Source organism: Vulpes lagopus, chromosome 10 (genome assembly GCF_018345385.1).
Source record: "Vulpes lagopus strain Blue_001 chromosome 10, ASM1834538v1, whole genome shotgun sequence".
In the NCBI taxonomy this organism is placed as follows: domain Eukaryota; kingdom Metazoa; phylum Chordata; class Mammalia; order Carnivora; family Canidae; genus Vulpes; species Vulpes lagopus.
The window spans coordinates 93,393,302-93,461,931 of record NC_054833.1 but is presented as its reverse complement, the minus strand read 5'-3'; the positions used below and the strand labels follow the sequence as shown (position 1 = coordinate 93,461,931).

At 49.6% G+C, this 68,630-nt stretch overlaps 2 protein-coding genes across 5 annotated transcripts; one reads left to right on the top strand and one right to left on the bottom strand.

Annotated features, from left to right (window-relative positions):
- Positions 1–19,725: 19,725 nt before the first annotated feature.
- EMC8 (ER membrane protein complex subunit 8) lies at positions 19,726–38,330 on the bottom strand. Of its 2 annotated transcripts, none has more exons than XM_041771788.1 (5): positions 37,962–38,330; positions 29,944–30,020; positions 21,474–21,543; positions 20,667–20,757; positions 19,726–20,195 (listed from the first exon to the last, which is right to left on the bottom strand). In XM_041771788.1, exons 1-5 carry the CDS (start codon positions 38,190–38,192, stop codon positions 20,023–20,025), a joined length of 642 nt encoding a protein of 213 aa, XP_041627722.1. In that variant the 5' UTR covers positions 38,193–38,330; the 3' UTR covers positions 19,726–20,022. The 2 variants fall into 2 exon arrangements, with proteins under 2 accessions (XP_041627722.1, XP_041627724.1); XM_041771790.1 differs by having other exon boundaries at positions 20,667–20,761; positions 37,962–38,328.
- A 65-nt stretch (positions 38,331–38,395) lies between these two features.
- LOC121500236 lies at positions 38,396–46,231 on the top strand. Of its 3 annotated transcripts, none has more exons than XM_041771791.1 (5): positions 38,396–38,518; positions 39,632–39,705; positions 44,147–44,314; positions 44,931–45,062; positions 45,972–46,231. In XM_041771791.1, exons 2-5 carry the CDS (start codon positions 39,633–39,635, stop codon positions 46,106–46,108), a joined length of 510 nt encoding a protein of 169 aa, XP_041627725.1. In that variant the 5' UTR covers positions 38,396–38,518; position 39,632; the 3' UTR covers positions 46,109–46,231. The 3 variants fall into 3 exon arrangements, with proteins under 3 accessions (XP_041627725.1, XP_041627726.1, XP_041627727.1); XM_041771792.1 differs by having other exon boundaries at positions 38,466–38,533; XM_041771793.1 differs by lacking the exon at positions 38,396–38,518 and adding an exon at positions 38,525–38,548.
- Positions 46,232–68,630: the final 22,399 nt, after the last annotated feature.

Below are 68,630 nucleotides of genomic sequence, written 5' to 3'. Positions count from 1 at the left end.
GCTGGACACTCACTAGAGGTTATTGTACTGGCGTTGGAACAGGTGACTTCTATGGTATGTAAGTGACGCCTCATTACCTGTAATGCAACCAGGACACAGAAATACCTCGGAAGAACGTGGCACCTGGAATGACCAGGGGGCCAGTAGGTACTAGAACAGTGGTTAGGCTCTGGGGCTTTGGAAAGAGCCCTGCAGTAAGGAGAGGGGAGGCCGGGGACCCTCACGCCGGCAGGGAGGAGACAAGAGGGCAACCAGGTGGGCCCTAGAAGAACGGGCAGGAGGGTGGGGAGATGGAAGGGGGCAAGTGGGGGATTGTGGCCAGGAGGAGGGAGGGGTGCTGTCTGGCACCCTGGGGAGTCTGTTGAGGACAGTCCCTCTGACGGGGGCTCAGGGACTCCGGCGTTGGGGACGCTTGTGGGATAACGCGTCACATGTGTAGTTGCCCAACCTGCTCCTTCACTCCTCACTGTGCATCTCACAGGTAGCCTCCCCCTGGAAAGGTGCCAGCACTTTGGGGAACAAGCAGGTCCCCTGCGTCACGGAGACCTTGGGCTGGTGGGGCAGGGCTCTGATGTTTTGCTGGCACGTGTGAGGGGGGTCACAGAAGCCAAGTTCAGCGGAGGAGGGTAGGTGGCAGGGTTTAGGGACAAGGCAAGAAGGTATCATGAGGGAGGATGGCAGAGGGAGAGTGACCGCAGGGGAGCCCTGCCTTGAAGGCTGTTGGGAGGCTCAGGGGAGGACTGAGTGGCTGAGGGCACTGGGACCCAGGGCGGGGGGGTCAGGGGGCCAGACCCTGGGGCCCTGGGGCCCTGGGGGCGTGTTCTGGAGGTTGGCATCCACAACAATGGAGACAGGGTGACAGGTGTTCAGCAGGGGAGTGAACAGGTCAGAGAGGCGTGTACTGCTGCAGGGCAGGAGGGGTCTACAAAGTGAGTGCAGGGCTAGAGAAAAGGAACAATAAACACAAAACAAATCATTCGCTCTGCCGCCATATGAGCGACCAGCTCTTCCCGTCCTGATGTCCTGATAGGGAAGGATCTCTAGGTGCAGAAGAATGGGGATGCCCTGTCCTCCGGGTCAGGGAGAAGGATGTGGCTCGGTACCTGTCCGCCTGCGCTGGGAACATCTGGGGAGACCTGGGCTGCTGGCCACTTGCTTGTGGCTGGCCACGCGGGTTGGGGGCCTGGGACCCTCTCCACTTCATACCCTTTGTCTCTTTTGAAACTGAACGCGGAGAATGGATGACTCAGTCCAAAAGTTAAATGTAAAAGAAAAAAAATCTGTAGGTTCTAACATACAGAGAAAGCTTCGAAATAGAAGGTACTGAAAGTTCACCCAAGACATGGAAATGGGATTCATTCATCATTGACTTTGCTCTTCCCAAAAGCTTCAGTATGATGGGTGATCTGGGTGTGCAGGATGGTTGAGCACTCACTGCCAACCTGAACTTTGTAAGTTCCTTACAGCCAAACGAGGGCGGGTACAACATCACAAATATTTTTTTTTTTTAAATATTACTTTTTAAAGAGCACTGGAGCCAGTGGGGTTTAATGGCAGGTGTGGGTAAGATTTTTCATCAGTGGACTGGGCTCTGGGGTAGAACTTCGCAAAGAGGGAGATTTGGAGGCATCAGCCTGGGCTGGGGCTGAGGTACTGAGTGTGGAGGGACAGGCAGGGGGAGTCCCCAGGGGAGAGGTGATAGTGACGGGATCTGTGGCCAGTGGATGGGGGGACAGAGGGGGCATCCCTGGGGGAGATAGGGATGGGATCTGTGGTCAGTGGATGAGGGACAGAAGGGGAGTCCCTGGGGGAGGAAGGGACAGGATCTGTGGTCAGTGGATGGGGGGACAGAGGGGGAGTCCCTGGGGGAGGGAGGGACACGATTTGTGGTCAGTGGATGGAGGGACAGAGGGGGAGTCCCTGGGGGAGGGAGGGACAGGATCTGTGGTCAGTGGATGGGGGGACAGAGGGGGAGTCCCCGAGGGAGGGAGGGACGGGATCTGTGGTCAGTGGATGGGGGGACAGAGGGGGAGTCCCTGGGGGAGGGAGGGACACGATTTGTGGTCAGTGGATGGAGGGACAGAGAGGGAGGCCTTGGAGGGGGCAGGGATGGGATCTGTGGTCAGTGGATGGGGGGACAGACGGGGAGTCCCCGGGGGAGGGAGGGACACGATCTGTGGTCAGTGGATGGAGGGACAGAGGGGGAGGCCTTGGAGGGGGCAGGGATGGGATCTGTGGTCAGCGGATGGAGGGACAGAGGGGGCATCCCCGGGGGAGATAGGGATGGGATCTGTGGTCAGTGGATGGGGGGGAGAGGAGGAGTCCCCGAGGGAGGGAGGGACGGGATCTGTGGTCAGTGGATGGGGGGACAGAGGGGGAGTCCTTGGAGGGGGCAGGGATGGGATCTGTGGTCAGTGGATGGAGGGAAAGAGGGGGCATCCCCAGAGAAGCAGGGTCGGGATCTGTGGTCAGTGGATGGGGGGACAGAGGGGGAGTCCTGGGGGTGGATGAGGGGACAGAGATAGGAGGAATCAAGGACGGCTCCCGGTCTTTCGCCTCCTTCAGCCCGCAGGTGAGTTTGCTTTGTTGAATTAATTTTGATCTTGCCAGATTCAAGCAAATAGCAGATCTTAGAACCATCATGAAGACTAAAATATTGGCACTCTGTGATCTGTAGAGAATTTGCTGCTCTTGTTGAACATTCTCATTCATATACCAGTATCTTCTGGTAAGGACAGTAATGCCATTTATTTGAGGACATGTCTGGGGACCTCACCTGTCCATGTCCCAAAGCCCTGTGCCAAAGACGACCCAGGGGTCAGAGGTAAGACCCAGTCTATATTTTACATACATTTGAATAAGTTTGGCTTTTCCAGGTCAGCTTGGCAGGGGTCTCTTCCAAAGGGATCTAGATGGGCTAGAGGACGGTGAGGTTAGGGAAGGACGCGGACGGCAGATGCCCTGATGCAGCAGGAGCTGATGGAGACTCTGGACCAGAGGAGGAGAATGAAAGGCTAGGAGACGCAAGCTGGGGGCTCAGACAATGTGGCCACTGGGGACAGAAGCAAGACAGTCTTCCATGCTCGTGGGGCCTGAGGGTGTCACCATTCAACTGCTCAGCCTTGGACCCGATGGTCACCATTTGTCATAAAAAAAAGGACTAATATCACTGGTAAACATTTCCCACCTAAAACCACTAAGATATGTAGAAGCACTGTGTCTGCTGGAGTAACACTCCATCACCCAAAATCTCAAGTGTTCTAGGTTTCTTCCCCAAGGTTCCAGATGGGTGAGGTTTCTGCACATCTTTGGAAGGAGTTCCCCCACAATTCAGGCTGGGCTCCCCACTGCTCAGGGGTAACTCTGCAGGGTGTCCAGGACTGGAAGCCTTAGGGCTCTTTGTTCAAGCCCTGCCTGTCTAGCTGCTCCCCCAGCAGCTTCAAAGTTAACCTTTCTCAGGGCATCAAAGTGGCCCCATGGAGTGTGGGGCCTGGGCAGGCGCCCAGGGGCCGAGCACAGCTTTGGCATTCTTCTGTGAGGCCTTGGGCAGGCACAGCAGCTGGCTCACAACCCTCTACAGTGTGGCCCTGGCCTCTTGTGGGGTTGGGACAGGGCCAGCAGGGTAGGGCTGTCACATGCCCCAGCTGGGAGGAGGTGAGGGTGCTCACCAGACCCCTAAGGGACCTGAGCTGTTCTGCAAGACAGTGTCTCCCTAGTCAGTGTGAGGTTTTCAGGAAGGCCCTGCTCAGGGGGTGCTGGCCCAGCAGAGCCCAGGCTTCTTTCCCAGGCAGCTGGTCTCCTGCGCTCTCCTGTGACCCACCTCTCACTTCCTGGGGGCAGAAGGGGTGTCAGGGCTCTCAGGTAAGGAACTAGCCTCTGTACCATCTGAAGCACCCGGGTTGGGGCCAGGGGGGTTCGGCTATACCCTGGATGTCCTTACCTCAGGTATCTGATTTCACTCATTCATTCATCAGACTTCTCCTGGCACCCCCCGCGCCCCAGGGCCAGCCAGGCAGAGTCTAGAAATCCAGAGTCTAGATTTCCATAGAAATCTATGCCATGCCACACATGCCATCTACAGGTTTCCTAGAACCATGTTAAAAAAGCAAAAAGAGGCAAAATTGGTTGTAATGGCATATTTCATTTAACCCAATTTATCAAAAAATGTTCATTTCAACATGTAATCAATATAAAAATTATATGGGGATCCCTGGGTGGCTCAGCGGTTTAGCGCCTGCCTTCGGCCAGGGTGTGACCCTGGAGTCCCGGGATCAAGTCCCACGTCAGGTTCCCTGCATGGAGCCTGCTTCTCCCTCTGCCTGTGTCTCTGCCTCTCTCTCTCTGTGTGTGTGTCTTAAAAATAAATAAATGAAATCTTTTAAAAAATATATAAAAATTATAAGTAAGATAGTTTATATTCTCTTTTTGTACTAAAGTCTTCCAAAGCTGGCGTGTATTTTATACTTAGAGGGCATCTTGGTTCAGAACAGCCACATTTCGGGGGCACCTGGGTGGCTCAGACAGTTAAACATCTGGCTCTTGATCTTAACTCAGGTCTTGATCTCAGGGTTGTGAGTTCAAGTCCTGCACTGCACTCTACGCTTGGTGTGGAGTCTGCTTACAAAAAACAAAACAAAACAAAACAGAACAGCCACAGTTTAAGTACTCAGGAGCCACATTTTAAGTCCTGCCAGCTGGCATGTCGGACAGCACAGATCTAGAGATACAAAAGATAGCAACACCTGGACTTCCCTGGAGGCATTGTTGGGATGTGGGTATCAGGCATGTAAACAGCCCATTATGTAAATCAGAGCTGGTAGGTGCTACCGGATCCAAGTGTGGAGATGGTCTGTCCAGAGTCTCCTGCGTGGGCTTGGGAGCTCGGGTTTCTGGTCCTTGCTTTGTCCCCTCGTAATGATGCACAGCCCCCGGTGAGCTGCAGGTGCCGGTCAGCATTTAACGACTGGACCACGAGGAGATGCCACCGCACGCCCATCTGACAGATGACTTAAAAATGCTGGTTCTGGCCAGAGTGCGGAGAACACTTCCCTGCTCACGCAATGGAAGGAACAGGGCAGTGTCTGGGTAGCCCGTCCCCTGCCGCCCAGCCACGCCTCTGGGGGCTTGTGTCCTCAGTGTGGGAACCCACACAAGCGAGTGTGAGCACGCAGGCGCCAGGGTGTTCACTTAGCATCGCGGGTGAAACTGCAAACTGGTGATTGCTGTTTGCCAGAACGATTAGACAATTTGTGACATTGATTACAGTGACCTATTTACTGGCGGAAGACTGCACGGTGGCCACAGGCAAAGAACCAGACCTCTGGGCGTCCACCCGGGAAATACTCAAAGGCTTACAGAGCAGGGAAACCAAATTTAGACGGTATGACGTCGATCAGAACACTTTGGAAAGACAAAGCGACACATGAGCTCACGCGGCAACACTATCGAGCTCCTGGGGAAGGATGCCCACCAGCCTCAGATGAGTGGCTGACTCTCACAGGGGAAGGGAGGACAGAGGACTTCTTAGCTCAACATTTTAGTTCTTAACAAATTGAGCAACGACAGCAAGAGGCTCATACGTTTTGAATACAAGAGTGCGTGTGGAGGTAATCTCTGTACTTGAGGTATTTCAAAATGAACAATGAACGCCCTTCTGAAATAAAAAATGAATTAAAGAATGGCCCTGTGAAGGTCACTTGTCCTCCCTGCCCTTTGGTTTCCACATCTAAAGATGGGATAAGAGTACTACGTCGCTGAGTTCATGTGGAGCGAAAGTGTGACCATGTTTTCGTGACCAGCGTCTGGTAACAGGAGCCCTGAATCAACAGCAGTTGTGCATGTTCAATGCTTACTACACATGCCACACGGATGAACGGGCTGGGGGAGCTCAGTTGGCCTCAGGTGGCCGACTCTTGGTTTCTACTCAGGTCCTCATCTCAGGGTCCTGGGATCGAGCCCCACATTGGGCTCCATGCGTGGCAGGGAGTGTGCTTGAGGATTCTCTCCCTCTGTTCCCCCTGTACTGCTGCTCATGCTTGCATGCACTCTAACAAATAAATAAGTCTTAAAAAATAAAAATGGGGGTCCCTGGGGGGTTCAGTAGGTTAAGTGTCTGCCTTCGGCTCAGGTCATGATCCTAGGGTCCTGGAATAGAGCCCAGTATCGGGCTCCTGCTTGGGCTCCCTCTCCTTCTGCCTGCTGCTCCCCCTACTTGTGCTCTCTCTCCCTGTCAATTAAATAAATAAAATATTTAAAAAATGAATTAGGTACACCTGGGTGGCTCAGTCAGTGAAGTGTCTACTTTTGGCTCAGGTCATGATCCCAGGGTCCTGGGATGGGGCCCCGTATCAGGCTCCCTGCTCAGGAGAGTCTGCTTCTCCCTCGGCCCCTGCCCCCTGCTGGTTCTCTCTCTGTATCAAATAAATAAATAAAATCTTTAAAAAAATGAACTGGCCTAATGATGACAAGAACATTTTACAGATGAGGACACTGAGACAGGGTGGCTGGTTCATGGTGGAACCAGGACTGGAGCTCCGCCAGTCAGATTGGGATTGGCATTTTCACCCCTTCCATATACTGCCTCTAATCAGTGATTTGCTTTTCTTTTCCAGAGATTGAAACCATTTTTCAAGTCTGCAGATGCCAAGTCGCACCCCAAGCTTGGGTCTCTGGCTAATCCCTGGAGAGGCAGGTGGTGCCCACTCTGGCTGCAGATGGCTCTCCCCAGAATAGACAAGCCTGCCTGGAGACCAAAGAGCCATCTACCGACTTTAGGGCCCCCCCAAGCACACCAAGTTCAAAGGTGTGCACGTAGTTAACACTAAGCGGCCACCAGCTACACGAATACTCAGCAGGCTGGGGTCCACACAGAAGGGGGGTGGTTTTGAGTTCTAGGTCCACCTGCAAGGTGCCCTGACCCCAGAGAGCAGCTCACTCCCCTGGAAGGTGTGGCTGCCTTTGCTGGGGAGCAAAGAGAGTCACCACTCCCTGCACACTTAGAGGTTCTCTGCTGGGCGAGGGCTCTCCTCTACCAGCCAAGCCAATGTGCAAACAGATGAGCGTCATCTTCTTCACAGGACACAGTCAGCCGACAGTGAGAAGAAAATGAACGTTCTTTTCTGCCTGCCACTTACTTCCTATCTCATTTAATTTAAATTAGACGACTCCCATTGACCTGTGGATTGGGGTGGGAGGAGAGGCACCACTGCTTCTTGCTCTGCTGTAACTTTCTGTAATCTTTATGTTAAAAAACCTCCAGGGGATTAAAAAAGGGGGTGCCTGGATGGCTCAGTCGGTGAAGCATCTGCTTTCTCCTCAGGTCAAGATCTTGGGGTCCTGGGATTGAGCCCCATATGGAGCTCCCTACTGACCGGGAAGTCTGCTTCTTCCTCTCCCTCTGTGATCGCTCTTGCTCTCTCTCAAATAAGTAAAAATTTTTTTTTTAAAAGATTTTACTTATTTATTCCTGAGAGACACACAGAGAGAGGCAGAGACGTAGGCAGAGGGAGAAGCAGCCTCCCTGCGGGGTGCCTGATGCAGGACTCGATCCCAGGACCCCGGGATCACACCCTGAGCTAAAGGCAGACCCTCAACTACTGAGCCACCCAGGTGTCCCAATAAGTAAAATCTTTAAAAAACCCCCAACAACCCAGGGGGTATACATGGCTTCTGCTATATGAAAATAAAAACATAGGTTTAAACATTCATGAGAAGAGGTCCAGGAAAGTGCCTGGCACACGGCTGCGCCCCCAGAAGGTGGTGTTAAATACTGACGGGATATTGCAGAGTGAGGGCTCCTCCCTGAAACTTGGAGAGGTCTAGAGATGGGGCAGGGCGGACGAGGCTGCCTATCCCTCCAAGCCCTGCATTGAAGCCCCTTGCAAGTCCCCCAGCAGCACCCCCTTACCTCTAGGAGAAGAGATCAGTGGCTGTCTTGCATCTCAGGCTGGGGACAGTAGCTCGCTCTTCTGGGATGGCCATCTGGGCTGTGGCTGCTCCCTGTCCCCTGCTGGCCTGGCCCTCTCCTGGCTCTGCCCATTTGGACTAAATGCCTGGCCTTTGCAGAGAAGGGAAATTATCTTTAAGCTCAGGCTTCCAATGGCCCCCGTGACTTTCGGAAGCTTACTCTGTGCAATTAATCCCTGGCTCATATCCCCAGTTCCTGGCTTCGAGGATAGAGGGATGGACCAAGCAGAGATAGAACCCACGTGGTGAAGGGAATGAAAACCATGACGGGGATGAGGGGAGAGGTGGAGGACGTCACCATTTCTTTTTTTTTATATATAAATTTATTTTTTATTGGTGTTCAATTTGCCAACATATAGAATAACACCCAGTGCTCATCCCGTCAAGTGCCTCCCTCAGTGCCCGTCACCCAGTCACCCCCACCCTGGCCCACCTCCCCTTCCACCACCCCTAGTTCGTTTCCCAGAGTTAGGAGTCTCTCATGTTCTGTCTCCCTTTCTGATATTTCCCACTCATTTTTTCTCCTTTCCCCTTTATTCCCTTTCACTATTTTTTATATTCCCCAAATGAATGAGACCATATAATGTTTGTCCTTCTCTGATGACGTCACCATTTCATTTCTGAAAGGCTCTCCTGGGAAGGTGGCTCGGGACTCTTGTGGGGCCCTGGTGGCTGATGCCAGGGTCAGAAGGGGACTTTCAGGAACTGGTTTCATAAAACCGAAGGGGAAATTTCTGGCAATCAGAATTGGGGTGAGCACTCGAGTCTGGGTGCAGCAGGCACGCTGTCACCACGCTGGTTACCATGGGTGGTTGACCTGATGACTTGCCGGCCTGGGAGGGAGGGGTTTCCCCCTGTGAGCAGACTGCCTGTGGCTCCGACACTCCACACTCAGAGCGTCTAGACAGAGGTCAGGGAGGGAAAGCAGAACACAGCCCACAGCAGGGGGCCACCCTGCACACGGTGGTGTGCTCCAAGGATGCCTGCCTGAGATGCCAGACAAACAGGGCCAGGGCTAGCAACCCTGATCCTGGCCTGAGGGCTTCGAACGGAAACCGGGTAGGGTAGAGAGCAGATGCGTGTGTGTGGATACACCGCAGGCAGAGCCACGAGGACTTCACGGGTGCCCAAGAGCTGTGGTCGGCGGTAGTAAGACCAGCCCAGCTGACAGAGCAGGAAGCTGGTAAGATGCGAGTCAGCCATGGCCAAGGACAAGCCAAGGATGCTTGCTCAGGCCCGAGAGGCCCACCTGAGTCCACGTGCCACGCCAGTCCTGGGAAGTCAGGGAGCAGATGGGACTCTTTCCCCAGCGCACTCCCCAGGCTGCCACTCAGCTCCAGAGCCTTTTGGAGGGTGAAGAGAAGCCAACTATGAAGCTCTGAGCCCTTATGAGTAGAATGGTCCTGGAATTAAAGCTACCATGGACCCCGGAGGCCAAGGCAGTGGAGTGGTGTGGGGGTGTCCAGGGTGCTCGACATTCCAGGGCCCAGACCTCACCCTCATTTGGAGAAACAGTTGTGACCAGAGGCAGATGGGGCTGGAGGGGCCAGCCGCAGGGTCTCCTGGTCCCCACTGTGTTCCAGGACCCGTGACCCAGTCCAGGCAGGCCCTAAGGGTGTACCCTCGTCACCGCCGAGGGACGCCTTCACGACTTTCCCTTCCTTGAGGGGTCCTGCAATTCTGGTGCTTCAGCAAAGGTGTTGCTGGGTTGTGCAGTCCTTGGGTGTCTACACTGCTGATGGCCGAGTCTGGTCCTCTGCTCATTTTCTACTCCGCCCATCCTGAGGTCAGGATGCTGATGCAGAGTTGAACCCAAGGCCCCTGGGATAAGTGAGGAGCCCCAGGGTGCCCCTGGAAGCAGGGAGCAAATGGCCACGAGGCAGTTTTCCAGACTGGTCCAGACTTCTGGAATTCTGTTGTCTCCACAACTGTCAAAGCACCCAGGACATTCCGGGCACCAGCCTGGCTCAGCGGCTCTCCTGCCTCTCGTCGGGGCAGACAGGGCCACACAGACTCCGGGAGGCCTGGAGAGGCGTCCACCCCAACCTCAGCCTCCTCAGCCTCATGACCTCAGCTGGGGGAGGTCCCTGTCCCAGGAGCCCCGGCGGCAGGGGCGGCGGTGGTGGTGGTGGTGGCAGCAGTGGAGGGCAGGCAGCAGCAGCAGGACAGGCCAGGCCAGCGCCAGGCTTGCTAACAGGCAACTGTGAACTTCCTGCCACAGGCGCACTGTAGGAGGGAGGCCCCGTGTCTGGGGCTTTCATATCCTGTCACAGCCTGTGACCCAGGTCAGTGGGTGGCCAGGCCTGAGTGTGTGTCGGGGGAGGTCCCCAGAACAGGCTCTGTGGTTGCACCTCCTCTTTTTTAGTTGAGTGGAGAGGTTTGGCCTGCCCTGGGGCAATGGAAGTTTCTGCCTAATAAAGCAAGTGTGCCACCTCTGAAACAGCTCTGGTCTTGGGAGGGCAGGGCTGTGGGGGGAGGTGCTCGTGGATCTGTCCCTCTGCCGGGGAAGCGAGCCGTGATGGGGCTGTCAGCCTGTGGCGCTCCCTCCCCTGTGACTCAGCAAACCAGGGCCTGGGCTCAACTGTCTGGGTGCTGGGGAGGTCTTGCCCCAGCTGAGGGCCTTGGGGGAACAGGGACAATAGATGACAAGATTCACCCAGCTCCAGGTTTAGCCACTGACCCTCCATCTCTGACCCAAATTAACCCAAGGACCGTGAGGCAGAAAGCCAGGATCTGCTAGGGGAGCTTGTCAGAGATGCACATCTGCAGCCTCTTCCTTGCAGCACGTGTCTGGGGGCCTGGACTGAGTGGGGTGTGCCCGGGTTGGGGGGGCTTCAGCAAGCTGGAGACCTGGCTAGCAGTTTCTCAGGAGACACCAGGCCTGGTGGGAGGGCTCAGGGAGAGATCCCACAATTTCTTTTACCTCGGGAGCTTCTTGGTCATCAGTATGGAGGGAAATTACACAAAAGAAAGCTTCCTTCTCCTGAGTCTCTGGAACATTCCTCCTGTTCCCCACCCTGTGGAGCCTGTACGGGCAGCACCCACACTTCCTCCGTGCAGTGTCAGGGGTGTGGATGGAACCGGCAAGATACCAGGCAGCTGGAGCCCTGGCCCCCAGGCCCAAGGCCCTGAGCTGAGGGTTCCACTGCCAGCCTCTGTGGCACCAACACCCTGCTCCTGTGTGACCGCCCAGCTCTCCTGCCACGCTCCTGGGGCTGGTTGCTCCCTGCTACCCTGGTTGGGGTTCCCTCCTGCCTCTCTGATGCTCACATGGGCCTCCCCCAGGGACATGTCTCTCTACCCACGGCTTCCAGCTTCCCCAGAGGCATGGCTCTTGCCTTCAAACAGCCCCTTCCTGTCCATCAGGGCTGGGTCCACAGAAGGGTGCCTGAGGCTCTGCTTAGGTGGGGTCTGAATGGTGGGGTGCCTGGGATCCCTTGCTGAAAGTGGAACAATATGAAGGTAAGTCCTAACTTACTTTGGGTCCTCGGCTTCTCCACATCTGCTTTGCTCTCTGGTCCCCTCAACAAACACCCATTTGCCTCTTCTCTGCTCCAGCCACCTGACTCGCCCGGGAGCAGCCCTGCCTCAGCTTCCCTCTGTCCAGGTGTGAGTGGTGGTGCAGCACGTGGCTGGGTCTGCAGGTGCATCGGCTCACCTGGATCACCACACTCCAGTGACTATGGAGAACACTACTCCTCCCAGATAACCCTGCAGAGCCTAGATGCACAGTGCTTTTCTCCTGGGGCTGCTGCCAGCACAGAGCCAGCTCATAAAGGCACCCCAGGTCTCTGGGACCGTTGTGAAAACTACCTCTTAGCACAGAAGTAATTTCGCAGAAAGCTTGACCACGGGGCAGCCATTTTACCAGCAGGATCTGCAAATGATTTTGAACTCCTCAGAAGGCGGGCGCTGGGTAAATTCCAGGTATTATGGGTGATTAAGAGAACAATTCCAACTCTGGAAAGACTAGCTCGGAGCTGCAGGGCAGGACAGGGCGGGAGGCTGGGACGGCAGAGGCAGCAGGAGTCATCTCCCGTGAAGTTCCGTAGAGGTAAATGTCCTACATTGGCTAGGAGAAGCCCAGCTGAGGGCCTCACACCGTAACTGCTGTTCCCTATTTGCCTGGTAGTAAAGCTGAGTCTCCAGCTTATGTGACCCCAGGACTGAAGAAGCTGGAGATGGCTGTACCTTTGGCTGAGCTCTGGCCCTGAGTCAAGGTTGTGTGACGTCATCCTGGGAGAGCCAGGGCCTTTGAACCATGCACACATAGAGGATTCTGCTTCCTGACATTTTCTTCCCATTAAAAAGTGGATTCCTGTGTTTTCAGTTTGCTTCTCCTTGGTGACATTACTTGAGCACATTTTCTTTTTTTTTTAAATAATAAATTTATTTTTTATTGGTGTTCAATTTGCCAACATACAGAATAACACCCAGTGCTCAACCCGTCAAGTGCCCCCCCTCAGTGCCCGTCACCCATTCACTCCCACCCCCCGCCCTCCTCCCCTTCCACCACCCCTAGTTCGTTTCCCAGAGTTAGGAGTCTTTATGTTCTGTCTCCCTTCCTGATATTTCCCACCCATTTCTTCTCCCTTCCCTTCTATTCCCTTTCACTATTTATATTCCCCAAATGAATGAGAATATACACTGATTGTCCTTCTCCGATTGACTTACTTCACTCAGCATAATACCCTCCAGTTCCATCCACTTTGAAGCAAATGGTGGGTATTCGTCGTTTCTAATGGCTGAGTAATATTCCATTGTATACATAGACCACATCTTCTTTATCCATTCATCTTTTGATGGACACCGAGGTTGAGCACATTTTCATATGCTCATTGGCCACCTGGGTATCTTCTTTTGGGAGTGCTTGATCAGTTGGGCTATTTTTAAAAAAACTGATCTGTAATTTTTAGTATATTTGGATGGATATATTGAAGTTTTTTTGTAAGGTGGACGGTATTATAAATATTCTTCTCCTGCTCTGGGGCTTCTCTTTTCACCACCCTGATGATGATATTTGATGAACAAAAGTTCTTGATTTCCATGTAGTACAACTGACCATTTCTTTATACGTCCTATTTAAAAATGTCTGCCAAGCCCACGTCATGACCCTATTCCTCTGTTACTTTCTGGAAGCTGTATCATTTACTTTTCATATTTAGACCAATAATCCACAAGACACCACTATATACCACCCAATGTCTAAAATTAAAAACCAACAAACCCAGTGTTGGTGAAGCATGACTGCTCACATACTGTGGGCAGGATGTTCAACTGGCAACATACCCTAAAAAATTGCATATATGTACCGCCAGCAGATTCACTTCTATACATAATTCTGAAAGAAACATATACCTGTGTGCACAAAAAGGTCCATTTGAGAATATTAACTGCAGCAACATCTGTATCAGCCCAAATGTGGAAGTATCCCAAATGTCCATCAACAGTGAACTGTATCCACACTGGGGTTCCTTGATATGATTATTTACACAGAAATGGATGAAAAACTGGTACACACAAAAATGCAGACACAGAATATGTGCTGTAAGGGAAATAGTCAACTAAAAGGTGACCTACAGAATGAGAGAAGATATTTGCAAATGACACATCATATAAGGGGCTAGAATCCAAGATCTATAAAGAACTTACCAAACTCAACACCCAAAAAACCAAACAATCCAGTTAAGAAATGGGCAGAGGAGAGGACATGAACAGACATTTCCCCAAGAAAACATACACATGGCTAACAAGCTATGAAAAAATGCTCCACATCAGTTGCCATCAGGGAAATACAAATCAAAACCACAATGAGATACTACTTTATACCAGCGAGAATGGCTAAAATTTACAAGACAGGAAACAACAAATGTTGGCAAGGATGTGGCGATTCCTCAAGAAGTTGAAAATAGAGCTACCTTATGAACCAGCAATTGCACTACTGGGTATTAAGCCCAAAGACACAGATGAAGTGAAATGATGGGACACCTGCACCCCAATGTTCATAGCAGCAACGTCCACAATAGCCAAATGGTGGCAGGAGCCGAGATGTCCTTCAACAGATGAACGGATAAAGAAGATGTGGTTTATATATACGATGGAATATTACTCAGCCATCAGAAAGGATGAATACCTACCATTTACACTGATGTGGATAGAACTGGAGGGTATTATGCTGAGTGAAGTAAGTCAATTGGAGAAAAACCATTATCATATGGTTTCACTCATATGCAAAATATAATAGTGAAAAGGGACCATTAGGGAAAGTAGGGAAATTGAGTGGGGAAAAACTAGAGAAGGAGACAAACCCTGAGAGACTCCTAACTCTGGGAAACAACAAACTGAGAGTTGTAGGAGGAGAGGTCGGGGGGAGGATGGGGTAACTGGGTAACGGGAACTGAGGAGGGCACTTGATGGGATGAGCACTGGGTATTACACTGCATGTTGGCAAATTGAATAAAAAAAAAGAATATGTGCTGTAAACCTGCATTTCTTTAAAGCTCAAAAAACAGGCAGTACTAATCCAGGATGTGGGCATGAGGGACTCTTGGGTGTCAGTAGTGTTCTAAAGAGTCTCTGTATATATATATATACATATATAGTGTGTATGTATACTATTTTTTTTTAAGATTTTATTTACTTGAGAGTGTGAGGAGGGAGAAGAGCAGAAGAGGAAGAAGCAGACTCTGCTGAGTGCAGAGCCTGACGCAGGGGGGGCTCAATTCCACAACTCTGATATCATGACTTGGATCTGAGCCCAAATCAAGCCATATGTTCAACCGACTGAGCCACCCAGGCACCCCTAAGAGTCTATGTTTGAACTTGGTGGTGGTTATAGGAGCCTGTCCACTTCATTCACTTTGTGAAAATGCACTGAGCTACACATTTGTGATTTGCACTCTTTTCTGTATATGTTGTACCTCAATAAATACATTTCATTAAAACAAAAAAAAACTCTTGACAAATATGTCTAAGATGGGAATACAGAGAATTTAGGACACGAATATAAGTGGGCAACATAACACAGAAAGGTGTTTCATGGCACATCTCTCTCAATAAATTTTAAAACTTCAGATTTCAGAAATAGAGAGCTCTGACATTTAGGGAGAGGTGATTGGAAGGATAGTCAGAAAATGGGGAGATTTTGCTTTCACAGTTTGTGCCTTTTTTTGTTTGAGCTGATCTATAGTACATCTCTGCGGGCATGTCCTGATACACGGAGACCACGATGGGGCTCCTGGGACACGACAGTCTTGCTATGGAGCTGCCACCTGCAAGTGGGGAAGTACAGGACCGATTCGAGACCAGACTGAAAGTTGAAGAGTAAGATACCTCACGAGGCAGAAGCGTAAGACACTGACTTTGCTCTACTACCCTGGGTCTAAGGCTCTGAGACTGTTCAGACGTTGGGAGTCTGGCATCACTGTTTTGTACTGCTCAAATGTGAAGCACATACTTTGTGCATTCTGTGGGCAATATGGTTTAAAAGAGAAAAAAATCAAAGAGCCTCCTGCTGTGACCGAGTTCACTCAGGAGCCCTAGCCCTGGATTTTGCCAGCCTGAGCCCTGTGGAGCTGTGAGGCTCTCAGCTGCTGCCCTAGCCATTTAGCAGTTTCAGAGAGGGTCAGCCTAATGGTCCAGTTCCTCAGGCTGGGCTGCCTGGGTACCACTGGATGAACCGCTGGATTTCTGTGGATCTGAAATTCTTCATGGTAAAGCATGGGTTTTGGTCAGAGATTAGGGTTTTTAAAACTGTGGCCTGAATCTAACCGCTCAAAATCTCAACTTTTGGGCTCTAAATCACAGTGAATTAGAATGCTTGGGGTCTGGGTCCATTTCCTAGTATTTTATTGTATTTACACCTTCTACCTCTTAAAAGCTCCTCCAAGGTGCTTTTCATCTCAGCACCTAGGACATTAAAGGTGCTCAGGAGGTCGCTGCAGATCTGACTGCTTTCTATCTTGTCTTTGTGGAGGCAGGCAGGGGAATGGTGGGAGTGACGCTTCATCCTGGTTTTCTGCTGTGAGGGCACACTGATGTCACAGGAAGGGTGAAAATGTGTTAGCACCAGGGCCAGGGGCGGGAAGTCCAGGGGGAGTGAGAAAGAGGAGGCATCGCTTGTTTGCTCCTGGTCTCCCAGGAGATGGGCCGTACCCGAAGCCCTAGCCTCCCCTTCCCTTCTGGTCTGAGTCTCAGGCAGACACATGCACACCTAGGCCCGGGTTATTGCCTGTACAGTGCAGACGAGGCCCTGAAACATCACAGGGGGGTTGGGAAGATGAATGTAAAGGACAGAGGTTGCAAACATGGATGCTGTCGTTATCTTTTGAGAAGGGATGCTTTCATTCGCTCATGCAGTCACGGAGTGAACGTGCACTGGATGTCTAGTATGAATAAGCACTTAGCTCCTGCTCAGCCTGGCCTGGAATTGTTAAAACGTTAGCAGAGAAGAGCTGTCTTCCACGTGGTGCCACCACACTCCACTAAGCGCTAACATGTGTATTCTTCCCTTTGGTCTTCATGACATTCCTGTGGACAGGCATTATCGCCTCATGTTTCAAACAAGACTCGAGACAACATGCACACAGCTGCAGAGCTAAGGCGGTGAAGTTGGGATTCACACCTGGCCTTCTCGGGTCCTCGTCACCACACACCTCCTCCCACCAGCTGGTACCAGACGCTGCTGCATTTTTGGAGTTACCTAAGAAGCAGGAAGTGAGGCACTGCTGGAGCCAAAAGGAAGATTCTTTTTGAGAAGATCCAGTGTTGAGAAATGAGCAACTCTTTCTTTGGAGAAGGGGACCTGGAAGGTACTAAATCTTCCCCACTCAGACCTCACTGCCTGAGGTACACCCAGGGAGCTTGTCAAACTGGCCAGTGTCCCGCCTTGGGACAGACTCCCCAGCTACTGTGGGCCGTGGCAGGCCACAGAACTCCACAATTAGTCTGAAATGCTATTATTTATAGGTTTATTAATGGTATCTGGAATGTTTGTTTGGACACCACTTAAATACACTGCGTTACTCTCTTTGTGAGGCAACACAAGTTTGGGCCAAAGGTTTCCTCTAGTCAAATTCAAGTGGATGCTTTGCTGGCACTTGTCACACTGCTTTGAAAGCAAAAGACCAAGAACAGAATTCTTGGCAGTTCTAAAGCTGGATGAGATCTCATATTCTAAAGAAAAATCTTCAGATCACAGCAAGGAAATGTCCACCCCAAATGTTAATCCTTAAGGAAAGAAAGGATCCTTAGAAGAATAGCAATTTATTCTAAGAAATGGCAAAGCTGATCAGATTTTGCATCCTATTCAAAGATATCTTAGGCATTTTAAGAAGAAACAAATCAGAATTATGAGGATAAAAATATTCGAGTTATCCCTTGGATTCTGAAGCATATGGGAAGTGAAGTCAGATTACTACACTGCCTGCCTGTGCATTGGCCCGGGAACACAAACCAACATTTGGTGCCAGGCCTTCTCCTGAATTGGAGGAAAAAGTCCAATGTTTAAGAGGCACTGAGTTGATGGAAAGCCTCAAGGAATGTCAATTAGTAAAACGGAAGTCTACTTTTAGACTCGGCTCTCATCACTTCTCAGCGTTTTGGCTAAGATCAAGTGTAGACTCTGCTCTCTTCACTGAAATGGCTAAAATGTCCATGGGATATGGAGATGGATGCCAATGGCTACTTTTCTTGTGTCTGCCTACCATGATCTCGTGAAGTAGCTACCGGTGTTATGACAGATACGAAGAGAAAAGGGGCAGTTTTAGAAATAGTTTCCTTAGCTGGGAATTACCATATGTGGGAACAATAGGTTTTCCAAGTACATGTGAGAAATAAGCTGTTCAACCAAAGCTAATTACACAAGGGCTTTTTACAACCAAGGTGGCCTAAAAATATCAGATCCCCAGAAAACAGACTTGTAAATTTAAATTGCTCAAGATTTTTAGGTTGTTTCCCATTCTAAATCAACCTAATTTAATTAGAATTTGCAAGGCTGTATTCCCCCTAGCAGGCATGCTGCTTTTCTTTGGGAAGTTCCTGCCAACTTTCCCTGAGTTCAGTGTCCCTGGTTGTTAAAGGTGACTGTGATTAGAAATAGGAATGACATTTTTATCCGTTAATAATTTATCTGTCCTGCTCGTTTCTTACTGGATGTGTGCCAAGGAAGAGACAACAGTGTTGGCCAGAATGATTCTGAGCATGGGGCTGGCTCTGAGTGGCAGTTCTACACATACCCGCCCCCCCCGCCCCGCCCTCCGATCCCTTCAGATTCAACTTAGAATAATTCAGGAACATCTATGATGGACAAAGATCTTTTCAGTAGACAAAAATACTTTGTGCCAGTTAAGTCTTTTCTATGAAAGGCAGAGTAGGAATATGAATGTGCAGCTACCTGGCAGGTTCTCACTTTTATCCCCAGGAGGGAAACACGAAGCTGGTCCTCAGGGCCAGGGAGGCTGTGGGCCAGAGACTGTACAGCGAGCCTTCGAGGCAAGAGGAAGGGGGACCCAGCACAAGCTCCTGCTGTTTCTACAAGGACACAGAAGCTGGCACCTGCACTTTGGAAATTTTTTTAAAGATACATTCTTCCTCTTGGAATATTGAACATACTTCCTTCTGAAAATGTATGCCTGACTCAGCCACAGAAAGGGAACCTGGTTCCAGGCCGAAATCTGACCGAGGGTGGCACAACGGTCCTGGGAAGCTGGTGGGAAAACACATACAAGAGTTGCAGAGAGGTGAAAATGAGGGAAAACCAGAGTCGGTCTTTAAAATGCCTCCCAAACTCGCCTTAGCCCCACCTTCATTCTGAATAGTTCTGCCAATTCCCCTTGACCTTGAGCTGCAGGTAGTACACGCTCGCTTTAATCCCAGGAAAAGAGCATTTTTCTGTGGTGAACGCTGGAGGTGATCCTTCTCCCTTTGTGAAACCAACACAAACCTAGTCGGAATGAGATTGCTCCTTGTGTTCTGTGACGGGCCGGGCGTGTGAGGCGAGAACGAGGAAGATGGAGCATGCCGACCCGTCACCCCTCCTTCTTTGTCCGCACACGAAGTAATGCCGTCTTCAAAAATTAAGGGGAAGGTGTTGTTTGAAGAAAGGGCAAAGAGAATGACTCCTATAGGAAAGAATAAAGTGCAGCAGTGCCACAAAGTCTCCCCATCATCTCCTGTGATTGTGTTAAAAAGTGTGACCCAATGTTCCAACTATAAAAATTACAAACAGTGCTCTGCAAAACTCGGGGAGTCTAAGTTTTGTTTTGCTTTTGTTGCTTCAAATACAAAAGAAAACAATTATTTTGAGGACACAGAACCATTTAGATAATCAGGGAAATGAGTTAAGAATCGGGACTGATTTTTGCCTCTTAAAGATCATCTTAATACAGTTCATTTTCCCAGTTTTGATTCCGCAGGTTTACGAGCTTTCTGGTTGAGAAGCATTACACCATGCTTTCCTCCAAGTTCCCATTACCAGTGGCGTCTGTTTTTACCCTTAACGATGAAGGTTTCTTAGGCAACAGTGGCATTATTCCCACTGTGTCGTTGCGGCAGCTACATGAGCCCAACCGGTGTGGGGCAGCACTGTTCGCGGCCACAGCCTCCCGAGGGCAAAACGCTGAGTGCACGCTGATCCCAGCACTGGACGACACAAACCCCAACAGGAGGAAAACTCGCACTCACTCACTCAAGTATAAGATCTGGGCTTTTTTCTTTTATAGGCAGTTCATAAGCCTTAAAAAGTATTCTCTGAAGATTATAAAAGGTTAGTTAAAACTCTTTAATAGGAATGATCTCGGACAAGCAGAAACAGCTTTGATTTGGAGGATTAGAGCAACATACAACTGGGCAGGACTCCACAGGGCCGGTCAGATGGGAAAGTCTGCACCTCTTCTAGAGACTCTGCATTAAAAGATGGCTGATGGACATTCTGCCCTTTGTCAGGGCATATGCCACCTCCAAAAACTGTCGGCTTTCCACACAGGCTAGGAGGGATCTTATTTACATTTAAAAATAGCTTTCTTCTTCAGTGTAGTGGAAATGCCCAAAGACCAGTCACTAAAACCCCTCCCTAGCACAGATGTAGAACGGCTTTATTGATCTCTGGGTTTGTCCAGTCATTCCGAATGTCATCCAGGTGGTTGTCGAAATCCACAAGTGTTTCGTAGGACCGGCTGTCCAGGAGTGATGCTGAGATCCTCTGGGCCTCTGGCCAGTCTTCACAGTAATCACTATGACGTGAAATAGGAGAGATCAGCCTCTCAGCGAAAAACAGGTGGTTTTCCAACAGAGGACACAGAAAACCGGCCACATACCCACTGGTATAAAGGAAGACAATCAGGAATGCTAGCAAGACAAGTTTCAAACACCCAAAGATGTGCACAAAGAATATGAAGCATGGTTAAGAAATAAAAGAGACGCCCTCCAAACAAAAATCTAAAGAAGCTGGAGGGGGTGGTGGTGGAAGCTTTCTAAGTGATTATGAACCAAAACAAATGCCTGAGAGCGGTACAGGCATTTGTTTTGGTTCATACCAAAACAGGTTCTTCCAGGGGTTGGAAGAACCAGAAGTAACACTCGAGCTCTCTCAGGAGCCGGGGAACATGCATGATTTCTGCATGAGGTTTCTACGCTGCCCTGGAGAACAGCCCATAGCATTCCGTACACAGGTACACAGGTCACCCCGAGAATGCAGCACTCACTAGTGTGGGTCCCTGCACCGCCATCTGTTTTCATGGTGTTCGTACACATGGATTGTAGGCACCACGCAGTCCATCGTAAACTTAGTGTTGTCTACCTGTGCACAAGACAAAGGATGCACTCGTGAACAGAGCTACATTTCTGCAAGTCCTCAGGTACCTCCTCATGGCACAGATGGAAACCCACCTCACAGCACATGGACACCATGAATCTGACACATGCAATCACACCTCAAATATGGTCTAAGGTTAACTGTGTGTAATGTACAATAAATGCCAAGTACTATGGTTTTTACATAAAAGCAGAGCTTCTGAATATTACTTCTTCCTTCCCTGTCAGAATTGTCTGAACTGAGCCTGTGTAACAAGGCTTTTGATCTTCGTGACAGTCCACCTGACTTCTTTCCCTTCGGGCTGTCAGCTAATTCAGTGGCTTTCACACTTGAGTGTGCCTCGGAATCATCTGGAAGCTTATTAAAGCCACCTGCTGGGCCCTGAGAATCTGCATTTCTGGCAAGTTCCCAAGTGGTGCTGATGCTGGCATAGAGACCCCCCCCTTGAGAACCGCTGAGCGAGACTGCCTCCCCCTGTGGAGGCAGGGAACTTGCTGTGGCTGCAGTGGCATTCATACTGCGCCTGCGGAGTCTGCAGCCAGGAGGAGACCACAGAGGGTGGCACCGGCCTGTTGCAATGTCTGCAGAGAAGACCACTCGTGCGATAAAGCTCCATGTTACTGCGAGAAGGCTAAGCAGCTGTCCTTTCTGTCCATGCAACAGAAAACATGACAGTGGGTACCCAAAAGGGACTCACCATGATGAGAGCAGTATCGCTGAAGCCCTCGGCGATTCTGGAGGCCACCTTTTCTGCGACCTGGTTCGGACTGCAAAAAAACATGACAGTGAGCTGAGTCTCAGCTTCCACCATCCCGCATGGTCCCCCTATGGCAGGGCTAACAAGCACCAATATGAACGATACACCAATCACCTGTGTGTGCTCCTCACGCCAGTCAGAGCGGCTTATGGCCATTGCAGGTACCAAGGATAGGGCATGCCATAGGGCGACAGGGAATAAGGTGCAAAGCAGGTCCGTGCGTTCCAGAAGAGACACCTTCTAACCAGAAAGGCTCCCTGGAACTCCATAGAGAGCAGCCCCCCCCCCACCCCAGCCCCAGCAGGCCACAGACCCCTGGTGTACTTCCCCATCCTCTGAGCTCCAGGTTGGATGCCTCCCAGGCTGTTTGCTCCACTGCACACTTGCAAAGGAACTCCATCCACCTCTTAGCTGCAGGCAATCGAGCCATTTGTTTTTTAATTTAGAAAATTCCTAGGCCATTCCAAATCTTCTCCATTCTTGTCAGCCATCAGTTGTGGGCTTTGGCCCATCCCAACTTTGATAAATGATAACCTGCTACCTTTAAGTCCATTAAAGCAAGCTAGAGAGGCTCCCGCATCATCCCTGTGCCACCCCCACCCACCACGCCCCAACTATTTTTTGATTCTGTATCAGGCAAAGGCCTCCTCTCATCCACAGGCCTCTCCATGCACACTTCCTCCTTAGGGGCTTCCTTTATGTCCTCTCCTCCCAGTGTCCCTGCTCTGCTGCCCAATTTGAGCCAGACTTTTCCTTCTTAGGAAAAAATATTATTTAACTGGTTCCCTCTAGCCCCTGTCCAATTCTCTCCTTTCAACCATGTTTCGTGAACTTTAATATATCTTAATCTTTAATAAGCTGAGTCTTGTCCTGCAGTGCCTACCCCCTTAGCTTCAAGGGTCTGTACCCTGGAGGTCCGTCAAGTACCCCCACTCGCCCCAGCCACCCCACTGGAGCCTCCTGTGTCCAGGCTGCTGGCTGCTCTAGTTTCTCTGGTTTCCTACTCTTCTCTGAGTCCTCACCAGCTGCCCCAAACTCCCTCCTTGCCTCGGCTTCTGTCTGCCCTGCCATCCGCTGTGTTTAGGCTATCATTCCACACTTGGATTTCAAAAATTGCTTCCAAACTGGTCTCAATTTCTAGGCTCTTCTTATTTCACATATCCTGAAAACTCTCCTTAGATCAATTTTCTTAAAGTGAAACTTCCATCCTGTCTCCTGTTGCTCACCATTGCTTGTGATCTAACAGCCCACCGTTCTCAGCCTGGGAGATTGAGGCCTTTCTCCCTGTGGACCTAGTTACTGTTCCTACTCAGAAGCAGTCCTTTGTGCATCTTTAATTTCAATGGAATGGTCTACAAACTGTCTCTCTCACACACTCCTCCCCCTCGTTCACACTGTTCCCTGTTTGTGATGCCCTGCCATGCTGGTTTCTGCTTACTGAATTGCTTCCCATCTTTAATGCCCAGAAAACACCATCCTCTATGGGAGGTCTTGTCAAACTGCCTCAGAGGGGGTCCATTTGTGCCGTCTCTAAACCCTACTTCTAAAGTGCTTTAACACCTAATCCTTGTGCAGGTGTTATCTTGCACATGCAGTTATCTTTTTGTGCATCTTGTTTTTCCAGCACAATGAGAGCCTCAGTTTTTTGAAGCAAGAACTGAGCCATGTATATTTTAATGGCTGTAAAAAACACATTGATAATTGTGGGTTTACTTAAGGAACATCCTATATAATTATGTTGTGATTGAGCTGGAAAAAAAAGATTAACAATGTTTTATGAAAATGAATTATTTTATCTAATTATTCTATTTTCACATTTAAAATGGAGAATTTGTAGTGATGTGCTGATTGTAAGTCTACAGGATTAGGAAAAATGAACAGCAAAGCAGGTTCAAAGAGAAAGGGCCCCAGGGGTTCCTGTCCTTCAGGCCACCATGGAAAGCTCCACATGGCAGGGCTATACTGTGTTTACCCGGAACTGGCAGGTGCACAGTTCCCATGGCTTCAATGGCAAATGGCAAGGAGTGGGGCTGGAGCCATGGAGGCTTTCCTGTTCATCCATGAAATGTGCATGACACACACGCTGACATCCCTAACTCACTTACACCTTAGGTGCAAAGGGAAAAAAAGTCAGCATTTGTGTAAAGCATCTACTATAAAGAAACTTACAAAACTATTATTCTGGGATGCCTGAGTGGCTCAGTGTCTGCCTTTGGCTCAGGTCATGATCTCAGGGTCCTAGGATAGAGCCCTGCATTAGGCTCCTTGCTCAGTGAGGAGTCTGCTCTCTCCTCCCCAGCTCACCCCCTTGTGGGCCCAACGCCCTTGCTCATGTTCTTTCAAATAAATAAAATCTTTAAAAAACAAAAACTATCATCCTAACATTTATGATGATCATCTTTAGACAGAGACTTTTATCAGGAAGGGGGTTAAGAAACATTCATTAAAAAAAAGAACTAGGGGATCCCTGGGTGGCTCAGCGGTTTAGCGCCTGCCTTTGACCCAGGGTGTGGTCCTGGAGTCCCAGGATCGAGTCCCACGTCGGGCTCCTGGCATGGAGCCTGCTTCTCTCTCTGCCTGCCTCTCTCTCTCTATCATGAATAAATAAATAAAATCTTAAAAAATAAAAAAATAAAAACAAGAACTAGGGCAGCCCCGATGGCACAGCGGTTTAGCACTGTCTGCGGCATGGGGTGTGATCCCGGAAACTCGTGATCGAGTCCCGCATCGGGCTTCCTGTATGGAGCCTGCTTCTCCCTCTGCCTGTGTCTCTGCCCCTCTCTCTCTGTCTCTCTGAATAAGTAAAATCTTAGAAACAAAAACAAAACAAAAATAAGAACTACCATGCAGATTCTCAAGAACTCAAATTTAAAATGTATTCTTCTAAAAAAAATTTTTAAAAATTTATTCATGAGACACACACACACACACACACACACAGAGGGCTGCACTAAAATGTATTCTTGATAAAGTTAAAATTGTAGTTAATGATTTAAAAAAGGATTTGAAAGAATTGCCAATTTTGTCTACATTTTTTGGTATTATTTACTTTGTCTCAAATGCTGACTTGCCCCAGCCCTAACTGCATTTCTAATGTACAACTGTCACATGATGATAGTAAGGTCACTATTTTGCTTATTAGGCTGTATCAACTCTGTTCCCATGAAGCCTCAGTGGTCAAATAAAACTGCAGATACCACTTTACACCCCCCCCCCCCCAACTAGCACAAAGCTAGGCATTCACTTGAACTGAGATCTCTATTCTTGATATAAAAGCTAGTAACTGGGGATCCCTGGGTGGCGCAGCAGTTTAGCGCCTGCCTTTGGCCCAGGGCGCGATCCTGGAGACCCGGGATCGAATCCCACGTCGGGCTCCTGGTGCATGGAGCCTGCTTCTCCCTCTGCCTATGTCTCTGCCTCTCTCTCTCTCTGTGTGTGACTATAATAAATAAATAAATAAAAATTAAAAAAAAATAAAATAAAAATAAAAGCTAGTAACTGGCAGTCTGGGTAGCTCAGTGGTTTAGCGCCCCCAGGGCGTGATCCTGGAGACCTGGATCGAGTCCCACATCGGGCTCCCTGCATGGAGCCTGCTTCTCCCTCTGCCTGTGTCTGTGCCCCTCTCTCTGTGTCTCTCATGAGTAAATAAATAAAATCTTTAAAAAAAAAAAAAAAAGCTGTTAACTGAGCATCTAACCTCAGACCAGGACACTGTGTTGGTGCTGACATTTACCCGCTTGAAATGCAAAGCAGAAAGCAAAACACCAGCAATTAGGAAGTGCTCTAACAAAATCTGACATAATGACCTGAAGTTTAGTAAATAAGTGAAAGTGTTACAAGCACCTTACATTTCTTTTTACAACATAAAACACTGATTTTTTTAAAACTATGTTTCCTATGCTGTACTTTTATCTCTGTGGCTTATTTTATTTATTTATTTTTTTACTTATTTATTTTATAACTGGAAGTTTATACCTCTTAATTCCCTTCTATTTTCCCCCTACCCCTGGTGACCACCAGTTTGCTCTTTATAGTTATGAGCCTTTTAAATTTAATTAATTAATTTACAGCTATTTTAAAGATTTTTTGCCTTTTTTTTTTAAAGATTTAATTTATTTTATTCATAGACATAGAGAGAGAGAGAGAGGCAGAGACACAAGCAAGCTCCATACAGGGAGCCCAACGTGGGACTCGATCTTGGGTCTCCAGGATCACACCCCAGGCTGCAGGCGGCGCCAAACTGCTGCGCCACGGGGGCTGCCCAGATTTTTTTTACTTTTAAGTAATCTCTATACCACCTGGGGCCTGAACTCACAACCAAGAGATCAAGATTCGCACGGTCCACAGAGTGAGCCAGCCAGGTGCCCCAAAAATTGGGTTTGTTTTTTAGATTCCACATGTAAGTGAAATCATATAGTATTTATCTTTCTCTGACTTATTTCACTTAGTATCTGTAGGTCCATCCACATTGTCGTAATGGCAAGATCTCATTTTATTTCATGGCTGAGTACTAATCTATGGATATATTCACATCTTCTGTGTCCATTCACCAATGGACGGACACGGGCAGTTTCCACGTCTTGGCTGTTATAAATAGTGGTATGGCAAATGTAGGGGTGCACACCTTTCCTGATTAATGTTTTTATTTTCTTTGGTTAAATATCCATTAGTGGAATTAGTGAATCACATGGTATTTGGGGAACCTCCATACAGTTTTCCACAGAAGTTGCACCAATATTCCTACCAACAGTGCAGAGGATTCCCTTTTTTCCACATCCCCACCAACACTTGGTATTTCTTGTGTTTCTGATTCTAGCCTTTCTGACTGGTGTGAGGTGACATCTTACTGTGGTTTTGATAGGCATTTCCCTGATGATCAATGATGCTGAGCATCCATCCTCTCGGGTCTGTTGTGCTATCTGTAGGTCTTTGGAAAAATGTCTATTCAGGTCATCTGTCCATTTTTTATTGTTTGCTTTTTTGGGGTTTTGAGTTGTGTAAGTTCTTCATATATATATATATATACATATATACATATACATATATATATACATATATATATACATATATATATATACATATATATATATATATATTTTTTTTTTAAGATTTTATTTATTTATTCATGAGAGACACAGAAAGAGAGGCAGAGACACAGGCAGAGGGAGGAGAAGCAGGCTCCATGCAAAGCGCCCGATGCGGGACTCGATCCCAGGAATCCAGGATCACGTCCTGAGCCAAAGGCAGACGCTCAACCACTGAGCCACCCAGGCGTCCCTCTTCATATATTTTGGATATTGACCCCATATGGGATATATCATTTGCAAACATCTTCTCCCATTCAGTACCTTGCCTTTTTGTTTTGATGATGGTTTCCTTTGCCATGCAAAAGCTTTTTATTTTGGTGTAGTCCCAAGAGTTCGTCTGAATGATCCTTTTTTCAAAAAAGTCATCATGGGACTAGTAATAGTGAAAGCTTCTACTTTGAACCAAGCACAAAGCTAAACATGGTGTATGTTGCTTCACTATGTCCTCCAGACCAATTTCTGAGGCATAAGCTTTTACTGCCATTTTACAGATAGGACCACCAAGGCCCTTGGAGGTAAATCAGTAAGTCAGCTAAGATTTGAATCCAAGGCTATCCAGCTTTAAGACTGTGAGACACTGTTAATCAGCTGCTATTTCTTCCTTCCTTCCTTCCTTCCTCCCTCCCTCCCTCCCTCCCTCTCTCTCTCTCTCTCTTTCTTTCTTTCTTTTTAAGATTTTATTTATTTATCCATGAGAGACACAGAGAGAGGGAGAAGCAGGCTCCATGCAGGGAGCCCGATGCGGAACCTGATCCCAGGATTCCAGGATCACAACCTGGGCCAAAGGCAGACGCTCAACTGCTGAGCCACCCAGGCATCCCTCAGCTGCTATTTCTAAAGGAAAAGCAACGTTTTAGCTAAGTCTGGCTGAAGAGGGAAGTGAAGACTTTCCAGGAGAGGAAAATAGTATTCAAGAAGAGAAATTAGCATAATCACAGCTCCTGGGCTTCCAAGCTGTTTGGCCTTTGTACAGTGACCATCTCTAGCTGGACTTTCTTCACTTGAGTGTCCTTGTGAGAGTTAGACAGGAGGGCGCCAGTAAATCCTAACATAGCAATGGCACAGACACCAAGTCCAGCAGAGACTCTTCAGAAGGGACTCAAGGGTGACTGGGCACTCTTGTTCCCCAGCTCATGTTTAATACCGCTACAGACCTGACAAGGGTCTGTTAGTAGGCAGTTAAACATATACATCAATAGGGGAATGTAAAATCTCCTTGAGTAGAGCAAGCGAAGGAACCGCGAAAGTCTAGAAGTTCTGAGCAGCACGAAAATGGGGGCTGAGTAGAATTCTGGACTGGGCCAGAATGGGTCCAAAAAGAGGCAGGAGGGGATCCCTGGGTGGCTCAGTGGATTAGCACCTGCCTTCAGCCCAGGGCATGATCCTGTGGTCCCAGGATCAAGTCCTGCATTGGGCTCCCTGCATGGGGCCTGCTTCTCCCTCTGCCTGTGTCTCTGTCTCTCTCTCTGTCTCTCATGAATAAATAAATGGAATCTTAAAAAAAAAAAAAAAAAGAGGCAGGAAGACAGAGCTATGAGCCAAATGAGGCACACAGCAGGTAAGAGCAGTGCACATACATTTGGGGCAACCATGTGAGGCGAGGAGTTGAGGTGTGGTGGGAGGAAAGGGAGGCATCTACACTCAACAAACTGGTGGCATTGCCTCCTGCTTGGTCTCCTTGTCTTTCTGCAAGAGCAGCTGCTCAGTTCAGGAAACACTCCTTCCAAGGACAGCTCCCCACTTATACTGAAAGTTGGAAGGCCTTAGAGTCCTACCTTTACAGTGTCACTTTCTAGCCATTTCCCTGTGCACACCCCAGGCTCCTGTTTCCACCTGCTGGCTACCTCACTCTGTCCCCTCTCTGGACGCTCATCCTTCCTGTTCTCCACATGTGCACCTGACAAGACTCCACCCACTCCCAGGCATTCAAATGACACCCCTCCCTAAGGGCTGCTTTGGCCATCCCAGTGGAGGAGTTCCCCATCGCACTTGCTATCACAGCTTGTGCACCACCATCAGGGCACGTGACCTCAGGCTGGCACTACAGTCCTACACCGGCACTATCTCCCATGTACAATCCAGCAACCTAAAGGCAAAGGCCAAGAATGTTTAGCTCCTGTTCAGCAGAGCCTGGCCCAGGATCTTTTGTGTAACACAGACCAAGACCAACAAGGGCCCTTTGAGTATGCTCTGGATGAGAGATGGAAGTGTGGGAGGTGGGTGGGATCAAATGGAGAAGGGGTCCTAGATAGAGTGAGGTTGTAAGAGTGGTGGGTCCTGGGACCACAGAGGCCCTGTGTGTTGTTGTCCAAGTGGGGGTTTTAACAGCATTGTGTTGGTTACCCTCCCTCTGACTCCTGACTGGTGCATCTGTGCCTTATTGACAGCAGTACTCAGGCACCAGCTTACTGTATATTTCCAAACATATTGAGTCCACCCTCTTGCCTATGCTGAGCACATAACTCCAGGCGGCGTTTTGGTCTGTGATCCTCCACTGCAGCCCCTAACTGCCTGGACACTGGAGTCAGTTGGCTCTATTTGACAACGTGAGGAGAGCATGAGAGCGCCGTGTAGGAGACCGCCCATCTTGGCTTCCAGGTGGAGGAAATCACAGGGAGGTCAGGGTAGTGACTCTTCTGGGGCTTTCCCTATCAGGTCATAGGTAGCAGGTTGGCTGCTGGCTATGTCCCTAAACTTCTTTACCACACTCTGCCTCCCTGTCCCTTCTGGGCCCCAGGATGGTACTGCCTTCTGTCATAGCACTACCCTGTGAGCCTATACCTTAGGAAACCACCCACTGTTGAGTGCTCTTGCAATCACCCTAACTCCAGCGTGGCATTGGTTTTTCTGTTGAGACACAGACTAAGGCAGAAAGAAAGCAGATTTGCTCATTAGTGAGAATTAGAGGGCGACATGTGAAGGAGCTATCAGCACTACATTTTCATCACAGTATCAGACCCTAAAAGCACCAAATTTAAAAGTCATTTTATTTGTCCCCAAAGAGAACAATATTCTTTCTGCATGCTCTGCCTTACATCATTCTTAGTTGGGACAGAAATTGGAGGCCCCTGACTGTTGCTTTCATTGTATGAACTTTCTTGAAGCAAAATAAAGAAGATACAAAACATAATCTCAGATTAATATAAGTGCTGGAATTTCTGTTGTTTGGAATTATTCACACTACAGTTCCCCTCACACACCAGAAACAAGCACAGAAGGCAGGGATGGGTTTTGTTCTCACTGAGCCTACAGAAGGTCAAAAAGGGTATCAGAGATGTCCCATGATCATTCTTTCAGACCAGAGGGTTTTTGCACCGACATACCTGGCATCCTTGACTCGTTCATTAGCTTGATAATAACCAGCAATCACATAGCTATTATCTTTGCACCATGAATCAATCTGAAAGAGAAACAAAAATTGGGAAGAAAAGATGAACGATTTTCCCTTAAACGTCACCTCTTAATACTCAGAGGAGACTCTGCCCTCCCACCCCACCCCAAATGCTGGGACAAGACACGTATAATCCCTGAATCTTTCTCCCCATGAGAAGAGTCACACCAGCTTGCTGTCCACGGTCTGTGGGAGGGCACAGAAAACAGAGAGAGTGGCCTCACCCTCATTGTGGGGCCCCAGTGCCCACAGTGTACAGGTGCAGCACCGTGGGGAAGTGGGGCCATCTTTACACACCTGCTCTTAAGATATAAAGAATGGAGGATCCTGGGGCTTGAGTAAGTCCTTCAGATCACTGAAGTCAAACCTTCATAGATAAGCAAACTAAAACTCAGAGGTGCCCTCAGTTTGCACAGCCAGGGAGCAGAGCCAGAATGGGAACTTCGGTCTCTTGAAACCAAGCCTTTTACTATTAAATTTAAATTTCTGTATTCCTAGCAACTAACCATGAGAAATACTTCATGCTGGCATGTGGGGTAAACAGGTACATGTGCAAGTGTGCGTGGGCAGATGCAAGCAGGGGTGTTTACACACATGTGCACATATACTCTCCTACTCAATTCCCTGTAGCATTTATTTATTTATTTATTTTTAAGATTTTATTTGTGTATTCATGAGAGGCAGAGACACAGGCAGAGGGAGAAGCAGGCTCCATGCAGGGAGGCGGATGTGGGACTTGATCCCGGGGTCTCCAGGATCATGCCCTGGGCCGAAGGTGGCGCTAAACCAGCTGAGCCACCCAGGCTGCCCCTGTAGCATGCTTTTAAATGGGAGCATGGCTGCAGACTTTCAAAGTTTTTGTCTGTTTTATAACGCCACTCATCCCTCATCAGATTTAGCTTCCTGCAGGTCTAATGCTATTATTAAAAACAATAAAAGGTCATCCTAACGTTTTGCCATTAGGGAATTTTAATAACATACTGCAATAAATTCTATTTTCAGTCTGAAGAGGAAATAAAATCAATCCTTGTTTTTCATAGTAAATTAACTAGTTAAAAATATTCTTTTTTCCTTTTCTTTAATCAAACGAACAGTTGTGTTGTTCTTTCTCTTGAATTCTGGTTTGGGCTCAGGCAATATCCCCTACGACTACAAGCAGACTTCACAATAAGTCCAAGGTTCCCTGGCTTGCACAAGGCTTAGAATAATAATCCTGGCCTCTTAAGAGCTCACAAATTACCATATTGGGTCAAAACCAAGGCTCACTGAACCCATTAAGATGTTTTGGTCATCCATCCAAAAGATTAGGGCAATGTCTCCAAAATATTTATGAAATGGCTCTTTTCACTGTAACTTTGCTGCAAATTACTCCCAAATCACTTATATTTTACTTCTATCACCTGTTAAAGGATTGGGTTCCAGAAATACTGATGTTGCTTACAGTGGCAATTTCTTTTCTTTTCCTCTAAACCTGTTGGTTTTTATCGCTAAAGGGCAGAGCCTAGCTCTAAAATCTGGCATCTGCCCCATTCCCTGACCTCGAATTCAGAGGATTAGCCTCCCCTTCAGCGCAGCCCTCTCAGCTCTTGCTTCTACTCAAAGACCAGCCTCTTGAGTGTGTCCTTGCTGCCCACGTGGGTGTTCCTCTCCTTGCTCTCTGGTGAGGCTTGTCCTTCTATCCAGAGTCAGAACTAAAGATAAGTTTAAAATGGTCATCAGGGCTGATTCCTTCGGGAAGCTTCTGGGGAGAATCCGCTCCTTGTCTCGTCCAGCCTCTAGAGGTCACCCACATTCCTTGACTGGTGGCCGCATCATTCTGACCTCTGCTTCTGTTGTCATATCTCCTTTCTCTGGCCCTCTCTTGTCTCCTTCTTATAAGAACCCTTAGGATTACATGGGGACTCGTCAGATAATCCATGTTCATCTCGCCTCAAGATCCTTATCTTAATCTCATCTGCAAAGTCCCTTTGCCAAGTAAGGTCATGTATTAATGGGTCTGAACATTAGGATGTGGATGTGTTGGGGGATCATTTTTGGCTGACTGCATTTAATATAAGGATTATTAGTTATATTAAAAATAATATAATAATCTAACTACTCCAGAAGCAGTCTTTAGTGAGCACTCTAAGCTGCACCCAGATCCCTTCTTGGGCTGGAGGCAACAGTTCAGGACTTGTCTCCCAGCAATACACATGGTATCACCTTGTGTCTGTGTCCAGGGAACACAAAAAGTACCTGATGTGAAACTGATTCTTGTAACAAATGTAAGGGCCTAACCAATTCCAGCAGAAAAATAGGGTCATGAATTTGGACTTCTAGAACTTTCAACAGAACTCTCTGAAGAGGCTGCCCTAGAAGTGAACCAGGTCATAAAAGCACTGGCTTGGTTTTAAAACTTGAATGATTCAAACAAGGACAACCAAGTTAACTGTAAAGATACCTTTTTTTAAAAAAGATTTATTTGAGAGAGAGACAGATAGTACGTGGGTGTGTGGGAGCAGTGGGAGGAGCAGAGGGAGAGAATCTCCCAGCAGATTCCCACTGAACACAGAACTACGTGGGGCTTGATCCCACAACCCATGAGCTTATGACCTGAGCCAAAACCAAGAGTCAAGGCACTGAACTGACTGAGCCATCCAGGTGCCCCTGTAAGGATGCTAACGATGGGCATACACTGCCTGTCTGCAGCTGTCCAGCTAGACACATAACTGAAAAATGGAAAACACAACAGGGTGGACGTAGAACTAAGGGCTCCCACCAGGCACCAAAGCTCATAGAGGTCAGGTGAATCAGTTTTAATAAGATGGAAGAGTTTTCTTTGACGGTTTCAACAAAGGAACCAGACCTCATGGGTGAGAGTGATCTGGAGTGTGGTACAAGTTGGTGAGCAGAAACGAGCAGCATGAGCAGGGGAAGCAAGGATAGGGTAGGGAGATCTTGAGGAGGTTCAGAATCCTGCAGAAAGCCCAAGGGGCTGGTTAAATGAAAAAAATTAGTGGATTTAAGAGGCAGCTTGCTCAGTCAAGGCAACTCGTGCCCAAGTGGGACAGGTCAAGGCAAAAGAACTGAGCAGCTGTCTGACCTCTGTTCTCTGTGAATCTATTTTCCATTTTCCCTGCTCTCCTGCAACACAACCTGTAAACAATCCAAATTAAGACAACAGCTCAGGACACACTCTGAAACCTGATGTCAACTTAGTATAAGTGACTCTGCATACAGGGTCCAAATTCCACATTTACTTTGTAGTTTCTTCTGTCTTTCAGAGGGAAAGGAGGACAGACACTTAACTGTGCATAATCGTTTCTGGCTCATTCTACCTAGATACATAGGAGAACTATGAAAGGCACAAGGCCCTACTCATTCATTTCCAGTTCAGCTCTGCACAAAGAAACCAGCTTCTCGGATGGCTCAGTGGCTGAGCGTCTGCCTTTGGTTCAGGGCGTGATCCCACAGTCCCAGGATCAGGTCCCACATCGGGCTCCCTGCATGGAGCCTGCTTCTCCATCTGCGTACATCTCTGCCTCTCTCTGTCTCTCATGAATAAATAAATAAAATCTTAAAAAAAAAAAGAGAAAGAAAGAAAGAAAGAAAGAAAAAAAGAAAGAAAGAAAGAAACTAGCTTCTCAGCAAACTTGCTAGCATTTGCATGTGTGATACTGTAATTTTCAAAGCACTATTACCTACCTCCTGTGACTTTAACATTGCCATGAAGCAGGTAAAGCAGGGAACTCATAGGAGCCACTCTGAAGAGGGTGTCACTCCCACACCTGCCACTTACAAGTTGAGGATGTCTGTGAGCCTTGCTGCCTACAGCAATAAGCAGGTCTGGGGAGTCTAAGGAGAGGACGTGCTGAATTAACTGAGAAGAAAAGCTCCTTCTCAAGTGGGATGCTGGTTTTTCTATGGAACAGAAAGGAACTGGAGCCATGAAAGAAGAGGTCCTAGGTAAGTGGGATGGGGAGGATGAAATTTAGAGGGAAGAACTGAAAAGAGGACCCAGAACAGCCATTTCCCTCTCCCAGGCTAGCATGTGAATGTTCTGGAGATAATGCGGGCAGAATAAGTAGGGGGTTTAGGAAAGAGCCAGAGGACAGTAGCCCATGCAAATGAGCACAGACAAGGCACATGTGAGGCAGCAGAAAGAATTTTGGACTGAAATCAAAGTGACAAAAAAAAAAAAAAAAAAAAAAAAAAGAAATCAAAGTGACTAGACCAACTGGTAAATAAGAAAGTCATCTGGGCAGAATGTAATCAAAAGCTGCTCCAAAGAACCAGGAAATCAATGAGGAGAAAAAGACAAAAAGGGATTAGAGAAACAGCAGGTCTATGCTAATTTTTCTGCTAAAATTTTATGGGTTTTGCTATTAGAAATAATTCTGTCACTACTTACGTCAAAGGGTTATAAAGATAAATAACAGGCATAAGTACTTAAAAAAAAATGAAAAGCACCCAGAAATGAAAGGATTTTTTTTAAAATGGAAAATTATAATGAAAAGCTTTTCAAAGGAATCTAACGCTGCCCTGTGATGGACTGCATATCAAGTCAGTCTTTCCCACTTACTAAAAATAATCACAACATGAAACTCCCTGAATAGAAAAGAGCCATGAAAATAAAAGCCTCATTTATAATTTCATGGATTTAGAAGCTTTAGTAAAATCACATCTACCATAGCTGATATATTGATAAACTACAGCTCCATATGCTGAGATTTTTCATTGCCTTCAGGTTATAAATTTGCTAAGTCAAAATCTGAATGGCACAAAAATAAATAGCTTAATTGAAATAAAAATTTTTCAGATGGAGGCACCTGAGTGGCTCAGTCAGTTAAGTGTCCAACTCTTGATCTCAGCTAAGGTCTTGACCTCAGGGTCATGAGTTCAAGCCACATGCTGGGCTTCATGCTGGGTGTGGAGCCTACCTAAAAAAAAAAAAAGAAGTTGTGGCATAGAATCCAGTTTAGACTAGACTTTGCAGACTGGGAGCCTCAAACACTAACAGGTGTGTCTGAAGGAAGTGCTGCAAGCTGAGAGTGAGGGCAGAGTGTAGTGACACAGGGGAGCAAGACCAAAACAGAGCCTCATGCAGTGCCCCTCCCCCTCCTGGGAGGCTGAAGGCAATAGGCCATTTTACGAGTCAAGGTCTCTTCTGGGTATTTTTCCTCTCCAAGTGGTTTGGGAGGCTGCTCTGCTCCTCTGGGAAAATTCATGTAAAGGTGACTCCAACACAGTTGTTTATAGTTCCTATGTTTAATTTCCTCAAGAGATGTATTTATATCTTATAATAGTAATATAATGTTTTAACTGTAAAGCTTACTTAAAAATGAGAAGCACTAGTAATACTTTGACAATTCCAAGTGAGGTTCAAGTTTGTCTTTAAGGTGCTTAGATATTTCTGATAGGATTTTTTTAAAATAAGATTTTATTTATTTATGAGAAACAGAGAAAGAGAGGCAGAGACACAGGCAGAGGGACAAGCAGGCTCCACACAGGGAGCCCGACACGGACCGATCCTGGGTCTCCAGGATCACGCCATGGGCCGAAGGCGGCGCCAAACCGCTAAGCCACCAGGGCTGCCCTCTGATAGGATTTTACATGGATTTAAAGCAACACACCTCTCCCCTCTGGCAACTCCTCAGCTAGCCTGCCCAACTCTTCTTTTTTTTTAAGATTTTATTTATTTATTCATGAGAGACACAGAGAGAGAGAGAGAGGCAGAGACACAGGCAGAGGGAGAAGCAGGCTCCATGCAGGGAGCCCAATGTGGGACTTGATTCTGGGTCTCTAGGATCACGCCCTGGGCCGAAGGCAGGCGCTAAACCGCTAAACCGCTGAGCCACCCAGGGATCCCCTGCCCAACTCTTCTACCATCCACCCTGTGGAAGCAACAGTTGCTCAGGCTTCTATCATAGCTCCCTCCTCGTCGCACATGCTGCTCCTGCCAATATGTCCTGCTTTCATGGCTTCAACAGTCACTGAGAAGCTACCGGTTCTCAATCTACGTCTCCAGCCCATCCATCTTCTAAATTCCAGATCCATTTCTCAATACCAGAAACTAGGTCATCTTCATTTGGCACCACTATGTCCAATGCATAAGTCAGACACTGAGGTGTCCTCCTTGTTTCCTTCTCCCTATGTCCACATGCAATTCATCACTGAGTCCTGTGGATTAGATTCTTCCTCCTGGTTCTCTGTGATCTGTCTCCTCTGCAGCCACACTGTGCTCAGTGTAGATCACCTCTCCGGCTTCTGGTCTTGTATGCACTCTGCCTCCTTGCTGCAGGCTGCAGTGATCACTCTGGGACACATCCAACTGCGCAACTCTCCCCCAGGGGCTTCTCTCTGTCCTCACGATGGTACCCCAACTCCACTGTGTGATCTGCCAAGTTGCTGTACAATGAAACCTGTCTATTGCTTACCTCTCTCTGCCCCCAGTCCCTTTACATACCACACTCTAGCCCCACCCCCATTTTCTCCTGGCCTTTGCACACACACTGGTTCCTCTGACTTGAACGCTCTCCCCTCAACTCCCCCCACGCCTGCCCCCCAGTTACTATGGCTAGCCCACTGTGTCACTCCTTGCATGTCCATTTCTCCAGGCAGCCTGCCTTCCTGGACTCTGCAAGCCTGGGTTAGCTTTGGACCTTTCACACTTACTGCCTGAGCCCACATGTGACACTTATTCTTTGGTACTGTATTTTGTGTTTCCTGCAGGTTCAAGTGCTAACTAAGCATGTGCTGTGATCCACAGCCACGTCCCTCCTCCAGCACAGGCCTGGCACACTGTTGGAAAACCGAATGCTCCCGGTAAATCTAGTTCCCTGCAAGTGACTGCACTTCACATAACCAATCAGCCTGCAATCCCCGAGAACAGAATAATTAAGGCATTGAGTGAAAAAATTTCCATTAAAACATACACACGCACCCCCCAGTGATGACTTGGTACTGACAGCACATTTCTTTAGGAGCTAAACTGACTGATTTTCTAAAGGTCCTACCTACATCCTCTCCAGAGGTGATCTGAAGAAATTCATACAGTGGCTGCGTGTAATAGGCACTCAAAGATGTGCCCGGTAACTTTAGGGTCGGACCGTTTGCCCAGGGACACTTCCTGCTTACCAAGGTTTATGTAGATGTCATACTCAGGTGAATTATGAAACGGGTTCATTTCGCCTGAAACATAGACAACCGATCTCTGTCTACACCTCAAACTTACTACTCTTTCTACGAACTAACTTTTCTTCAGGCCCATAGCTCATATTTAAGTGAAAAGTAAACAGCATCCTAACTCAGGCACTGGGATCGGTAGCTCGGAGGTTACAGCTGAAGTCCCCAAGGCTCTAACAACTGGGTGGAACTTAGAGGTGGTCTTTTTCCCTCCACTGGCCACTAAAACCCAGACAGCACTGCCTAGAACTCACTCAGTTGCCGGCCAGGTGATCTGTGCGCTGAAGCTCCCCCTCACCCCCCCCCCCCCTCGGGGAAAGCGGCCGTTCAAGCAGACACCCCAGCGCGGTGGCTAAAAGGTCTCGGCAATGTCACCGGGAGTCTCTAGCGCTTGAACCCCCGGGGGGTGCAGTCTAGGGGCGTCTGGCTCTTGACCTCGAGGTGCTGAGTTCGAGGCCCACTCGGGGCACCGAGCTGACGGATCTAAACCCACGCGCGGAGTGTCGCCAGGTCAGCGGCGGGGCCGCACGTTCCAGGGGACGGGCGCCTGCCACGCCGACCCCGGCGCTGCGGAGTGCGGAGGGCCCCGGCACCACCGTGTCTGCACCGCGGCGGACCAGCCAGGAGGCCGGCACCGCCACACCCCCGACGCAGGGGCGGGGGGCCTGTTTGCACGAAGGCCTCGGGTTCGAGGAACGCGACGTGGCCGGCCGCCTCCCGCGCCCCTAAGAGCGTCGGCCGCAGGGCTCCCTGTGTACCGCGGGGACCGCCCCCCCCCGCGCTTACCAGCGTGAGGGCCACCTCCAGCATGGGGGCGAGGGCCAGGGTGCCGTGGAAGAGGGGGATGCAGTCCACGAAGAGCGTGTGGTGGGCGCCCGGGCCGCCCAGGGGCAGGTGCTCCTTGCGCGGCTTCTGCTTCTCGGCCACCAGCAGCCCGTTGACGGCGCAGTGGGGGTACTTGGCGCCGTGCAGCACCATCTTGCAGTAAGCCTGGGTGGTCAGCTTCACCCCGGGCATGCTGAGCCCGGCAGGGCCCCGGGTCCCCGCCCGGCCGATGCTGCGCTCCCGCCGGGGGAAACCGACGCGCGCCCGCCTCACTCGCTCTCCGCTCGCGCTTCGGGCCGGGCGCCGCCGTAAAGCGGCCTCTCGGCGCCGCCGTAAAGCGGCCCGGCCCGGCCTTTCACGACGCTCGCGGCGCTGCCCCGCTTCCGCTCGGGTGACCTCCGGCGCGGCGAGTCCTCCTCGATCCCGTGGTGCTTCGCGCGCGCTCTCGCGCTTTTCCGGTCGCGGGCAGCCGGGGCACGGAGGGAGGTCGCGGCGGTCGCGGCGGGTGGCAGCGGCAGGTGAGCGGGCGGCAGGTGAGCGGGCGGCAGGCGGCAGGCAGCCCTCGGCCCGGGGCCGGGGGGGCCTGGGGCCCGGAGCCAGCGGGCGCGTGTGCCCTCGGCCCGGCGCCCCGACCGACGCCAGGAGGGAGTGGCGGTTGGGCCTCGGGTCCGGTGACATTGAGGCGGCCGGCGGGGGACTCGGGGTTCGGGGGCCACCGGGCCGCGGCCTGTGCGCCGCCCCGCAGCATCCGGCCCGCCCGCACCGGCGCCGCGGCGGCCGCGGGCTGACTCGGGGCTCTGACCTTGGAGCGCCCGCTGGCCGAGGGCAGGGCCCGGGGGCCGCGGTGCAGCCTCGGCGACCGCCCCGGTGTAACGGGGCTCCGGGAGCGGCGCCCCACCTCCCGGCCCCCCAGCCGCCCAGCGGCCGCCCACGCGCGGGCCGGGCCCGGGGAGAGGAGACTCCAGCCCTGACCTGACGCTTCTCTAGGTGTTCTGCCCCGAATGCGTTCGGGGTCCCTTCCGTCGCCAACAGCCCCCCTCCGCCCCCCAAAGAGCCCCTTGTTAGGGAGGGGGAGCTAGAGCGGAAGGGCCCAGGTGAGGCGGGTCACCCAGGTCATCCGTCGTCCGCAGGGCCTGGAGGCAGCCCGGGCCGCAAGTGCAGCCTTTCTGTCTGATGTCTCCCTTATGCTACGCACATGCTAGGTCTTTAATCCGTTAACAATTGCCTGCAGTACCTGCCAGTCCCTTTGAGCTGTTTATTCTTTCCCTGCAAACAATGGAGCCCATCATGGCAGCCGGGTGCTGTAGGGTTTCTAGCTTTTTAGGTCTTCATTAAAACTACTTTTTTTTTTTTTTTTTTTAAGAAAGCCAGTTTATTACTAACGTCCTGTGGTGTGTGTATGTTACAGCACTTGGTTTATAATGGAGCTGCGTAAAGACGTGTTGACTCAGTAAAAAATAAAAATAAAAACAAAAGCAGTTTATTTTGTGAATTCAGAATTGGTGATGAAGAATGGATCATCTGTGCTGGGGAGAAGAAAACAAAAGCTGCATCCACGTACAAGGTGCGCTGGAACTTCTAATAGGTATTTGCCCTTTTCCTTAGAGAAGGTGTCCGTTTTTATCTTTCAGGATGTTGGCTACCAGAGTGTTCAGCCTCATTGGCAAGCGGGCGTTTTCCACCTCGGTGTGTGTTCGAGCACATGGTAAGTGTAACTTTTCCTTTAAAGGGGCTGAGCTGATTTCACTTTGCTCCGGGGATGTGTAAGCCCTTGTACTGGAGTTTCAGATACAGGTGGCCTCAGGTGGCTGAGATCCTGATTCTGTGGTTGTGGGACTTGAGGGTAGTACGTGTTTTAACAGGACGTGCTTTTTAGGTTATGGAGTATTTATTGATCATATTGAATGCTAGTCTGGATCTTTGAGCTGATACTTCCTTCTCCCCTTTTCCTTCCCTCCCCTCCCCTTTTTTTTCAGGTTCAAGTTCCATCTATTTCAAGAGATCTCTACCATACTTTAACGATCTCTTCTCTCCCCCTGCCCCTCCCCCCCAAAAAACTCCCAGCCAATTTTCTTCAGTACCAGTTACATCATTGGGACAATGGAAGGGAAGGAGCTGGACTTCCTAGGAAGCCTGAGCAGAGTTCAATCTCATTTCTGTCTTGGACAAGCTACTTACCTGCAGGAATCTCTTTTTTCACCTGAAATATATGTTAAAGAGCTTTGTTCACTCCTTGGCACATAGCAAGCTTAGTTTTGTGTTTATCGAGCATCTTTGTGCCAGACATTGGTAGGCATTGAGGATAAAAAGAATATGAGATGGAATCTTTCCATGGGACATTTGTGGTCTGGAGAGGGACAGATGCATGAAGGTACTGTGTGAGTAAGTGGTGGCCCCTGAGGAGAAACATTTAGCCTGGCCTGGGGTTCAGGATTGGTTTCTGGAGGAGAGGCTTCATTGTGCTGAAGGAATAGTAGGTTTAACCTCACGTTCAGAGGGCTATCGTGTTCCATTCAGAGGGAAGGCAAGTAGAAGGACAAAACGCAAATTTGCAAGGTAGAGTGTGTTAGTGAGAGGTCAAGCGCAGTGCTTGAGTACTGATAGTGAAGTTGGAGAGCAAGGGTTATGTATCTCCGGCCTGATAATCAGTAGCTGCTTTATGTATGAATTTTTCCTTGAAATTGTGTTCTTGAATTGCTGATACTGTTGTCTTACAATTTGCTCTGTTCTTATATTGCCCAGGATAATGCTGTGGACACAAATCATGTTATTGAGAGTATCACTGATAGGTTTGTTAATTAAACAAGTAAGTAATAAAGAAAAGTTTGTTGTGTAATCAGTATATTTGGAAAGAAACACTTCTTAATTAAAAGTCTAGGAAGTCACTTATGACAGGTTATATTTTGTTTATATTTTGGATTTGCTGATATATTTTCTTAGCTCTTTTGTTTGTTTAGCTCATTTGAGTTGCAATTTGCGGAAAGTAAAATTTATCTTTTCTAGGCGTAATGGCCTGTGGATTTTGATAAGCTCACACAGTTGTGTAGCAGTGACCCCAGTCAGGACCTGCAACATCTCCATTCATCCTCTCAAAGTTCCTTCATGTCCGTTGGTCGTTCTGGTCTTTTATAAGAAGTCAACTACTTTATCCTAATGGTGGCTTTAGCCATAACTTATTCTTAGCTATTGTTTTGGCAGAGGAAATTAAATTAGTTCCTTTTTTGAAATCCTTCAGTGGCTTCTTTTGCCTAGGGTAAGATCTGCAGCTAGCCTTTCTGATGTCCTCACACCATACTCAAACAAACAAACATACCTGAATCAGCACTGCCGCGTTGCCCAGGGTCCCAACCCCCCAGTAGTACAGTCCTTGCAGACACCAGGTTGCTGCTTCTGCCTCAGCTCCACGCTTGTGGGTGGGAGCCTTTTTCTAATCGTCGGCCTCAATCCAACTGTTATTTTAGAACATCCTTTCCTTGCCACCCACTGTGAAGATGTGGAGATGTAGGATTTTTGTCCTACATCACCCTGCTTTGTCTTTGCTTGGAGCGGTGACATACTGAGGCTTGTGTATATCATCTGTCTTTACTTCTAGAGTGCAAGCTTTGTGAGGCTGAGGACCTGCTGTGTTTTCATTGCTGTGTCTTCAGCGCACAGTGGGCAGATGGCAGAAACTGCAGTCCCTTGAACAAGTCTTGTCCTTTTGAACTTTTAGTCACGCAGATCTTATCTGAATACAAAAACCTGTTTCCACATGAGAGTAACGCCATGGAGCCCCGCTGGGAGCCACCACCGTGTTTGGATGCTTGTGTGGTGGCCCATCTGATTGAGGGGGCAGCTCCCATTCCCCAGACTTCCTTAGCAGAGGCTCAGTGAGAAACCTCCCCAGCTGAGGATAGAAATGATGAGATGCTCACCTGAATACAAAAATCTCTCTCTCTCAAAGGAATGCTGGGTATGCTAGCTTTTGTGGGGTGTGGGGGACCAAGCCCAAAGTGCTGAAGAACCCCTGGCAGCCCTAAGACCACTGATGGACCATTTTCATTCTAAAAATGCAATTTTATGCTAAGGGTACAACCAGGTTATGAAGATTTGCATTTTTATAACATTTTATTCATATGTAATTCACAGAACATTCCTCCACTGAAAATATGTACTTTGTTGCTTTTTTGTTTAATCCCCAAGTTGTCATAACCACCACAGTCAGTTTTAGAATATTCTCATTACCCCAGTTTACATCTGCTTTTAGTAATTAACCTGTGATCTGAGTGCTAGCATGCAGCTATTATTTAGTCTACTCGTCTTTTTTTTTTTTTTTTAAGATTTTAAAAAATTTTATTTATTAGAGATACACAGAGAGAGGCACAGACACAGGCAGAAGGAGAAGCAGGCTCCATGCAGGGAGCCCGACGTGGGACGCGATCCCGGGTCTCCAGGATCACACCTCGGGCTGAAGGCAGGCGCTAAACTGCTGAGCCACCCGGGCTGCCCTAGAGTCTACTCATTTTAATAGAACCTTAGAATTTTAAGATTTGAAAGTAATTCTAGTCATTTCCACCTTATATTTTTTGCGGTAAGCTCCAGTATATGTAAGTATGCTGGTCATTTGCATGGCAAAGATAAGCATCTAGAGAAATTCTACTTTGTGTGAGGTGAAATGATGTATTTCACTTTTTTTTAAAAAAGATTTTATTAATTTGAGAGAAGAGCAAGAGAGCACAAGCAGCAGTCAGAGGGAGAAGCAGACTCCGCTCAGTGGGGAGACTGACGCGGGGCTCAGTCCCAGCTTCACTGATTGAGCCACCGAGGCACCCCTATTTCACTATTGTTAACATGATTTCGGAAAATTTATTCATTGAGACTAACGTAATGGAAGTGAAGTGTGTTTGCAAGACTTCATACCTCCAGGCTGGTTATGATCACAGAATTTTCTTGAGGGTTCTTTTTTGCTCTCTGAACTATTTTCCTCTTGCCCTGATAAACACACAAATTGTGCTGGTTTTAAGGCACTAAAATTTTTTTTTTAAATTTTTTATTCATGAGAGAGAGGCAGAGACATAGGCAGAAGGAGAAGCAGGCTTCTTAGAGGGAGCCTGATGCAGGACCCAGGGTCATGCCTTGAGCCAAAGGCAGATGCTCAACCATTGAGCCACTCAGGTGTCTCAAGGCACTAAATTTTTATCTACATGAGCAGAAACCCCCATTTTTTACTCTCCCCACTGACCAATAGGGTTTACTGTGCCACAAGTTTTGTGTTCAGTTACATGTACATGTAAGTATATGCACAGTTTACATTTTTAGGGAGAAAACCAAAAAACCCCCATGTTCTGTGACTGAGTATATGACTTTTTGCATTTTGAGCACAGGGATCTACCGTATTCTCCTGTCTCCTAACTGTTGTGTCCTGTTTCCTGCTGTATATGCACCTGCCCCCAGTTCTCTTCTGCTCTGCCTTTCCTTTTTCCCGAGTCCTTGTTCAGTAAGCTCTGATGCACTTGTCTGTCCACGTTTGTTCCGCTTCGGGTGTGTGAACACCTGTGGGCAGTGATCTTTCTTTGCTGATCTCAGATGCGTAGGGCCCAGTTAGCATGTAATAGGTGCTCAGTGAACATGAACCTGTGGGTGAGTTGGCACCATGATATGCCTGTGGAGTCCATTGATTCTAGACTTCAGTGAACACAGGTGATTAGTTTTTGTTACTGTAATAATCAACGCTGTATGTCTTGGTTTCTGACCTTTGAATGCTTTGTTTCTTTTGTGAGTTTTCTGTTGTTTTTGCTTTTCCTTCTTAGTTTGAGTCTCTTGCAGAAGGGCCTTCATCTAATCCAGTAGGGCATCCTGAGAGCCCTTGTATGCTGTCTCTGTGAGACTGTTAGCTGTAGGCAGTGCTGCCTCTGTTGGCGGTTGCCCTGGCAGGTGTTTGCTGGCTGTGATGAAGTGCTGCTGTTACCCGGCTGCCCACCACCCTCATTCTGCCACCTGAGCCACACAGGACAGGCCTGCTTCCCTTGACAGTCATTCAGCTGTTTGAAACGTGGCTGCAGCTCCCCAGGATAACTGAGGTCTTCAGGGTATACATTTTTCTACTTATTTTGGATTGTAATTCTGAATCTGTGTGTGTTCAAATATTTGTTCACTGTGTTTCGTAGGAAGTGTTGTGAAGAGTGAAGACTTTGCTCTCCCGAGTTATGTCGATCGGCGTGACTATCCCCTTCCTGATGTGGCCCACGTTAAGAACCTCTCTGCCAGCCAGAAGGCTTTGAAAGAGAAGGAGAAGGCTTCCTGGAGCAGCCTCTCCATTGATGAAAAAGTTGAATGTGGGTATTGAAGCAGGAATATCGATAAACTGTGTGAGAGAATTTTTACTGGTTTCTGGGCTGTGAGCTCGAGGGTGCTGCTTGAGACCAGTGTGCTCGGGAGGCTCAGTGTGTTGTATATTATGGGGTTGTTCCAGGGCCCTGACTCTGGGCTGGCTGCACCTCTGGCCGGGCCCCTCTGTGCTCAGGGGGCTCTGGTCCCTGGGGAGGAGCATGGATATGGATGCAGAGCAGCCAGGTGTGGGTCATTTGGGTGCAGAGTGTGTGGATGCGGCTTCTTGGCACCCCTGCTGAGTAGAACTGGGTTCTCTGTAACTTACTGTTGGAACATCAGTAAGTTACAGCAAAATGCTGTCAGTTGATAAAAGGGAGTGAATTTTATGGGATTATGCATCTTCTACACTGTTCTCTCAAGAAGAAAGAATTCACTGTGGTTTTATTGTCCAAAGCAGAGTCCATGTGTTTTCTCCCCTCCATCACGCCTTGTATGCAATCGTGAGCACGTGTGTGCATGCTGTGTCCCTTGGCTGTGCTGTGGGAGAACTAGTGGATCCCTGTGGAGAGGGAGCTGCTGTGCCGCCCCTCATTCCTACAAACACCTGTGCTCTCTTCCCAGTGTACCGCATCAAGTTCAACGAGAGCTTTGCTGAAATGAACAGGAGCACAAATGAATGGAAGACGGTTGTGGGCACCGCCCTGTTCTTTATCGGCTTCACTGCTCTCATTCTCATTTGGGAGAAGCACTATGGTGAGTGGTGAGAGGTTGTAGGCCTGGTGTCTCGGGTCGCAACCACACAAGACCTGTATTGGGTCAGCGCGGCACCATCTTCCAATGGCCAGGAGTGGGCTCTGGGTGCCTATGCACAAGGCAGGCACCTCCGTTCTGGGATTCATCCCAGCATTGTTCACCAGCTTTGGGAAATCAGCTCACGTTAACTGAAGTGTAAGCCAAAATCTGCCTTACTCACATCAGGCTGTGCTTGGTAGTGAATGACCTTCCCTTCTTTGTATGGCACACCACGTTTCTGTAGCGCTTTATTGGCTCACCAGACAATTCTCAGAAGATGATGTGAGAGTTCGATCAGGGGAAAGGGCACGGTTTCTTATCGAAGGGCTATTTCAGTTGTATGGAGACTGCATCTCAGTAGGATCCTGGGTCTTCAGACCTCACCCACTCCTGCTTAGACAGTGTTGGGGTTGTTGGCTCGTTGTGTGCTGCCTCTTGGTCCTCTGTGTCCAGGCATAATGGTTTTTTCCTGTTCCAAACAGCTATAATTCTACATTTTGGTCTCCTGTGGCCATGGGTTACTCATGCCTATGTATTTGATCTCACAAGTCACTTTTGGCTCAGTTTGTGTCCTATGCTAGCCTGTAGACCCCATCATCTTTATCCTACACAGAAGATAAGATTTTTTGCTCCTAGCTTGTGTTTTATTGTTAGTCTTTAGTCAACAAAGGAGTAATTTGGAAATACCGAGTAGTCAGTGCCCAGAAGTCAAAGCCTGTGTGTGTTTGGGTGTTGGTGTTGAGTGGCAAATGACTTCCCTAGTGTGGTGGCCAGTATGTTGCATTGGGGAAGACCTGACTCGAATAATGCATGGGCTTAGAAACGACTTGTCAAGACAGTGTTGTCTCATGAAATTGTTTTGGGCTTTAGTGTACGGCCCCATCCCGCACACCTTTGAAGAGGAGTGGGTGGCCAAGCAGACCAAGAGGATGCTTGATATGAAGGTCAGCCCGATTCAGGGCTTCTCAGCCAAGTGGGACTACGACAAGAATGAGTGGAAGAAATAGGAGCCTGCCACTCATCCATCTGAACCTCACCGTGTTCTGTTTGTCACCTCCTGGAGCTCAACACAGTCACTGGAAACCATTATGTTACAGCAGCAGTGCTAATAAATGAGCAGTCTACGTGAACTCCTTTGTGGTTGGTTCTTTGATAACTAAACAAAAGCGCCTGTTGTTTGAAACACAGTTTCTCTCAAGTGTCTGACTTAAATATATTTTGGGTATAAATGAAATGGCAAGAATAAATTGTTTAAGGGGACATCATGTAAAAACTAAAAATAGGGATGCCTGGGTGGCTCAGCAGTAGATCATCTGCATTTAGCTCAGGGCGTGATCCTGGAGTCACGGGATTGAGTCCCCATCAGGCTTCCTGCATGGAGCCTGCTTCTCACTCTGCCTGCGTCTCTGCCTCTCTGTGTCTCTCATGAATGAATAAATAAGATCTTAAAAAGTATTTAAAAACTAAAAATGCAGAGTTATAAGATCCCATTATGGAAGCTGGATCAATAGAAGTCCCCATAGCTACTTTTCTTCTGGGACCAGCCCTCCCCCTTTTGAGATTGTAAGTGTTGGTTGGAGTGGGTGGCCACAAGCCTATGAAGGACAGGCTGAGCTTAGCTCCTGGAATGAGGTCTGAGTGATGGACTTGGTACCCTGGCCACACTCAGCCTGGTTATCTAGAAAGCGACAGTGGAGCTGGTGCCAGGGAAGGAGCATCACCCTGGCCCCAGCAGGCTCCCTGTGGGGTTGCATTCCGCTTTACTGTTGTTCTCCCACCTGCTCTGCATGTCAGGGCCCTTCACTGATCCCTGGAGACCCTGCCTGGAGCAGCAGAACAAGTCCTAGAACAACCTGTGTGATGAGATGCTCAGAGGACAGGCAGCCTTTGTGTCAGAGTGTGCTGAGGGTGGGAGGTGGCCTCTGAGAAGCCCAGCTGGAACTGGGAGGGGAGTTGGCCTCTGGAGCTTGATCAGAGGCTGTCATGGGAAGAAGGCCTTTGGTGGTAAAAAGGCAATATCTAACCAACAAAATTCAGAACAGGTTAAAGCCCCTCATGGTAGTGTCTTCCTGCTGCTTTAGAAATGCCCTCACTCCTTCTTTGTCGAGGGCCTTGCAGAATTCCCTGGCAGGCCCTTCCCACCTTGAGGGGAGGGGATACTGGGGTCTGCAGAGCATGGGAGGCTGCCTGTGAGGGCCAGTGTGGTCTCTGGATGGCCTCACCTACAAAGTTTGGGCCTCTCACTAGGTGGTACCGTTTTCAGCTCCTTTCCAGGGTGAGCTGTGGGGCTGAGGTGTCCCCTGACCCAAGGTCACTGCTGGCCCACCACCTGGCTCTTCTGACCCTTAAATGGCCATTGATGGGCACCTACCTAGGCCGGGCACTTCAAGCCACTCTCCCTCTTCAGAACAGCCCTGAGAGGAAAGGGCCCTTACCATGGGTTAGATGATGGAGCTGTGTGGGGCTAGAGTTGGGGGGACTGCCTGAGGAAACATGAAGTTGTAGGAGACTGTTGAAGGTCCATCTGACCCCTAAACTCTTCTACCCTGGAAGAGCTCCAGTGTATCCCTGTACTTGGGGACTTTCCATGGGGTAACCAAGCCTTCCCTTACCCTGTAGGAACCTGCTCTCTTGGGCTTGCTAAGAGGATCACCACTTGTACATCAGTGTCAGGTTCCAAAATGTGACTCTGGAGTCCTGTTCTCTGTCCTTGTTCCTTCCCTGCCACCATAGTGGGAATTCAGAAGGGAGCGGGGTTCATGCTAGATTCAGTTGGCCATCCCTAAGCCAGAGGTCTGTTTGACCATTGCTTGGTATCTACACATTGTGGGGTATAACAGTGGATGTGACCTCGGAGCCCTTACCCTTATGGGGCCCACAGGAACACCGAGGACAGGTACAACAATGGGCAGAATGGGAAGATGTAATAGTGCTCCTCGGGGCTGATGGAGAGAGGTTCAGAATGGGGGTGGGAACAAGTTGGGGTTGGTTGGGAGAGCACACTGAGAACATCATGTGAGCTGAGACTAGAAGGCCAAAACTAGAGTGGAGGTACAGGTGGCAGGTGGAGACTGTTCCAGACTCGAAGGCTTGCAAATGAAGGCATGGGAGGATCGAGGAGAGCCAAAGCACCATGGAGGAGAGGAAGGAAGCTGGGGCAGGGCTCTGGGAAACACCAAAGAGGCCAGAGGGGTCCCTGTGCCTCTAGGAATGGGGCTCCCAACAGACTTAGGCACTTGGTCTCCACATGGGGCCATTTGCAGAGGCCCTGCCCAGCTGCTCCTCCCCTAATGTGGGAGAGCTCCTTGCCATTGAAAACACACCTTGTCCCTTTTGACTGATTTTCGCCTCTCACTCAATGGTCACCTTGTTACTAGCTGGCATCTTTTTACCCTGCACAATTTAAGACTCATTCCCTCCAAAGGGACAGCTAATAGACTTGTCAACCCTGGAAGCCAGAAGGCAATGGAGCAATACTTTCCTCTAGAATGATATAATCCGCTAAACTATTACAAAGAGCAGGAAAAAGGACCTTGACAGGTGAGAATTAGGAGGATTATCACTAACCAGTCTTTGTTGAGAGAGGTGTTGAAGGGACAGTCTGAATAGAAAGAAGGTAACAGTTCAGAAGGAAGGAGTGAGCTGTAAAGTGGAAGGGCAAAGGAAATGGAAACCATTTGGCAAGTTGGCCCAAGTGCTGGCTGAATGGGACAGTGACCACATGATAACCAGTTCTGGGGATCCCTGGGTGGCTCAGCGGTTTGGCACCTGCCTTTGGCCCAGGGTGCAATCCTGGAGACCCGGGATCAAGTCCCGCATCAGGCTTCCTGCGTGGAGCCTGCTTCTCCCTCTGCCTGTGTCTCTGCCTCTCTCTCTATGTCTATCATGAATAAATAAATAAATCTTTAAAAAAAAATGACAACCAGTTCTGGGGGCAAGAGTTTGAAAGCAAGGGGAAGGGGCTCTAGGAAGATGAAGCCTATGGTGACATACTTTTTGAGTTTCTGTGAATCCCCACATAAAAACTAAGTAGGGAGCAAAGCCAAAAACCACACTGATGATGTCTATCAAATAATGAAGCAAGGAGGTATTTCTATGGACCACCCCTTCCCAGTGACGGCGAGTGGAAGATGGAAGTTACGAATATCAACTATGGCTCCATGTGCACTCTGCTTCCTGTCTGCTTCCTGTATCCTACCTGCTTCCTCTCTGCTCCTGTATCCTGTCTACTTCCCGTGTCCTTCCTGCTTCCTGTGTCTTGCCTGTGTCCTGTCTACTTCTTCGACCTGCTTCCTCTCTGCTCCTGCATCCTGTCTGCTTCCTGTGTCCCACCTGCTTCCTCTCTGCTCCTGTGTCCTGTCTACTTCCTGTGTCCTATCTGCTTCCCCTTTCCTGTCACCTGTCTGCTTCCTGTCTCTTTCCTGCATCCTATCTGCTTCCTGTCTCTTTCCTGTGTCCTGTCTGCTTCCTGTGTCCTCTTTCCTATGTCCTGTCTGCTTCCTGTCTCTTTCCTGTCACCTGTCTGCTTCCCGTTAGCTTGCGGTCAGCTTCTCTACACTGATTGTGTCACCCCGCATGCTTCTTCAAACCCAGCAATGGTGGTTCCTCCCGTCACAGCAGCCGAGTCTGGTTCTGAGTCGTTCCCAGCTTGCAGGATCAGCCTAGCAGCTCTTCCAGAAGCCCTGGTCCAGGTGGAAAGTTGAACGTGTATTTTTAATGTAACTTTGATGTTGGTATTTGAAGGGATAAAGATGTTACTAGGAAGAAGTACATAGCACTTTTTTGATAGCAAGTCTTAGACACCCTTTTGAATTTCTGTTAAGTCTTCTGGGTCCTTTGAAATGCTTCACAGGTTAATGCCAATATTACCTTACTATCTGGCTTCCTTCAGAGCTTCGGTTTCTGCTAGGTGAATAGCAGACTTCACTCCATGGCTTGCCTAAGCCCTAAACCCCACAGAGGCTAGTGAGGGGTCGAGTGTGCCGCCACCAGCTCAGTCCTGGTCCTGGTTTACTGCTCTTAGGCATTGTTTCCTCATAACAGCTGGGAGATATTTATCCCATTTTACAAATTAAGGGATGGGGGCACCGAGAGGTTCAATGACTTGGCCAAGGTCACACGGCCCGTCAAGGCAGTGCTGGGATTCAAACTCCAGGTGGCCGGCACCAGAGTCCTAATGATGCCTGCCGGGTTGCTGTCTTTGCTTGAGTGCCTTATACAACTCCTGCACACAGTAGGTGCTCAGTAAATGTTTACTGAGTGACATGTCCAAGCCCTAGGATGAGTCAACCTCTAAGGATCTTTCCAAATAATTTCTTCTTGCTCCTGTAGCAGCCACCACTTCCCTGACCCCAAATCAAACCAAAAGTCAACACCCAAATCAGCCACGGTTGGTACCCACTGTTCTCCAGCTGACCAGTATGTCACAGCAGCTGAGCCATCTCTCCCCAGATCTGCCCAACAGGCAGCACCTCCTCTTGGAGTGGATGTTAGGAATCCCATTCTGTCCATAAACATAGCGGTATGGTGTATTGCGGTTTTCACCTGGTGCACCAGTAGGACATGCATCACAGTTGAGGGTGGGGAGCAGCACGGTCATCCTCAAGGGATTACAGGCCCCTGTAAGCATAGATGGACTCTCTGGCTGCCACTCTCAGAAAATACACACATGGAAGTCCAGGCCCCATCATTGCTGATCTAAGGTGTGAGGATGAGGGTGAACAACTTGCCGGGTTTGCCTGGGACGTTCACAGTTTTAGCTTAAAAGCTCTGCATCCCTAGGGTTGTTCATTGCATTATGTGGTAGGACATGTGGGGGTGTCCTGACAAAGTCCCAGCGAAGTACAGGAAAAGTCCATGCAGGTGACCTCTATATCCTGGAGCTCCTTGGTCCCAGGATGACCGGGAGCATTGGCTGGTTGCAGAGCCATGTTGAAAGCAGGCATCCTCCCAAGGATGCTGACATATATGAGGAAGTGCACAGTGACACAGGCTTGTTTTGGTGTTCCTCAGCCTGGGCTGCAAAGTAGGGTGACCTGGCAACCATTTGAAGGCACTGAAGCATGGACCTCGCCCTAGGTGTATTTGCAGGGTTTAAATCTGCCCCAGGTGACTCAATTGCGGGTTTAAACCACTGCATTCATTCCCAGGTGGCCTGGGAAATGGGTGGGACCCTTGGACCTCTGCCCTACCTTGGGGTTCCTAAACCAGGACCTCTAGGAAAGCAAGTCTGGGATGAACAAGCCCACAGGTGCTTTCGAGGCACCACTTACTCAGACGAGTCTGTTCACCAAGTAGGAGCCCAGCTGCAGAGATGGGAGGGTGTTCTTGAATGCAGGGTCTCCCCGCTTGACACATCTTCAGAGGTGGCACAGAACTGGCTATCATACCCCATGTGAACACCAGGTGGCACCCAGGCTCCGTGCTGGAGCCCCCAGAGGCCGGCTTTGTGTTACAACATTTTTCCCCTTGTCAGACTTGTTTCCTGAAAAGTTGGAGGAGAGTTTGTGCAATCTGGATTATTGGGCAGTGGCCTGAACTGTCCTGCTGGGCGTGATATTCCTTTGAAAGCCTCGTGTCTGGTTGTGAACATTCACAGGTGGTTTCTAGTTTGCTCCACCATGCTGCTGTGTTTGTTTGAAAATGGAAATAATTATTTCCACAAATTGCAAGTGAAATCGATCCACCTCACCCCAGAGAAATGCATGGCTTTTTTTTTTTAAGATTTTATTTATTTATTCATGAGAGACACAGAGAGAGGCAGAGACATAGGCAGAGGGAAAAGAACGGCTCCCTATGGGGAGCCTGATGCAGGACTCCATCCCAGGACTACCAGGATCATGACCTGAGCCGAAGGCAGACGCTCAACCACTGAGCCACCCAGGTGCCCAATGCATGGCTTTTGCAGGCTTTCCAGTACTGCTCACCTCAGAGGTGAGAGCACCTTCTCCGGCTTGAGAAGCTCAGATCTATGTGTGGCCCCGGGCAGGGGAGGACATGAGTTTGATGGGCTCCCCCTTGTTCTTTTCCTCATCAATACCAGACCTCTGATTTTAGTATATGTGCTGCCGAAGTGAGCACGACACCAGACTTCTGATATGGGGAGGATGGCAGCCTTGCTCTCGAGGCTCAAGTGAGAAGCATTTTTATCTGCTCAGCAAATTTCAGTTTACTTCTGAACGCATGTTGTTATCAAATTATCCACGAGCCACTTTCTACTTCACGCTCTGAGGCTGGCTGTTATGTAACAGCTGAAAAACGTCATGTAGGAGACTCACTTTAGAAATAGGGAAACAGAGACTTGGAGCTGGGCAGCATGAGGTGGGGAAGCCAGGCTCTGCATTGAGTTCTGGTTGGCCCAGTAGCCTGGGTGCGTGCCCTGCCTCTTCCCGCCTGTTGTCACCATCTGAAGGGGTGTAGCAGCAGGACGGCTGCCCTTGGGTGGCTGAGAGGGTTCCAGAGATGATTTGCAGATGCTGGCCATACATGGCAGCTGATGGCATCACCAGGGGCTCCTGGGATGGACACACTGCTTCAGGACCCAGGGTCTGTGCAGGCTGATGATGCGGCCCATGTCCTGGGACCACTGGGGTTTTACAGGGAAAATGAAGTTTCCAGAGACCTACCTACCTTTCTCCTTCTTTCTTTCTCTCTCTCTCTCTTTCTTTCTTTCTTTCTTTCTTTCTTTCTTTCTTTCTTTCTTTCTTTCTTTCTTTCTTTCTTTCTCTCTCTCTCTCTTTCTCTCTTTCTTCTTTCCTTTCTTGATTTCATTTCTTCATTCATGAGAGATGCAGAGACACAGGCAGAGACACAGGCAGAGGGAGAAGCAGGTTCCTTGCAGGGAGCCCGATACAGGACTCAGTCCTGGATCCCAGGATCACACCCTGAGCCGAAGGCAGACGCTCAACTGCTGAGCCACCCAGGCATCCTTCCAGAGACCTTTCCAGGGCCTTCTTATTTTGACATCTTTTGGCTCTCAGCATAACGTCGCTGAACCCAGGCTCAAGCTCCTTGCCCTTTGGAGCACAGAGCAGTGTGCAAGTTGCCTTCAGGGCCTTGACCTTCTCACTCCCCTGGCCCTGGCACCACTAGGAGGAAGAGGCATTTCCTCAAGGCTTCTGGCCCTGGTCTCTGGACCTCCAAATGCATGTAGGGTGGCCTGAGGGGGTTGATGTATGTGTGGTTAGTATCTCAAAAGCCACAGGAATAAACAGGGTATGCTTTCTTGGGGGCATAATTTTAACTCAAGGTTTTGGAAATAAGTTCTTCTTGTTTATAAGTAAAACAAACATGGATATACCATAGAATGGAATGAAAAGCTTAAGTCAGTTTTAAAGATAAAACACATGACTTCAAAGACATTTGCATGGAGGCCAGTTTGAACTACCCTTGGAGGGGTTCTTCTCCCCTGCCCAAGCAACTTGAAGAATAAGTCCATGAATAACATACATTTCTTTAGTGCATACTGTGTGCAAGACACTGTGCCAGACACTGAGGGAACCAGGAAAAGGGAGACACAGCTTTTGCTCATGAGGACCTCATGGTCTAGAGAGGATCTTAGCTTCACCATTATCATAATTATCATCATCACCATCACCACCCTCACCATCACCATCACCACCATCATCATCACTATTACCACTATCATCATCGCCACTATCACCACCGTCATCGTTACCACCATCACCATCATCATTCTCATCACCATTATCACCTTCTTCGTTTTCATAAACTCTAAAACACCTGTCTATTTTGTTTCCCACTGTAACCCTAGTTTCTAGGATATCACCTGACACATATTAGGTATTAAATAAGTATTTACTAAATGGGTGCTTGGGCATGATATAATCAAGCCAACTCTATATTGTGTATTATCTCACTTACTACTTACTGCAGGGCTATGGGGTAGAAAGTACATTTATCTGTTCCCATTGGGGACACTGAGATAAGTTGAACAACTTACAGACACACTGTATGCCAAGTAGATGGTAGAGTCAGGATGTAAACCCTGGTCTGTCCTTCTGCAGTGCCTGAGTGTTCCACTTTGAACCATGGTGGCCTGAGGATCCTGGCACAGCCATCAGATTGGACCTGTGCTGAGAGGGCATGAGCCCGTAAGACTGGCTTGGTCTGGGATGACTTTGAGTTACCTTTTCCATTGGATACTGAGACAATCCAGTGTCCAGATACCAGAGAGCTCTAGCTGGAGTCGACAACCTGTGTCCAGAAGGTGTGACAGCAAGGGATTTAAGTAGCAATTTCATGTTTGGGGATTCTCGGCCAATAGCCACGTTGGCTGCTGGTGCTGCCAAGGTGTCTCTGCACACACATGCTGGGTTGGAAGAGTCTTATGGGCTTTTCCCTTTGATCAGGAGTTTGCTGGGGTCACCTGTAGAGCAGAGTCACAGGCTGCGTTGGAGGACTTTCCCAGCCATTAGGGTCACCACTTCCTCAAACCTCCCCAAGCCCCTATTGGAAAACACCAGATTGGGATCCTCCTGAGTCTGGGAAAGCCACTGTTCTGGAGCCACAAGGAGATGGGCTGGGCGACGAGGACCCATGTTGGGCTCCTGGATGCACTGTTGGTTCATAGCCTGATGTCAGGGTCAGACAGAGGACGAGTGTCCTGTGGTTACTGACACAAGGTAGTCCTGGCTGGGGGTTGAAACAACAGGAAATCACTCTTTCCCCATTATGAGGGGCAGAAGTCCAGAATCGAGGTGTGGACAGGGCTGTGCTTCCTCCAGAGAATGTAGGGGAGGACGCTTCCTACCTCTTGCTGTTCCTGGTGGCTCCTGGCATTCTTGGGTTTCTGACTGTTGCGCTTTGGTCTCTCATCCCATCATTAGGTGGCCTTCCCTGTGTCTGTCCAGTTTCCTTCTCCTTTCTCTTGTAAGGACCCCTGGCATTGGGTTTACGGCCTGCCCTAGTTCAGTGTGACATCTGCAAGGACCCTGTTTCCAAATGAGGTCACGCCTACAGGTACCGGGATTAGGACTTCAACAGCTTCAACACCTCTCTGGGGGACACGATTCAACCCCACGGCAGGCTATCCCTGCAGATGGCACCAGGCTTGCCAGCTCTCACCCACAACTGGCCACAGTAAACTACTGGAGCTTGAGCTTGTCTAAGGAGTTAGCCTTTTTCAGAGTGCAGGGGACTGACCTTTATTGCCTCTGCCCTGTGCCACCACCCCTTCCTCATACACTACTTGGATTTCTGCTGGTGACTCATCACTCAGGAGCCCCCTGGAGCATCCCCGTCCTCCACCAGAGGGATCTGTTCATGGATGCGCGCATGACCCGCCTTGGTGCACTGGATTCCAGGATGTCCACTGGGGAGACTGAGGGAAAGTGCTTCTTCTGCCACACATGGAGCAGCAACAGTGTGAATCTGGACCTACTGGAGGACCTGAGTGGAGTGAGCCCACCTGATGACAAAGCCCACAGAGGAAGCTGGGCCAGAGATGGAGAGACATTTGGGCTGCTTTAGGGGTATGATTCGAGCCCTGGATTCAGCCTCACTTGAGCCCAGCTGCTCCTGGACCTTTTGGTTGCATGAGCCAATAAGTTCCATTTTTCCCCTTTATTTGCCCAAACCAGCTTAAGTTGGACTTTTTGTTTGTTTGTTATTCATAACAGAAAGAACCCAACTGAAACACACAGATTCAAAGACTTGGAGTCAGCACCGTCTTTGGGAATCCAACAAACGCTGAGACTCCTTTCCCCAGAAGCACCTGTGAGCGCACAGAATTGGGCATGTGATCACGTTCAGAGGCTCAATGGGTCACTTCCGTGGACCCAAGTACCAGGAGTCTCAAGCTGACACTGATCTGCAAAGAACTAAAAAGGTCCTGGATGCCACACTGGAGTCTTTCCCGGTTCTGAGATGGGAGGAGACAGAGGCCGTGGCAGGGCGGGTATCTGCACATCCGTCTCCCTTGCTGCCTGCCTCCTCCCCTTTCCCACCCTCAGTTATCTTAGGGTTCCCTTGCCTGCCCTCCTTGGTCAGTAGGGGGCGGGAAGGGGAATATGGGCATGGCCACCCCAGGAAAGTTGGGGACCCGCACAGCTTCTGAGGATAGGCCCTGAGGCACTGCTTAAAATAGAAGTGCTAAACAATCCCATGTTTATCAGGAGGGGAATAGAGAAAAGAATGTGGCATAGCAGCAGTTTGTCTAGAAGCCACAGGTCCGTGAGCAGCAGCAGGGAAGATCTCGGAGCCACACATGGCAGTGAGAAGGAACAAGGTGCCCAGGGCTGGGGTCCTTGTGGTGCCTCCACCTGTTGTGAAGGACACAACGCAGGTGTGTGGAAAGTGCAGCTGCCTGACAGGGGCTGCCCCTGGGAAGGGGTGGAGGGCTGCACTCTCTCTGGGGGTTAACTTCTTTCCAGAGTCTGAAGCAACACAGAAAAATACTCCAGGGTCTGCTCTGAGTGTCACCATGAATTCTCTGTGAAGCCTGGCCTCATGCTTCACTCACACACCTGTACACATGCACTGTGCACACATGCTCAAGCACACAGGCTTGCACACACAACATAATGTGTATACATGTGGACACAGGAATGTGAACACACATGAACAGCATGCACATGCTATATGCACACGCACAGGCACATACAATGTACTCACATACTCAGGCACACATGCATACACATCACAATGCATATACTCAAGGATACAGGAATAGATTTACACACAAACACTGCACACCCGCACACACACACACATACTGAATACTAATAGCTTTGTGTATGTCTCCAAACCCAGTCACCCTGGATCTACCTCAAGATTCCTGGTTATATGGTTATATTTTGGTCTCCCCTTTGCTTGGTCTCGGTGGGTGGGCTTCTGTTACTTGTGGCTAAAGACCCCGGCTTTAATGCACTTCACAGGGTTGATGTAGGGACCTTGTACCTCTAGGGAGCATTTCAGTGGTGGATCCAGTCTCCCCTCCCCATGTGGTAGATGAAAAGCTCAGGTCTAGTGGGATGAGCTGGACAGGTATAGCCTGTCCCCTGTGAGAGTATGGCTGTGCTCATGGAAACTGAGCGTTGGTCCCTGGCCACAAAACCCTCTTCGGGGTTTTTGAAATAATAGCATATAACCAGGGACTGCAGCAGTTGAATGCCAAGCTATTTATGTTGTGAGTGAATTATGTATTTTTGTCCACTTGCAGAGAACAGATCTTTGAAATGTTTACCCAGTAAAGATCCCTATGGGTCTCAGAGTTGGATGCTTGAGATGTCTGAGCAGCCTGAAATATTCTTTCTCTGGGCTTGAAAAACACAACGGATTCCTCCACTCCCCATTGCTGTGTGAGCATGGTCAATGGTCTCCCTTGGGGTTCTACAGAGAAGGGCAGGGCTGTGCGTGTTTGTGGGGCCCAGCTCAGCTCAAGGAGCGGTGGTGTGGCCTTCCACACGGCTATGACCCCAAGGTCAGGAAGGGGCTTGCTTTGTTTAACTTTTTCTGCTGGGCATTTGAATCCTGAGCCTGTATCTGGGGATAAATAGTGGGGCCCAAGGTCTCTGATGCAAAGAGCACCAGCCACTTGGCCAATATTCTTCTGAGTCTGGATTCACTGTTGGAGAAGAGGTCTATGCAGTTGGGTGTTTTCTGTTTTGCTTAAAATTATAAAATATTTCAGACCTACAAAACCATATAAAGGATCATACAGTGAACCCAGTGGACTGACCGTCGGATGTGAGAATCAAAACACTACTTAGGACCTGTCCTCAGTTACCCTCTCTATCCCCCAGAAATGACATTGTCCTCACACAAATGTTCTTCCCTGGGGGCACTTTCCCTGTGCAGTTTCCTTCCAGGAGGGGTGAACTCAGGCCTGATTCTCCACCTCTCTGAAGGACCCTGGAGCCCCCTGCACCTGTGGCCTTCCGTGTGGCCCTGGAGGTGCTTGAGCACTGGGGACTGTGCAGGGGGGACCCTCGTGGGCAAGTGGTCCTAGTTCTGGTCGATCTTCTGCCTGCCTGACCCAGGTCAACCGTGTCACCTCCCTGAGCGAGCCGCAGCTTCCTCATCTAGACATCCAGGGTCACAGCTGGCCCACTGTGGAGGGTTGTTGGGAGGACTGTCGGGAGGATGCCAACGGATAGCTCCCTCCCCTGATCAACAGTAAATACTAGGGGTTGTTATCGTGCAAGCTCCATGCACATTCGGGCACCATTTCTTAGGGAGACAGAGGAAGGGAGCTGCTTCCATCTCATTCTAGGGGCACACAGTGCCTGTCCCCCCACCTTGGCTGGACCGTCAGAGCCTCTTCACAAACACACAGCTCTGGACTCCTTCCCCAAACTAAAAAAGCAAAAGAAAGGGGTTTCTTCATAAGCTGTTTAGCAACCCAGGGAGGGAAAAAACAATCAGAGACATGGAAACAGCTCTGGGGGGTGGGGGGGGGAGTTCGCTGTGTAGGGAGCCGGTGCTTCCCTGTGGTGAGCCCGCAGAGCCGCCTGGACCACACGCTGCAGAAGCTGCGCTTGCTGGGGAAAAGGGGAACAGGAAAAGCATGGCAGGTTGAGCAACTTGGAGCCCAGATTGGGGCTGGGCAACCACAGCCCATGGATGCTGCAGCTGCCTGGCGTTTGCACAGGAAGTGCCCCCATGCCGGGGCAGGCGGGCTCCTCTGTGCAGGGTGGGCACCTTGGGGTCCTGCACACATGCTGCAAGGGTCCAGCTTCCAGGGCTAGGGGCTGGGACTCATGCACTCTGCCCCTGAGGCCCTGGGAGCACTCAGCCCACACTTCAGCCTGCCTCTTCCAGGAAGCCCCCTGGGGACTCTCCGGAAGTTTATCACCTCATCACCAGGCACCCTCCCCACATCTTGCTTTTTAACATCCTCTCCTCTGTGACTGCTTTGGGGTATGTGCAGACTAGTTCTAAACACTGTGCAGGTAACTCCAGAGGAGTTTAGAAAGGGAAGAATTTACCCATTATCCTGCCACCCGCACACTACAGCTCATGTAACTGCCATATGTTTCCTTCCAGACTTTTTTCCCTAATTCATATTTTTGCACATGGTTTAAATACAGTATAGCCATACATAATCTCATGAGCATCTGTCCATGTGGTTTCCATACATATCCTCATCACCCCTGAGTGTTTGAACTGTACTTTTAAAAAACAGTAAGTTTTTTTTTTAAAACAGTAAGTTTTTAAAAAAAGTATTTTAGTGGGGAAAAATTTCAAGCACACACAAAAGTAGGGTGAGTAGTAAGAGAAATCTCCATGCCCATCATCCAGTTTCTTCGATTATCAGCATGTGGTTCCACCACCCTGGTATTTTTTTCTTATTGTGGTCTAATATATAAAACATAAAAGTTACATTTCAACCAGTTGTAAGCATACAGTTCTGTGGCATCAAGCGTGTTCCCATTGTTGTGCAAACATCACCACCACCATCTCCAGAACTTTGCATCTTCGCAAACAGAAATTCTGTTCCCGTTAAACTGGGGCTTCCCCTTTCTCCCTCCTCCAGCCCCTGGGAGACACTGTGCTACTTTCTGCCTCTATGAATTTGACCACCTGGGTGCTTCGTATAAGGGGGATACTAATAATATTTGACCTCTTGTGATGGGCATCAGCCACAGATTCTTTGCCATGGCTGAACAATATTCCATTATATGTATATGTCACATTTCATTTATCCATTCCTCCACCAATGGTCATTTGGGTTGTTTGACCCTGGTATTTTAAAGCAAATTTCAGACAGCATCTTGTTCCATCCACAGATAATGTCTAAATACTTAGAGCTGCAGATTTGAAGAAAAAAAATCATAGCAATGCAATTATTCCCTCCAGACAAGTTCACAGTAATTCCTCTAGATCACCTAATATCCAGGCCCCGCTCAGATTTCTGATTTTCTCACGAACATCTTCCTAAAGCTGTTTTGCTTGAATTAGGATCTAAAAAATGTTGATGTATAAGGCCTGCCTTGTCCTCCTCTTTCCTGCGTCTACTTGTTGGAGACACTGGGTCTTTGTCCCGTGGAATGTCTCACGGGCTAGAGTTGGATGGTGTCTCCCATGTGTCCTCTGATGTGTCCTTCTGTCCCCTGGGGGCTAGAGGTGACATAGGGTCAGGATCTGGCAGGTGCATGTCCAAGGTGCTGTGTCTCTCCCACTGTGCATATCAGTAGGCGCTCCAGTACACCCCATCAAGTCTTCTCTTGCTTTCGTTTTTTCCCCTTCATGTTTGTTGTTACTATTTATTTCAAAACCATATCAAACTTACAGAAACATATTTCAAAGAATATTTTGAAGAACTCCTGTGTACCCTTCATCCAGAGACTCCTTTCAATTTCCCAACAGGTGGGGCCCCTTGTTCTAGTCACTTGTTCCTGGCAGCGAGCCCCAATCCAGGGCCCCTTCTCGACCGGTCTTCAGTGTGGAGTAGTTCTTGGGCTCTGCCTTGGCATTCACAGCCTCAACATTGTTTGATATTATAGACTAGTCTTTTGTCAAATGCTTCTCAGTTCAGATTTGTCTGACATTTCCTCACGAGGGGTGAAAGCTACGCATTTTGGCTAGGACATTGCAGAGTCCTTCTCACTGCATCCCACTGGGGCGGGGGCGTGCATGATGATCTGTCCAACCTGGTGGCGTTAGCGTTGAAGGCTCCGTTAAGGTGGTGTCTGCTAGGTCTCTCCATTGTGAAGTCACTTCCCCATGTTTGTATTTGGTGAGTCTTTTGGGGATAGATACTTTGAGACCATGTAAAATTCAGCTCCCCACCCCTCTTTCACTGGTCCTTAGTTTCCTTGAGTATTGCTTGTTTTAATTAATCATTGCTTTTAGGATGGCCAAATGGCGATTTTTTTTTTTTTTTACTTCCATTGTTCCATACAATTGTTGGCGTTCTACTGCAGGAAAGAGCCTCTTCTTCTCTTACACTCATTCATTTATTCCAATTGCATTTTTCTCTTTCTTTCTTTCTTTCTTTCTTTCTTTCTTTCTTTCTTTCTTTCTTTCTTTCCTTGAGAGAGAAAAAGAGCACAAGCAGGGGTTGCCAAGGGCAGAGGGAGAAGGAGAAGTAGGCTCCCCACTGAGCAGAAAGCTTGATGCCAGGCTCCATCTCAGGACCCTGGGATCATGACCTGAGTTGACGGCAGATGCTTAACTAACTGAGCCACCTGGGTGCCCCGTGGCTTCCTATTCTATTCAAAGCCAAACTCTGTTATTATCACTATTTTTGAATTTTTTTTTTTTTTTTTATTATCACTATTTTTGTCCTCAACTATACATGCATTTCTGTAAGCTGCTCTTGTCACTCAGCATTCTGTGACGGAGCTTGCACCACACGCAGCAGGACCACGGACACCTGGCTCCTTCTAAATAGGAGGAGACCTTGTTCTCTGTGACAGTTCTATGGATGGCCCCTTTATCTGCCCCGGATTACCCCAACGTCACTGCAGGGATATCCTCTGTGCAGGCACCCTGTTCCCTCATGGGAAGCATTCTATTTTAGAAAGCTCACCTTGCCAGACAGAAATGTCTTCCTTCTTTGGAACCCAAATGTCCCTTCTTGCACTTCCATGCTGCCCTCCCCACCCCCCAGGGTCTCAGTTCTGCTTGCAGCAGCTGTGGAACTCTAAGGCAGGTCTGAAGCTCGTCTACTCTGTAGGTCACAAAGTGGGTGAAGACGCCTTGGGTCTCCAGCCTCCCTGTCTGAGTGGTCCATGGTCTTGCGGCTGCCCTCCGCACCACGGCCTCAGGCACCTCACCAGCCCCTCTGCTCACAGCCTGGTCTGTGGGCACCGAGTCTAGAGTGAGCACAGGCTTCCCTGTGGCCTTACCAGAGGGGACATGCAGGCCTGTCCACTCGCTTCTCTTGGGCGCCGGGCCCTCCTACCTGACGCTGCTGCTGGTTTGGCAGCCACACCCTGAATGTATAGTCAGCAGGAGCCCTGTCAACAGTGTCTGCTGTGTACATAAGCCACTGATGAGGCCCCTTTGTGTCCATCCCCAGCATTGCTCTTGCCACAGTCCCAGGAGCAGGTGTTACGTCCATGTTTATAGACGAGGACATGAGCTTCTGTGGGGTTATGCCAGAGGTTCCCCGGCAGGGAGGTCACCCTCCAATTAGTAAGATGTGGCAGGGCCCTTTGTCTGAAACTCATTTCAAAGGATTCGGAGGTGGGGGGAGTGTGTTGGGGAGCAGAAGCTAGAAGAAGAGTTCAGAGCCCGGGGTGGGAGCAGAGGAGCTGTCCCCACCCCAAGCCAGCAGGGACAAGGGGAGGGAGAAATTTCTGGAATGGGAAGGAGGGTGTTGTCTCCATCAGGTCTCCCCTAGAGGAGCAGTGATCTTGGGGGAAGGGATGCAGCCAGTCATACCAGGAAGGGCAGTGAAGAGAGGCCACCAGCCTTGTCCTCCCTCCCTCTCCTTGCTTCAGCTACCTGCTAACAGGCTCCTCAGGCAGTGGAGGCTTCTGTGAGGCCACACAGGCTGGCCTTCTGCAGGTGGGAAAGGGAAGGCAGATTGAAGATTCTGACATGGAGGCCTAGTGGATTGCCTGAGGTCTGAGGTAGAACTGAGGGTGGTGGTTGTCTAACACCTGCTTCTGGGCGGGGGGTCTCAGCTCATTCACTTCTCTCTCCTTTCCCCTCTCCTCCAACCATATGCGCTCTTCATAGCATAGCCATATGCAGCCCTGTGCACAACAGGCTAATCCCCTGGTACCCAGACCCCTTGCTGGGCCCTGCCCAGGGCAAAAGAGTGAGCCAGAGGGCAAGTTAGGAGCTATGCTCTGTGATGGAGCAGGTGAATAGACAGGGTGTCCTCCAGACCTGCCTGGGAAAGTCTCCACCATGGGCGGCTGGTCTCTGCTCCTCCTCAGTACACAGCTTGTCTGTAAAGAGCTGACTCTTCTGGTGGATGGTGTTTCCCTGCAGAACAGGGGATGAGATGCTCCACTCAATTTATTCTCCTGCCTGATCTCCCTCACTGGCAAATGGAAATAGCATCAGGTTGATTATCAGTTAGAATTAAGTCTGGCTGTATTGAAGGAAGGCAGGAAGGCAGGAAGGCAGGAGGGAGGGAGGAAGAGAAGGGAAAGGGAAAGAGGAAAGAAGGGAGAAAAGAAAGGAATAATAGGGAAATAAATGAGAAAAATAGTCCTTTCACGAGACAAATCATTTCTCTCCCACATATTAGAGAAAGAAAACTCTAGAGGTAGCAGCTCCAGGCTGATGCAGCTACTGCATCCTTAAGCTTCTCCGGTTGTGCTGTTCTGTTGTTCCTAGCACGGTGCATCAGGGTCAGGTTCGAGTCATCAAGTCTGCATTCCAGCCAGCAAGAAGAAGAAAGGGGGAGACAGAGCCACTTCTTTTGCTTTGAGGAGACTGCATGGAAGGAATGAAGCACACTTTAGCTTACATTTCATTTGTTTAGAAAATAGCTTCTTTTGTTGAAAAAGACTTCTGCAAGGATGCATGCCAGATTTTAACTGTGGGCACTTCTGGGGTTTGGGATCAGTGGGGCTCCTGATTTTTGCCTGATGATAAACCCCATAGTTGCCAGGAGGCTGATCCACGAGGGTGCAGCTGGAGTTCAAGCTAGGGAGGAGTGAGGAGCTAGATGAGGCAAGGAGAACAGGGGGTGTTCACAGCGGGTGAAACAGGCAGACCTACAACTTGTAGAGGCTGTCTTATGGGAGAGGAGTTAGGAACTGGGCTGGCTGTGCACCCTGGGTGGCAGGTCCGGGGCAGATTTCAACCCGATGTGGTAAAGCACTCTGACAACAAAAGTTTTTGGTGAAGCAATGGGATGGGTTTTCCCCAGACGTTTGGGTGGGAGGACAGCCTCCTGCCTCTCAGTGTACTTCCAGACAGGGAGCTCAGGATCTGCTGCTCCACTGAGGAATTCCTGGCGCAATTGGAAGGGAGGGAAAAGAAATCTGCCCGCAGAGCCAAGCCCTGAATGCCACCCTTAGTGACCATTTGTGTTTGTGTTGTGTGCGGTCATGGCACCGGGCGCTGTCCTGAGAGCTCCCCAGGTGTCATCTCGTGCAGTCCTCCAAGCCCTGTACCCTGAAGCTGAGTAAACAGTGGGCGGAAGTCTGTGGCCCAGCCCACGTCCACAGCTGGCAAGTGACAGGGCCAGGATGGGCACCTGGGCCGTCTTGCTGGGGACCGGCACAGCCATCTGGCCAACTGGACTGGCGTAGAGGTATGCAGGCGAAAGGTCAGATATGGTTTCCACACCCACCTAGCTCAGAGGGCCCCTCGAGGGCGTTGGCAGAGCAAAGAGAGACCAGCTTCTGCAGTACAAGGAGGGACTCAGGCTTCTGTGGAGCTGGGAGGCTGGGAGAGCCCCAGGGGCCACTGTGTCTTCAGGAGGTGCCCAGGGCAGCAGGGGTCAGCTCTGCCCACAGTGCTGCTGCAGGCCCACTGCGTAACACCCGGGCATTCATTGCAGGAGGGGGGGCCCAGATGTCTCAGCAGGGGCTGTCTGGCCCTGAGCCTGCCAAGACACTCTTTACAGCATGGCTTCCTGTGCAGATCTGTCTAGAGAGGGAGGCTGTGCAGGTGCTGTGGACAAGCACATACTAGTCTCATGACCCCCTGAATTTTCAGGGCTGAGAAGTACAAGTCTCTTATACTAGTCTAGCCAGTTGGGATATGTACTTGTTCAGTGTCTTTGAGACCAGCAGATCCCTATGGAGTAGGATTACTGGATCGAGGGGACATATGCCACCCCAAGGTCTCAATCCCCCGACCCCAGGGCCCACATTCCAGATCCTTCTCTGCAGGGGCAGGCACTGCCTGGTGGGTATTAGGTTGGGGCTTGAGATTCAGGCTGTGAACACTGCCTGCCAGCATTGCCCCAACTTCCTGGAAGGTGGGGCATCCCTTACAGGTGCTGACTGCAAAGTAAGGGCTCCACCAGGAGAGTCAAGGCTGTCCCCACCTCAGCGGGCCTATCTGTCGGTCCTGCAGACATAAGCAGCCCTGAGCAACTGTGGAGGGAGGGGCTGATGTGGAGCAGAGAAGAGGGAAGCCAGTTCTCAAGGGAAACCAGGGGGCAGCCCTGGGCTTCTGGGCCCTTCCCCTGAACCCGGGGTCCAGAAGTTCATCTAAGGCAATCTCTCATTAGACTGATGAGCAGAACACAGCCTAGTACCTGCTGTGGCTCCTTCCTCCAGAGGGGTGCTGGCAGATTTTAGAAACCAGTGGACTGAGAGAAAGCCCTGATTTCCCAGTGCTGGCCTGTCCTTGTGCGGTAGCTGCTCCGTCACACAAGCTATCAATATGGCATCACTGAACATGGCCTTTGAAAGAGACAAGCCTACTCCACACTGCTCCTGGTGGTCTAGATGCCTCTAATTGGTGAGGGCCATTTACTTTCTCACTGTGCAAGGGTATGGGGGGAGAAAGTACTTCCTACCCCAGGGAAGCCACCAGCAAGGGGTCCTTCAGGAAGTTTCAAATGTGTCCTGCCACAGGTGAGGACACATGGCACGCAGGAGCTGAGGCAGGGCAGCACACAGCTGTGGTCTCAAGCTACTCCAGGATGACCCTGTGTTATAGGAAGCAGCCCCAGTCGTGGTGTAGTCGGGCTGCACAGGGTTTGGAAGGCACTGTCCTGGGGCCACAGGGGCACCTCTGACATTCGGGGATCATAACCCGCCCCCCCCCCCCCAGAGCTGTTGACTCACACAGAGTCAAATGCCTGTAAAGCTCACAGCTTTGGAGCTTATTTCAAAGGTTGCTATTAAAGGAGGCTGGGAGGCTGCACACCGTGGCCCCCACAAGAGGCTCACGAAATAGGCCCTGGGCTCTGAGGACCAGAATGAAGTAGTGACAAAGTCGAAAGTGGTTCTGTCTTTGACTTTGGAGTACAAACTACTTGGAAAAGTAGGAGAGAATGTTGTTCTGAGAATTTGTAATGAAGTAAAATTTCGAATAAAGGAATTAAAAAAAATCCCATCTTTTGGACGTTGATAAAACCATTGACATTGGGCATTGCAAACGCCTGAAGGAGCATTGATGTCGGTTTGAGTCCTCAAGCTGGTGGAACTGCCTGCATCTATGCATCCCCGGATCCTTGGGACCTGCGGGGAGGCTCTGGACCCGAGCAGGCCCTCAGCCTGGATGTGGAAACTGCCCTCTGTGGTGATGCGGTTTGGAATGGTGACTCCTAGTGCTCAGGAACCTGGGAGACCTTTAGTTCCATTCCCTGCCCTCCTCGGTGGTGAGACCTTGGCCCCCAGCTCCTTGGCTTGGTCTCTGAGAGACAGCCACAGGGATGACCTGCCCAGATGACAGCAAATGAATCAGGCTGGACACTGGAGTCTGGGGCTGTCTCCCAGAGGGTGGATAGTGAGCTCTCCCGCCCCTTGACACTCAGGGGCTACAAAGCCCCATTCATACATGGATTTCAGGAGTTAGAATGACTCTCCAGAGAACAGAATTTGGAATAAATTAAACCTGAGGTCATGTGGTGAAGGCAGCTCAGAAGACAGTGGCTGTATTGGAGCTCAAGTGTCACCCACAAACTCTATTCTTGACCAGGAGGACCCATTCCCACCCCATACTTTCCAGTAAGAAATGTCATGTCTGGGTAGGTTTAGAAAGGTGTCCCAAATGATAGAGAGCAGTTGGCATGGTGTTGAGTGTCTCACTGAGAACCAAAGGGGAGAAGGTTCCTTAATTATTGAGGGGCGGGCGTTGATGATGAGAGTCATCAGACATCTCGGATGTGGGGGCCCCACAAAGAGCAGGGCAGGCAAGGCTGGGCCGTGCACAGTGTGGTGCAGGTAGGAGTGGAATGGGGCCCCTGTATCGGCGCTTGGAGGGTGTACTGGAGAGGACATCCCTGGACCTGACACCATGCACGGTTCCCATTCGGGCCCAGGATGTGGTGCTGACCTTGCCCCCAGGCAGAGTCCCTGAGAACCGGGCTCCCCCACTCCAGCTGGGTTGGCCTGCTGTTTTTCAGTTCCCCATTGGCCCTGCGTTCCCAGGGCTGCTGCTGCCCACCCCAGCTGGAAGCTTGGCCACAGTGCCTGTGGTCCCTCTCTGCGGCCGGCTCGGCAGCTGGGAGCGGGGCTCTGCGTGCCAGCACTGGTCCCCACCCAGCTGGGGACGTGGGTGTGGGCCAGTCTGGCCTGTGAGTGGGGGCCTTCAGGGGGCTGTGTGGTGTGGGGGGAGGCGGGGGTCCCAGGGCTGCCCAGTCTGAGCTGGGTGCCACCACTGCCACCCCGCAGCCCCCTCTGAGCCTCTGCTCTACAGTCAGCCATGGGGTCTCAGGGAGGCTCAAATGGGACCAGATGAGTAAAGTCCTCGCACCACTTGGTGCCCAGACATCGATTCACTTCCACCTTCTCTTTGAATGGGCTTCACGGACCTTCTCTCCTTCCGTACCCTGCCTCCTTCCTTCTGTGCTGCGTTTTCCCAGCTCCAGCATGGAGGACACTGAGCTGGGCCCACCATGCTCTGTGGCCACATGGAAGGGCTCCTGGGAGGTGCATTTCCAGCTTTCCACACTGGTGCTCCCAGGCTCTTGACCGGGACTGCGTCTGGTTCAGAGGAAGTCCTCAGGGGTTTGCTGAATGAAAGGATCTGATGAGCCCCAATCAGAGCAATGGCTGCGTAAGCCAAAGGGGAGGTGCCTTTCAGAAGAGTCTTTCTGTGCCCTCCTGTGCCAGCCTGCAAGTAGCCAGTTGCAGACACACTGCCCACTCCCCGAACTCAGGGTGACCACAGGGGTGATTGAATTTGAGGGAGGTCAAGCCCCAAAGCTCCCTGCATGTGGGACCCTGGGATGATTCTCTTTACTGACAAGTTGGAAGCAAGAAATGGTCATAAGTCCCAGGGGCAAGACTTGCTTGCCACTCTCCCTGGGACATTCTATGTCTAAATCTATTTCCAGATGTTCCTGGCCTGGGCAGGAACACCTGCCCCCAGCCACCTCGTAGCATGGGCCACAGAGACAGTGAGCCCACTCCCATGTCTGCAAAGGGGGTGTGAAGGGGGAGAAGACCTCCCAGGTTCATGCGCTGGTCAAGGCAGAGCTGGGGTGTGATTCTGTCTCAGTCCCACAAGACCCCCAAGGAGAGAGGGCAGGCTGGATTTCAAAGTGCAAGGGTGGGCAATGTTGCTCTGTGGTCTTTGGAGTATAAGTGTGTCCAGGGAGCCTCATGGTCGGTGGTGTTCCCTGAATCCTCCCAGGGGGCCAGATAAAGGCTAGGACCTGGATATAGACCCAGCAGCACCCTTGGCGTGTGGGGTAATCTGGAGCCACTGGGGAGAACTTGGACCTACTTGGGTGTCCCCACGCAGACCCCAGGTTCCTAATTTTCCCCATGACAGCAGTTAGGTCTGAGCCCCTGGTCTGAATGGCCACCACACCTGCCCCCACAACATCATACTGGTTCTGCTGCAGCAGTGAGCTGGGGAGGGCTTGGTTCTAGGTCCGGTTCACAAGGTCATTCCTTCTCCTTCTCTCTTCTCACCCAGGGAGGTGCCCTCCACCTCTCAACCCAGTAAAGACTCCTCACCCCCCAAAGC

Excerpts from the sequence above, each read along its gene's own strand:
- EMC8 (XM_041771788.1), bottom strand. The coding sequence starts at position 38,192 with ATGCCCGGGGTGAAGCTGACCACCCAGGCTTACTGCAAGATGGTGCTG. Across the intron at positions 20,758-21,473 it reads GCGATACTGCTCTCATCATG|ACAACACTAAGTTTACGATG; the intron begins GTGAGTCCCTTT and ends GTGCACAGGTAG. Across the intron at positions 20,196-20,666 it reads CGGTGCAGGGACCCACACTA|TGATTACTGTGAAGACTGGC; the intron begins GTGAGTGCTGCA and ends TTCACGTCATAG.
- LOC121500236 (XM_041771791.1), top strand. The coding sequence starts at position 39,633 with ATGTTGGCTACCAGAGTGTTCAGCCTCATTGGCAAGCGGGCGTTTTCC. Across the intron at positions 39,706-44,146 it reads GGTGTGTGTTCGAGCACATG|GAAGTGTTGTGAAGAGTGAA; the intron begins GTAAGTGTAACT and ends TGTGTTTCGTAG. Across the intron at positions 44,315-44,930 it reads CATTGATGAAAAAGTTGAAT|TGTACCGCATCAAGTTCAAC; the intron begins GTGGGTATTGAA and ends CTCTCTTCCCAG.